General features: G+C 38.8%; 1 protein-coding gene and 2 long non-coding RNA genes across 5 annotated transcripts; 2 read left to right on the top strand and 1 right to left on the bottom strand.

Annotated features, from left to right (window-relative positions):
- Positions 1-3,049: 3,049 nt before the first annotated feature.
- LOC124309589 (uncharacterized) lies at positions 3,050-4,956 on the bottom strand. Its single transcript, XR_006909266.1, has 3 exons — positions 4,857-4,956; positions 3,485-3,543; positions 3,050-3,146 (listed from the first exon to the last, which is right to left on the bottom strand). It is a non-coding gene; the product is annotated as an uncharacterized LOC124309589 (long non-coding RNA).
- Positions 4,957-34,072: 29,116 nt separating this feature from the next.
- LOC124309964 (uncharacterized) lies at positions 34,073-49,137 on the top strand. 3 transcript variants are annotated; one of them, XR_006909578.1, is made up of 3 exons: positions 34,073-34,281; positions 42,087-42,095; positions 49,127-49,137. It is a non-coding gene; the product is annotated as an uncharacterized LOC124309964 (long non-coding RNA). The 3 variants fall into 3 exon arrangements; XR_006909618.1 differs by lacking the exon at positions 42,087-42,095 and adding an exon at positions 39,470-39,473; XR_006909617.1 differs by lacking the exons at positions 34,073-34,281; positions 42,087-42,095 and adding exons at positions 34,408-34,650; positions 39,470-39,473.
- A 491-nt stretch (positions 49,138-49,628) lies between these two features.
- On the top strand, positions 49,629-51,844 carry LOC124304556 (uncharacterized). The gene is made up of 3 exons (XM_046762942.1): positions 49,629-49,823; positions 50,135-50,236; positions 50,924-51,844. Exons 1-3 carry the CDS (start codon positions 49,629-49,631, stop codon positions 51,842-51,844), a joined length of 1,218 nt encoding a protein of 405 aa, XP_046618898.1.
- Positions 51,845-72,089: the final 20,245 nt, after the last annotated feature.

Below are 72,089 nucleotides of genomic sequence, written 5' to 3'. Positions count from 1 at the left end.
CGTAACTGTCAAATTACTTGACCTATATTGAGCAGAAACTTAAACCAGATTCCAGTTTTAGCTTTGTTATGTAAATAAATAGTCCAAATTTTAATCAAATTGATCAAAAAATGTGGGACTTTCTTATTTTACCGAAGTCTCCCCTTAATGTAGTTCATACTTAACAGCTGGGCAAACACGTAATCAAAGATAAAATTATCAGATTTATAATTTCAGATCAACCAATATGTAAAAAGGATCACAATGTACAAATTATTTTTAGTAAATGATTATTATTTATTATCGTTTACTTTGCATGCTAAAATTAGTGTGATGACGGACATGCACTAAAAAATATGATTGTAGACAACAGTTGTTCCTAACGTTACCTTTGATCAGAATAGTAAATACCTGCACTTCCGAGTATGGCCAACACCTTCAACAGCTCCCACTTGTCCTTGACCGGGGTCTCTATATTGACCACCGCCCTACACATTTTTATCGGATCCTCATAAGGAGGCCAATAAGCTGTCTTATTATCATCGGTCAACCAGCTAAACGGAATCACGTGCAGACCATCATGAAACTCGACTATATTGAAATTCATGATTCTTCGGCGTATTGAAAACGATCTCAAATAAGAAATTGTTGCAGTGAGGTCACGATATAGATATACAGTTTGCAGGATATAAATTGATATGAATTTAGAACATCTCTAGCCACACGGCCAGAAATATATTAAAAATATTTTGTACAGAGAATATACAAAGCAAATTAATATTGTTTAGTATTAGCTGGTCTTAGAAAATTCAACTGAAGATCGTGGTTAATAAAAAAAGCTGGTGCATTCATTTCAAGAAATCAATAATTTCTAAACTAACTGAAATTTCATGTACATAAAAATGCATGTGAATAACATGTTGCTTACAAAATGTGCAGTTTGTTCTGCTCAGAGATTACTAGCTGTGTGAAGTACTGGAAACATAGCTATTTTTTCATTACGAGATGTTACACAATCCAAAGGTATCTTCATCAGCTTGAGACATATATTAGCGCATGGCCATGACTTAAGGTTAGCATCTTTCTTTACAGTTTGGATGTCAAATGTCTTGGATTCACAAGGTAGTGAATATACATTTTCAAATCGAACCAGTTCGTAACCGATAACATATGATGTGTTTTTGTACTTTACGAAATTTACACATTTTACCATTGTTCCGTCTTTAAGCATGCAACAATCATTTGTAGAATTATTACAATTAATGAAATAAGAATTCTGACGCCGAACCTTATACTGTTTGCATTTTTTTAAATCACCAATTAAAGGACCTTCGAAGTGACGTTTGTGAAAACCAACATTTATATGCACGTCTTCGTCCGTCGTATCAGTGGTAGATATATAATCGTATTCGGCAAGTCTCTGAGCTATCTGCTGAAGCGGTCTCTCGCCTTTCCGAGTCATTTTTATAATCGTAGACATATGATTTTCGAATCTAAAAGCGCTGAACTCATCTAAAGGACCAAATTTTCCGACGTCCTCAGCAAGATGTAGTAAATTATGAACATTATGGGACATATGCTTAAATCTATATATATTTCCAAAAGACTCAACAAAATATTGTAAAAGTTCTTCTGCATACTTTATATTTGAAGGATTTTTTGTCAGAATCGGATTGATCAGAATTGTTATCGCCACATGCAGAACTAAAAAATGCTCGTATAAGTTTTTCTTCAATACATTTTTTAAAACTATGGGACCTAAGTACAGAAGAAATTGACGGTACTCTGTCGCTTTCCACAACTTGACAAATTTTAATGACCTTGGTTTTCGCACAAAATCCGATGGAACCCATTTTCTCAGCCTAATTAATGCACGAGAGATTTTTTTTATGTCGTAGGCGGATAGCCTCACGCTAAGAGGCCCACATGTCCAGAGCAAAAGCAATTTTTTGACAATCCCTAAGCATATTAGGTGCATGTAGTCTAGTGGAACATTTGTAACCAATCCTAAGTGAGGTATTCTAGAAAGATTTGTCGTTCCAATTTGATAGTCGTCCTGATAAATATAATTTCTAAAATTTTCATCGGTTCTTAGAGTTATATTTTCACCTGCTGATGGAAAACACATGGTATGCTCTAAATATTCTCCTTCATTTTGTACAACTGTTGTACCCATTAAAATTTTTGACTTGTAAAATAAATGCTTTAGCAGGTGCGTCGCATATCAAGGCTTGAATTCTGACATCAAACTGTTGATTATCAAATAGAAGACCATTATTGATTAAAGTCACTGCTTCGTTAATGAACATGTCAAGAAACTCGTTAGCATTGTTAGGCTTTCCTTCTCCGAAAAAGGCCCCAACAACGTAAACTTTTTTCAAAATATCATCCGAACACAAAATTGGCCAAAGACGATATTGTGACGATTTGCCAACAGGAGCGCCATCAATGTTTATCATCAAGTTAATATTCCCAATATTGTGTCCAGCTTGCTTTCGATGCTTGACAATAGATTTGACTGCTTTTTCCAGTCCATTATGCCAATATTGGCCACCAGCGATACAGTGAATATCCGTAGACCAAGGAGTTTTGAGAAGTGCTCTGTAATCTTTTGGCAATTTTGCGTTTGTATGTTTTCTCAAGATACCTAACAACGCGTTAACAGAACCTCTCAAAGGTCTATGAACTGCTATCCATTGGCGGAAATCGCCAACCAGTGAGTTATTGTTATTTGATAATTCCTGAGAACTTCCTGAACAATTTGCAAGATTTGAATCATCTGAATGATTTAAATCATGGGCTTCTGTAATATTTGCAATACTAGGTGTATTTTTATTGACATGCTCATCTACATTCGTTTCAACGTCGCTACCTATTACAGAATTATATTCACTATCTTGGCTACTATGTACATTATCATCTATTTCTGATCTTGATGGTACACTTTCAAAATTTGGTCCATCAATAGTAACATCAAAATTTCGAGAGTCTGACTGGGTTTCTGAAAGCTCGAGTGTATTTTCATTGTCTTGACCGGATAAGTTTGTCTGTTCAAATGACATAGCTTGCTTCATTCTAATAATACTTAATTTAGTTTGTTGTTCAACGAGTCGACGTTTATGTCTATCTGAATAGCAGTCGTTACTTTTTCTTTTACGTGTCATTTTCTGAAATCAAATATTATAAATAATACAAGTATAATAAAGTATAATATTCAATGTTGCGAACATAAAACTTTGAATAACAAAAGGTCAGTCAATAATTTCTCATTTGATGTGCAGGAAAATAAAAGTTTATTCTGAAAACAGTCTGAGAACTAATGTTTGTCAGGGTCTACTATACAGTTGACTGCAAAGTTAAGTTGTTTAACATAAAATATACACTGAAAATATGGACGTAATGCCACTATTGATATTAGATTAGTGTGATTGCCAATCGAATGGTAGCTGGTTACCCAATCATTTGATCAAACATAAACTAAATGATTGGTTAATAATAGTCTTACCTAAAACGTATGTTGTATATTTCGAATACACAGTTGACTGTCAGCTGCTCAACCTTTTTCTGCAATTATTACAGATGTTTCAAGATTTAGTTGTAAATACATGAGTGTGATTCAAAGCAAATAACATGTAATTACTGATCGGCGGTCTCCACGCTAGTCTGATATCTTTCTAACTAAAGCTAGATTACACGAGGCTCAAGGTGGTATACGCCAGATTGAAATAACGTATAAGCAGAATGTTTTGTGAGAGTATATTCTGCTATTTTATAATCAACAATGATAGGAATGTGCATAAAACTGAAGCTGACATAGGACGTATATACAGAGCTCTGTACATGCCTTATCCAGCTTTTTATGAAACAGCCTTGTTCTATTTGGGCCAGCGAGATACACTAAGTGTTTCATTAGGGCCCGTCTATATGTATAGCGTGAAAAATAATTATAATGCATAATAATATCCTATAATAATTATAGTTGAAATGTTACAAACGTACAGTTTTGAATATACAGGCCTTAATCAGTAATTAACTAGTGAAAAGTAAACCGAAGTTTGATAACGTTCGGCGTATCTTCAAGTTTCAATTGATCAACAATTTAGTATAAATTAAAATTAGCCATTATTAATAAATCGCGACACTATACGAATATCGGAATATGCATAATTTACTACTGCATAAGGCAATTATGCCGTATCGAGTGATTTTCCATCAAGGGGGAAAATCACTATGCAATTTGAAGGATAATTATCAGGACGAATTTTTCTTTGGTTTGGAATTTTTCTTTGGAATTTTTCTCTGATTTGGATGAAAGAAGATCTGTTAACCAAAAAATATGAAAAAAAAACCAGAAATTTCCACACACAATTTCCACTATTTTTGACTTTTTCTAAATATTTGGTCAAACACTCTTAGTTCATCCAGATCACAATGATTCTCCAAAGGAAAAGTTATTCTGACAAAAAGTTATCCTTCAAATACGTAGCATGATTTTTTCAATTCTATGAAAAAGCAAACGAGTACTCACTCGTGAGAGGTCAACTGCGCTTAGGAAATAACCTTGTTGAGTAAACTATAAAAAGATTTAATATTATAGATGTTTCATAGTTGGGAAGTCAACGATCGTAATTATTTTATTTAATTCACAGCTTGCCAAAAAATTATAAGCAGTATAGTACTTTCTGTTCACACATCAGCCGGTATTTCAATTGCATACCATTCAACACGTGGTGGCCAAGGATAGCCGATTTAGCAAGCAAACTGCAGAACCGCGTACATAGCAAATATGCACGTAAATATGTAATTATGCCAAGTAGCTAAGGATATTTTTTGGTCTAATTCTCTACACATTTATTGGAAATTAAACATTTACTTACCAAATATCCACTTTTCTTGCCACGTGGGTTTCTGTAATTTTCTCAAGAGATCCGTGGTATCTAACGACCTGTGAAACGCGGCGCGAAAGAATAAGAAAGCTCGAGAATGAAGGATGAAAGAGTGCACGACGCTGCGCGACGGTGATGCGCGAAAAATTGGCGCGCGACGCTCGAGCACGTGCGCTCGAGTATGCGACGTGATGCCATATTTTTAGGGTTTTTCAGCGCTTTCTCGCGGATAAAACGCGAATAAATAAGGCGCGTTAATTTGAATTAATATAAGTACGACGGTAATTTTAATAAACATATACGTAGAATAAGAATGTGAATAAATATTATAACATTACAATTAGTGTAAACCAGTCACCCAGGAATCAAAAAGGAATGTTAATTGTTGATGAATTATTTAGTTAAAATATAAACACTGCTTGTTTATTCTTATATAGTTCAGACGTGAATAATGAATATTTATGTATCCGTTTAAGGCGTTCGAAACCACCACCTCCAATACTTGAATATTCTAAACATTGGAATTTGGAAGTATCTGGTCAATGTTATACTGGTTTTAAAGTAAACACGCATTCGGTGTGGACCACACTTTCGGACCCGTTCTCACGAGTCCCTTTGGCAGCTTTAAGAGTTCGTTTGATTTACTTCCGTGTAGAGTAGGAGCGAATCCGAGGGAGAATTGGATCCCCTCTCGATTTAGAGGCTGGGCTTTTTTCGCCCACACATTTTTCTGAGGTTTTGGAGGAAATTAGTTTAGATCGCATTAACACGAGTTCTGCAGACTAGTGCAGACCTATTTCAATCTTTGACATTTCGAGAAATATATATACTAATTTACATTTTTTTTCCCTCAGAGACTATTTTTTAATATCCTTATATCTCCGTGCCACTTCAACGGGAATAATTCAATATTCCGGGGTGAATCCAGAATCCACTTGGCGGCGTAAAATCGCAACTTGAAATCATATTACAATTAGTAACTTCGATGGGGTAACTCGGTGAAGTCGGCCATGTTGACCGGTCGGCTCTGTCGTGAAAGCGCGATTTTTCAAGCGCCCCAATATCACTATACTAAAATACCAGTTAAGAGATATTGTTCGAGAAAATTGGTAGATTCAACAAGACAAATGAGAATTATGAAGCCCAATTCGTATTCCGTCAAAAAGTCTTCACTTCGGTCTTTTTGACTGGACGTAGCTCAGTATGCATAATTATTAAAGATCCATAACTTTGTGAAAGGTATAAATATTGAAAAACTTTATGCACTTGTCCATTATGGAAAATTTGAAAAATGACAAATTTTATGAAAAATACTTATGTATACACACATAAACGAAAATATTACTGAAACGTTGCGCTTGAAATATTTCTGAAATATATTTATAATATCAAAAATGTTATATTGCATTTGAAATATTTCCGAAACGTTTCGAAGGTACCAGTGATGTTATATTGCATTTGAAATATTTCTGAAACGTTTCGAAAGTACCGGTGATGTTATATTGCGCTTGGAATATTTCTGAAATGTATTTATAATATCGAGAATGTTATATTGCATTTGAAATACTTCTGAAATATATTTATAATATCGAAAATGTTATATTGCATTTGAAATATTTCTGAAACGTTTCAAAGGTACCAGTGATGTTATATTGCATTTGAAATATTTCTGAAACGTTTCGAAGGTACCAGTGATGTTATACTGCATTTGAAATATTTCTGAAAGGTTTCCGACATATTGGGAATGTTATATTGCAATTGACATATTTCAGAAACATTTCAGAAATATTCCTGAAATTATGTAATGAATCTGAAATGTTGTAACATTTCGGAAATATTTCTGACATATTTCGTGCCGTGTGGGTTTGTCTGTTAATTCGCTACTTGATTCTGAATCCGCACTCTCGGACATTCGCGAATCACGTGGTCAATTTGAGGTTATGCTCCGTTCCTTTAGACTCTTATTGTCCTAACTAACTATATTTTTTTTAACGATTTTCCTCGTCGCCAAAATTGTAATAACGCGTATGTGTCTACTTAGTCACTTTACATAACAACTCTTTATTGGTTTAACCCTGAGACTAGACACGTTGATCGTGTGTGTGCTAAACAGACCAGCGACCGACTGACTGCCCGCGACACCCGCGTGTCTAGGAAGAGGGGGATTATGTCACAATATTAAGGAAGGAATATGTCGAGCCAAAGAATTGGAAGAATTTCTAGTCACACGAAATTTACCTCTTACAGTATAGATAAGTGAAGATGCGACACGTATCACCGGTCGAATACAATGCGATACTCGCTCAAACCAACTCATTGGTTTTGTATTACCTTCAGATGAAAAAGGAATGCCCGTGAGTGGTACATATTCGGCTACGTCGGCCTCTAAAATTGCAGAACACTTTCAAACGGGTAGTGTTGCTAGCTTAGCCTACGTAATCATTGCTCAGCCCCTGATCGAAAACCTATTGACGTAGGTAATGATACGATGCTTACTTAGATGCAATGGCAGCGAAAATTCGCTTCCTGTATTTTCATACCAGGTTCGAACCCGAAATAATTGCCATTCAAGATACAGTACATATAGGTGCGAAACTTCGAACACGATTGTTAAAACCATCGATAATTCTTTCTATGTGAGACTTTATAATTGCAGCTAGCCACCTCAAAATTCTTATGGATACAGTATCGAAGGACAAACACTGTCTAAATCAAAAAAACTCATCATCAAAAGATAATATGAAATATGCCTCGGTTGAAGGAACAAGTGATCCAAAAGTCATCGATTTATTGAAACAGAACCTTCCCGGAAGTGAAGCAACTATGGTTTACTTACAAATCATCCATTTTTTCACTAGCGCTTTGCTCAAAAGAGATACAAAGTCTTTAGACCGCGTGTATAATTGTTGGTTCTGCATTTTTGTACTCCGAATATGGAGAGCATGGTTGAACACTGTACCACAGTATTCAGTATCCGATAATTTTCTGTCACTTAACACGTATATATGTATGGAAATTAATGCCCATGGCTTGGTAAATTTTATTTTGAAACTGAAAAGATACGCTTCATCTACGCAAAACTCTTCGGAAATGTTTTTGCTATGGCAATTCGGTAGCCAACCATGCGAAAGTTTTTTCCGTCTCCTAAGATCCATGAGTACGACGTACTCAACAATAGTCAACAGTAGTCTTCTAGAAATTATTCATACAGTTAAAAAAATTCAACTACAAGACGACATTGCCTCAGGTAATTTGCATGATGAAAACGCTGAGTTTAATTATCCACGTGCAAAAATAGCCCGTCGATTAACAGGATAACAGTGTTTACTACCGGGTACGAACGACATTTGTGAAATAATTGGGCAAGCAAAAGAAGATGCTTTGACGAAAGTTCAATCGTTGGAGCTGAATATCAGCGAGCTAGAATGCGACAATTTTCCTATGCAATATAAAGAAATAGTAGATTGTTATAACTACGAGAAAAAAGACAACGAAGAAGAATCTACTAACGAGCCGAATATCCCAGTTGAATCGATCGAATGCGCCTCGGTACCGAAATAACGGAGATGATAGTGACCGAGAACCTCAGATAAAATTATTACAAGACTTGTCCGTTCTTTCCAATGCTCAAGGCAGTTTACTTCTTAGAAATTACGACCAGTATACACTCAAACTCCAGCCCGACAGTTCTTTCGTTGTTATAAAAGACAGACTCAACAACGAATTAGTAGTAAGGAAATCGTCGATATGTTGGCTCCTGCATAACAATTCAGCGAATTCAAGCAGCGACCGACTGCAGCGTGTAAGAGAGTCTGGATTGAACCGATATAAAAAGAAAAGAGATAGTAACGTGATGAGAAATGTTTCACTAAAAAAAATGATGAAATTTACATCGGCGAATGGTGCTTATTTAAGAAAAAAAAAACTGAAAAAGGTTCACCAAAATGTTTTATCGGTTTAGTTCTCAATTTCGCATACACAGATGGTACGACAGGAAAAAGTCAGGAGTATTCGAGCCATTACGCGCGCGTGAAAGAGAATACTAAAGAAATTGATGTTCTTTGTAATTGGTATGAAGTCGTACCAAAATTACAAAATTTACTACCTGTATCGATAGATGTGCATGGATTTATTAGTATTGAGCAATAATGTTTGACTATCTCGTCACCTTGTATGGCCGAAACGGGTCTAGGGTATTGACATAACTCCATATGAAAAAATTAAACATTTCTTTCAATATCTATATCTGTGTCTTTTTTAATCTCTTTTTACATTTTGAAAATTTTTAATTCAAACTTGGTCACAAGATTGATCAATAAAAAAAAATGTAACCGGTTTAGGACTTTTTTCTCCCTCCAATGATTTCAGCAATCGCTTGAAAGCGATTTGATGAATTCAAATAAAATCAATTGAAATCAATTGAAATTACGTGAAACCACATGACTTCAAAAATAGCTTGAATCATTTGTGAAATCACAAAAATTGTATGAAATCGACTTCACACGAAAATCTCTTCCGCACCTCACTTCATAGTGACGAGCCCCTCGACACCAACGTAATGTACAAGAGAATGATGATCGGCGTACTGCACTAAATAAACATGTGATCAACAAAGAACATTTTTTAACTATGACAATGTAAACGTCCTCGGTGAAGAACCCAATTATTATAAACGTTTATTATTAGAAATGTGCAATATCGTGGGGCATTCAGATTCCGTTAACCTTAGGCAAGACGTCGAACACCTTAGCAATATTAACAAACCGCTTATTACCATCCGCATGCCTCATAATGTCTAACCTTAACTATAAGTTGTACATAATTTGATGTCCTCACGTTGCTATTGTTTTTACTTTTTGCTATACCGGTTCGCCTTCACTCTGAGTCACATGTGATCCGCCCAGTAGTTGTCGTTTACCAGTTGGTTCGAAGGGTTGAGTAAAATTGTTCAGATATGGAGAACTGAGAGATAATGACACCATTATTATTGTGTCGGCATCGTTTTAACTATTTTAACTTTTTTAAACCCCTTCTTTAACGTTTTGACTCTTTTGACTTGTGCATTGTGAATATCCTATTGTTAATTTATTTATTAATATTAAAAAATTATACACCTACACTGTTTAACAATTGGAGAAGATGCCAATGTCTACTGCCATCTTATTTGAAGAACCATCGCTCTCCATTTTGAATTTTATGATATTGACCAGTGTTTTAATCCTCTTTCTTATACAAGGTAAATTACCCCTTAAGTTCTATATACTTTTTTAATCGTAATAGATGTACTGAATGTTCTCTTCAATGGACAATGAATAATAACTCTCAATAGTATTATATCCATGGATGTTAATGTCTTACTGATGGAATTTATGTTCTTGACAGTTGAATAAAAATTTGATCGTTCTGAGGAGGGCCCCTACCCGGGCCGAAACGTAAACGAAAATATACGTAAGACATTCTATGACCGCTCACCAAGACTTACCACTACATTCAGTTGTTCTGTTAGCTGAATAAGACTCATTATCTTCTACGTTCTAATCTTTACTGTTCTTTACTAAATCTCAGTATTTCGCGAATAGACATTTTTATGACATTCCATTTTCCTGAATTAAATCAACTTCGGCCCTGATTTAAACATAATCAGGTGATACTAAGTGTTTATAATAACAAACAGCTATATTATTATTTCCAATTAATAATTGTGAAGGGAGATGTCGATTATTGGCCTTACCGTCGGAGCACATTACTCGCGGCTCTTCGGGAATCTTAGGAAATAAGGATCGATTACAAATTCATATTCACGCGCCCGAATTTGAGTTGGAAGAATAACTAGACCAATCGGAAACGTACCGAATAAGCGTATCGGTGACCCACGCGGAAAGAGTGGGGATTAGCTCGGGCACTCTGCGCCGAACCCTCAAATAAAGATGTTTAGCTTTAACGATATTTGTAATTGTATCTGTGCTGCGTCCGATTAGTATCGTAACATCGATTATTGACATCATCTGACGAAGATTATTGAAAGACTCGATCCCCGAGAAGCCCGGACTGAGATCAAAAGTACGAGAAACGTACAAGTATAACGACACTGTAAGTAAGAATTATTTGATCCTATCTATTGAGTTTTCCTTCTTCGTTCTTTCTCTACACTGGGTCTTACAACTCACTTTCACTAGCTGAGATTTAATCAATCGTGGTTGTTCATCTGGCGCCCAAATATTTCGAGGATTGTTATAATTAATGAAATATTGTTGAATCGATTCTTGAGCCCCGGCAGCTCTGACCCAAGCCGCGCCTGGTGACAGGCTTTCAAGAGAGTAAGATTAGCTAATGTGCCGTAACAAAAAAAAAAAAAAAGCCAGTCTCAATTGGCGCCCAACGTGGGACCGGTTGAACATTTTTGTAACAGAAAAAACTTGTTAGAATTGAATATGCAAAATGAGAGAGAGATAAATTATAAATCTGTTACGTCCGTGAGTAGAGTTTACTCCTAAGCGGAAGGAGTAACCTGGTTGGCTTCGCTTTTACGTTTCAAGTCAACCAGAAATCAGGATGAGGATTGAATAAACTTGAGTATGTTTATTATATCGATTATATGTTTATTGCGTAGAACTTGAGATACCGGTAGAAATGAATTGTGTGGTGCGAAAGATATATAAGAAGTCTAGATGTGGAGTTGTCGAGAGTTAGAATAGGAGTGTCGGTCGAGACTTGAATCGTACGGGTGCAGAAAAGGTGTAACAATGCTAGAAGTAGGGAATGGAATTTGATGAGTAAGCGCGATAGTGAATAGCGTGAGACTACGGAGCGATAAGAGGACAGGACAGAGACCATGAGATATGTAAGAACTGTGGGAGAGTTAGCGAGTAGGAAAAGTAGAGAGAAGTGGTATGCTGGACGTAATACCCCCCCCCCCCCCCCCCCCCCCCCGTCAGAGGGAGCATAGCGGTAAATATGGTCCCGAATATGGAAAGCAAGAAGGTGGAAATGTCATATACAGTAGTGAAACATGATTTCAAAGTAGGTGCTTCAAATTAGTTTCACAATTTTTCTTATTATAGGTAGTGTATGGTATTTATAATCTGAATCTAATATGTTGTCGGTATATATAAAAATGATAATTGGTGTGTGTTTACAAGTATGTAGTCGCAGTATGAATATAGTTTGAATATTGATTGATGCGTTTAGCAACATGAGTTGGATGAATAAAGATAAAAGTGTGTGATAGTAAGTTTATGTTTGAGATAGTATGGTTCATATTCTGGATTGCGTATGAGCGTACGGCATATAGTTATAATACTATGGTTACATAATGTTGTTTGAAGCTAGGCGCCTAGGGTTGATGCGCATGGAAGCGGGTTAGTACACTTAAGATTAATCAACAATGATTTCTTTGATTCGCTGGGTCCTAAGTATAACTATTTTTTTTTTCTTATGAGATACACATTTTGACCTATTCGTACAATCATATCGGTTATAAGTGTAAATATATTTTGGACTCATTGTAAACTAAGGGTATAAGATCGTCATTACAATCACTTTAATGCAGTAGTGTGTACAAGCTTATATTTTACTTCTGTCTGTTTGGTAGCGCAACAGCAGATCTTGGTAGCAATATAGTAGTTGCCTATGTGAAATGAGGTTTTCGTAAGGTTTGAAGTACTGGTGGGTTTGAAGGAAGCGGAGGTGGTGTGTAAGGAACTGCATCATGGGTTTCTATTTCGTTGGGAATGGGTAGGACAGAAGAAGTAGGTGGGTAGATAATATTTAGCTCGATTGGATTGTCATACCCTGTTTCGCTGGCTCTAAATGTCTGGTTCGTTTTTTTTTTCAGCTTTACAGTGTGTGATATTTAAGGGGGTGGTGTGGGATTTTACTATGTATTGCGATTTTCAGTTTATTGAGATGAACTATTTTGGTTTTGTTCAGCGTGAGGTATATTTCGGCGTTAACGTCATCTATTATTCGTTTGATTACATACGGGCCTTTATAATGATCTTGGAATTTTGACCTTGTTTCGTTCAATAGGTAGACAGTTTGTCCTACTTCAAATCGTTGTAGGTTAATCATTCTGTCGTAGACAGTTTGTCCTACTTCAAATCGTTGTAGGTTGATCGTTCTGTCGAAGTGTTCTTTAATTTTCTGTTCAGCTTGTTTCAGATTCAACGCGGCGCGTTTACGGATGTCTGTGAGATTAGTTATTGGATCGAGGAGGAATGTATTGTATGTATGCGTGGATGTGTTGCTTAGTATCGCATCTGTCGGTAGTTTAGCTTCCGAGCCGAAGATCAGCTGGTGAGGTGAATAATGTATACTGTCGTGTTTCGCTGTATCATAGCAGAGAATGGAGAAACGTATGAATTCATCCCAATCTTTACCTGCGTTGGTGTAATGTTTCATGTGTTCGGTAATTACAAGGTGACTTCTTTCTAATGAGCCGTTTGATTGCGGTCTATAGGCGGTTCGTAGTTGTTCAATCTTGAAGATCCTGCATATTTTTTTGAAAGCGGTACTCATGAAGTTTCGTCGCTGGTCAGTGAATATAGTTCGCGAAGATCTATAGCGCGTGATGTATTTTTTAGCTAATACTGTCCCTATCGTCTTTGCCGTAGCATCGGGAATTGGAATGGCGTCTAAGAACTTGGTTAGATTGCACTGTATCGTCAAAAGGTAGCGGTTATTCGATTTCGTAACAGTTAGTGTACCAACTAAATCTAGGGCTACTTTGTCAAAGGCCTCTGCGGGCGTGTCAGTGATTGCCATGGGTAATTTTGTTTTGATCCTGACTAGTTTTTTTCTTTGGCAACTGCCGCAAGATCTGATGATATTTTGAATTTGCTTTTCCATTTTTGGCTGAAAATATTTTTTTCTTATTTTATTGAAAATTTTTGTAACGCCTTGGTGTTCTCCGATGAGTGACTCGTGGTACTCTTTGATCATGTCTTCGCGTAATCGTTCGTCTGGTATAACTGTAGTATTTCTATAAAGTGTTACTCGGATGTCTGAATCCGCAAAAATGTGATGAATGAGTTTTTTGAAGATAGATCGTAGAATATTATTTACTCCTGGTCCTGACATGGGGAATGATATGGACCGAATGTCTAGTCCGGACAAGATAATCCTCAAGTTAACTAACGTGTAGAAAATGTCGTCAAGTCTGCCCGGGTCTGATTGACGTTTTTTTCACTACGAGGGTAAAAATGTATATGTTGTTTTTCAACCGTGAGGAAGGGCTGGTGGATTCGTGTGCAGATTCACACGCTCGTATTGGATGCCTATCTACATGTTTCGTTCGCTTGTGAGCGCCGGTAAATGAAGATAGCGTATCCGGTTCGCGAGCACGTGTTGTGTGTTGGTAAGCTATTTTGGTTAGTTTGTGAGCGCTGGTAGACGAAGATAGCGTATCTGGTTCGCGAGCACGCGTTGGGTGTTGGTGAGCTACTTTGGCGCGTTTGTGGGCGTCACTAGACGAGCATTCTGTATCGGGTCGTGGCCGTTTTGAGGTAAAAGGTAGAATTCGGAAAGAGTCGACAGGTGGATTTCTGGAAAGCGCGTCTGCGTTAGAGTTCGCTATTCCTTTTTTATGTTTTGTGACGTACGAATATTCTTCCAACTTCAGTCTCCGGTGCATAAAACGAGAAGTCGGGTCTCGGATGTTTTTAATCCACTTTAGTGGTTCGTGGTCTGTTACCGGGGTTAAGGTTCTACCATAAAGGTAAGGGCGAAAATATTTGACGGCATGAACGACTGCTAAGAATTCTTTTTCGGACACCGAGTAATTGATTTCCGCCTTTTGTAACACCCTCAATGCATACGCGATTGGTAAATCCTCGCTACCTTTGTCTTGACTAAGTATTGCTCCTATTGCATACTTTGAAGCGTCAGTTGTTAGGACGAAGGGTTTTTCGAAGTCGGGATACTGCAATATCGGTTCTCGACACAGACTATCGCGTAGAGTTTTGAACGCAAATTGATGTTCTGCTGTCCATAGGTAAGGGCTATTCTTCTTTAGCAAATTATCAATAGGTCTAGCAATTTTTGAAAGGTTAGGAATGAATCTTCGGTAGTAGCCTATCAGGCCTAGAAATTGTTTGATCTGTTTGGGATTCTTGGGAACTGGGTAGTTTGCTATTGCTGACATCTTCTCCGGATTAGGTTTCAATCCATTTTGAGTGATGATGTGGTATGCTACTTCTTCACGCGGAAATTCACATTTATCTGGATGCAGGGTTAGTCCCGCATCAGACAATCTCTCCATGGGTTTCCAAAATTTTGTTTCGTGCTCCTCCAAGGATCGGGAGTAAATGACTATGTCATCCAAATGGACAAACATATCTGTACCCTGTAATCCCGATAGAACCTGATCTGTTAGACGTTGAAAGGTGGATGGGGCATTTTTTAAGCCAAATGGCATTCTAGTATACTCGAAATGGCCGTATGGAGTCGGAAAAGCGGTCTTTGCGCTGTGATCGAGATGCATTGGAATTTGATGAAACCCGGAAGCTAGGTCGAACGTTGAGAAATATTTTGCGGAGCCTACCTGACCTCGAATATCAACGATATTTGGTAGAGGGTGAGCGTCGCCAATGGTTTTTCCGTTTAGTTTCCGGAAGTCAATGACCGTTCGCCACTTTTTTTCGCCGCTAGCATCTGATTTCTTGGGGATGATCCAGACCGGAGAATTGTAAGGAGATAAAGAATGTGTAATAATGTTTTGATCAAGGAGTTTAGTCACTTGTTTTTGTATTTCATCTTTGTGTACTCTTGGGTGTCTGTATTGTTTGGTATAAATTGGTGCGTCATTAATAGTAGGGATCGTATGGCTGACTAAGTTTGTATGTCTCAGGGTGTCACCTGGGAGGAAAAATAAATGGTTGAATTCGATAGCAAGATTAACTATTAATTGTTTTTCTTCGTCGTTTAAATGGTTCAATCGTCAGTTTTCTTTCAAAATATCAAGGCATCTCGAATCGTAATTTGGGGATGTGGGAAGAATGCGGTTCTCGATCCTTTTTTTTTATGTAAGACCTGTGCTAGTAAGACCTATGCTGGTAAGACCTGTGCTAGTAAGACCTGTCCGCTGCTTGCAGTACTTGTATGCGTTAGGTGTGTTTTTGCACTGAGCGTGGCGGTGCTCGCGAGTTCATCGACTTCTTCCAGTGTTACGACTGGTCTTCTTATTTCCACAGCTGATTCGTTGGAATTTATTGCATAAACGTAAGCAAACCCTTGTTGGTTGGTAACCAGGGCCTGTCCCAGGAATATGTTAGCGCCTACTTCCAACTGTTCTATGAATCCCGTTTTTACCGAGGGATTCGAAATTTTTAGTGCAATCACCTGAGCCGTTCGTGGTGGTATCAATATGTAGTCTTCGTTTAGGAGTTTGAATGGTTTGCTAGTATTGTTCGGTATTATTTTTTCTGTATCGAAAGATATCGTTGCATTTTCGTTCCGTAAAAATATCGATCCTAAGATTCCGTCTTCTTGTATCGGAAACAGATCGTCGACCATATGGAATATATGAAGGTTGTCACCGATTCGAATGCTAGTTGTTCCTAATACTTTTATTGGCTCATGTATAGCACTGGTAACGTGGATTTGACCTTCGAGTAATTTACACGGAACATGCGGATGTATTGCTCGGAGTCCAATTATGTTTACATCAGCACCGGTGTGAACTATAAATGTGATGGATTGTCGTGTGAGTTCACCGGTGGTTATTCGAACCTTCGGTGTTTGTGTGACAGATGTTACGAGGATACGCGGTGGTGTTTTTGTGTTGGTTCTATGCCTGTTGAAGGGAATAACGCTGGTTTCGCGAGAGATAAGGTAGTTGTTTTTGAAGCAGATAGTCACCTTTTCCGAACGTTAAAAGTCTGAACTCAGTACACCGTCTTTGATAATAGGGAAGGAGTTATCGACAAGATGGAATTAGTGGCTTGTACTAGCTAACTCGATGTAGAGACTTTCTATTGTTCAGATGGATTCTTCCGTTATCCCTGAAATTTGCCTAATGCCTGTCCTTGTGACGTGGACTCTTGGGTCGATTTTATCGATTTTTAATAAATTAATATTAGCGCCAGTATCTATTAATAATGTCACGTACCCATTCAAAGACTGCGGGCATTTTGTTCGAATCTGTGGAGGGCCAGATTCTATTTGTACGGAGCTGACGTTTGGTTTGGACGCTGCTCCGGTTTGCGGGCGGTCGATGCGTCCGCGCGGCCGTCCCTGAACTTGTTCAAATGGCTCGCGTTGCCTGAATATTTGCGATGTTGTTCTGCTTCGCATGGAACTTCCGGGTGGACGCCTGCATCACAATTCATGTTCAAGTAGTCTTGTGTTACGTAATTAACCCTGAAGTTCGATTATGAAGGATTTGGTGTGTTATACTGTTGTGAGCGTTGACTGTCATTTCGCGTCTGGTCTAAAGGTTGGTTTGTCGGGTCTCTTGCTCGATATTGGGTGTTGGGATTGTTCTGTTGTTGACGATTAGTGTAATTTTGGAAAACTCTTGAATCTTGGTGGATTTTCGGATTCTAGGGATATTGGGACCGATTTGAGAGGCACTTATCGTTTGAGTGGCCTTTGCGGCCACACTGCGTGCAAGTTGTGTTGTTGCGCTGCCTCGTTCTGCACTCTTCCATACTATGACCTGCCTTCTTGCAGTATCTACACACTACTAATACAGAAGGTTGTTCAGGACAATATTTATCGATGTGATCGGTTAATTTACATATACTACATTTCATATGGTTTTGTGTTTCGTAGTTAGTATCACGGTATGAGGCTAGTTTAAGTCTATCTGATAATAGTTTTTCAGTCTTGGTGGCCGTGTCTATAGCCATTTGTAGGGTTTGTGGATTCTCATGAGCTACTCCCATTTCTAATTCGTCTACTAACCCTTTCATAAATCTTAGTCTTGCGGTCTCTTTGATATTTTTCTTTAGCACCTGAGCATCACTAATAGATTCTGAGACATGTATTGATTCGCACGCTTGTCTTAATAGATGTTTTATTCTAGCACCGTAATCTAGATCACTCTCGTTTCGCTTCTGTGCCGATTGTGCGAGGTCTAGCTGGATATCTGGGAGGTGTCGTTTAAATGCGGAGGCCTGTTTTAGGCAGTCTAGCAAATCTCGAAGAGAATCCGGATTATCTGACTCTACATATTCACTCACGTCGCCTTCGATTTTCATGCGAATGAGTGTGGAGAATAGAATCAGTTCTCTGGCTAAGACAGCTTGTTTTGCGCATTCTACTTTAGTTATGAATTCGGATACGGGCATAACAGTGCCATTGAATGTGGGAATCAAGCCAGTGCATCTTTAAGAGGCAGGTGCGGAAAAGTGTTTTCCGTGGCCATGTTGTAAATTTCAATCTAGGATTTGGCGACTTACAAAGTGAAGATGAAGAGAAGGAATGGAAGAAAATGTTGCATTCTTCCGTGAGGATGTTGGTCTAGCGATTTCGTGTCTGTAGGCGATGATGACGTCGGTGTGCGTTGTATTGTACTAGAAGTCGTGAAGAATGAAGATGTCGTTGTAGTAGCAGCAGGAGATGGTTTTTCAGCAATATCGATTTGGAGATACGGATTTGTTCGTGATGTTCGTGTGAATCAGAGATCGTTGGTTTCGTTAAACGTAGAATATGGCTTTCAGAGCGTCTTCAAAACTATCACACAGTGTTATTACTTTCGTATTAACATCACTGAGCTTGCACACTTTGGAACCGGTCTATCAGATGGCACTTCATGCGTAGCACACACGTAAAATTGTATCACTGGATTTCCGCAAAGCGAAGGCCACCGCTGCCACGAATGTTTCGTCCATGAGTAGAGTTTACTTCTGAGCGGAAGGAGTAACCTGGGTGGCTTCGCTTTTCCATTGCAAGTCAACCGGAAATCAGAATGAGGATTGAGTAAACTTGAGTATCTTTCATATATCGATTATATGTTTATTGCGTGGAACTTGAGATACCGGTAGAAATGAATTGTGTGGTGCGAAAGATATATAAGAAGTCTAGATGTGGAGTTGTCGAGAGTTAGAATAGGAGTATCGCTCGAGACTTGAAACGTACGGGTACAGAAAAGGTGTGACAATGCTAGAAATAGGGAATGGAATTTGATGAGTAAGTGCGATAGTGAATAGCGTGAGACTACGTAGAGATAAGAGGAGTGGGCAGAGACCGTGAGATATGTAAAAACTGTGGGAGAGTTAGCGAGTAGGAAAAATAGAGAGAAGTGGTATGCTGGACGTTACAAATCGATTGAATTATACTGAAAAATTTTCTGTACGTTAGAAAGACAGAAAGTGTCACGCGTAACCGGAGAGTATACGCCAGCGAACAGTCGAGTGTTCACACCTAGTGCGAAGGTCGTGTTGTTTACATTTCACTACAAAGACCGAGCTAAGGGATTCTATACTGCTACTTTTGATCTCTCGCTTTCCTTCTGACTGTATTTCTAATCTACGTATATTAATAAAATATAAACGTGGGAAGGAGATTTCTCCAAAGAAATATAAATTATCGACCAGTTCGACAGATTGAAGGGACAAAAATATTCTCGGGGAACCGTTCGACTAAAATATGAGATGTGTTAAGTGATATTTGTGTGGAATTTCACGTATACGAAATCGTCCGTCTGTTGTCGATTCATATATCGTGATTTATCAATTTGAGAATAACTTTGCGGCACTGAATCACCAAAATATCGCAGTATTGTCCATCTATTGTCAATTCACGTAAATAATTTATTCACTTACCGTAAGATTGTCCGTCTGTTGTCGATCTATGTAAATTATATATTTATTCATTGTATAAAATTCCGAAAACATGTATAATTGTTTGGGGAGTCGATTCATTGAATGAATAACCCAATGTTTTTCTCTCCGACTCACCAACTGAGAAGTAACACGCGACAAATAATGCAAAATTCAAGAGATATGCCGATATCAGGAGGTGCGTGTGCAAATGTAGTAGGGGATACAGTAATCAATCCGCGACCGCCAACACCCGCAGGAAGGGGCAGAGGAGGACTCACCTCATCAACCCCCAGGCTGCCTCCAAGTAGCCCAGGGAGTAATTTAAATAATACAATGCGCGAAGAAGTTGACGCCAATAATGAAAATAATATTGAAACAAGAATAGAATCCCGTAAGACGGCAATGCCGTCTAATAAATGAGATGCGGGTGTGCAAATCATTAATCTACGAGAGAATTTTGTTAAAAATATGTAAATTTGAACAACTGGTGAATTTGAAAAATTAACGACGGAGCCAGGAATCGAACCTGGTATCCAGCGATGCTTTACCGGAGACTTACTCCACTAGACCACCTAGCCGCCCTGACTCTGTTGTCATTAATTTCTCTCATAACCAGTGAGTTCAAATTTGTTTTCATGTGCCCGATTTGTATGAGTAAGAATTTCTTCTCTGCATGCACGATGTAAGGAGACTGTAGTGTGTAGATGTTATGTTTACCCTTTCAATCCTTTGCTTCCGATGAGAATCCCGTAAGACGGCAATGCCGTCTAATAAATGAGATGCGGGTGTGCAAATCATTAATCTACAAGAAAATTTTGTTGAAAATATGTAAATTTGAACAACTGGTGAATCTGAAAAATTAACGACGGAGCCAGGAATCGAACCTGGTATCTAGCGATGCTTTACCGGAGACTTACTCCACTAGACCACCTGGCCGCCCTGACTCTGTTGTCATTAATTTCTCTCATAACCAGTGAGTTCAAATTTGTTTTCATGTGCCCGATTTGTATGAGTAAGAATTTCTTCTCTGCATGCGCGATGTAAGGAGACTGTAGTGTGTGATGTTATGTTTACCCTTTCAATCCTTTGCTTCCGATGAGAAGCCCGTAAGACGGCAATGCCGTCTAATAAATGAGAAAACAAATTTGAACTCACTGGTTATGAGAGAAATTAATGACAACAGAGTCAGGGCGGCTAGGTGGTCTAGTGGAGTAAGTCTCCGGTAAAGCATCGCTAGATACCAGGTTCGATTCCTGGCTCCGTCGTTAATTTTTCAAATTCACCAGTTGTTCAAATTTACATATTTTCAAGAATAGAATCATTTGAAACAGTAATTGCAAATTTTTAATCAGGATTGAATGAGATGCAGCAAAGAATGAAAACTATTTTGCAAGTAATAACCGGCCAAAGTCAAAATTAAAATGTGTTGGACGGGAATAACCAACCATTGAGAAACGCGGATAGAGCAAATCCGTTGGAAACCCTGGGGAATGGGGAAAATCGTGAAAATAATTAAAGAACGAGGTCGGGCGGAGTTCCATTTCCCGAGTTTAGTTCGCAAAGGGCAGCGACAAGTCAAAACTACCCAGTAGAGGGGGTTGAGATACAGTTGAGAGTAGGACAATTGTCACACGCGAGTGCATTTGCTCAGTTGGGGGGAAATCGGGGAGGAACGTCTGGACTCCGAACCAATGGACCAACGAGTTTTCGTGACACGTCAATTGATAGAGAATTGCGGTCGAGCAATTTGACTAATTTTGTAAATAACCCGGAAGATAATTTGCATGGTTTACATCAAATCGAGATTGCATATGGGGCATCAAACGGTCAAATTAGAGTTAGTGAGAAATTCGTGTTTAACGAAGATTATCTGAGATTAACGGGGAATAATCAAAACCCGAGTCGAGTTAACGATAATATTAATTTTCGAACCGAAACTGTGAACCCGAATATTCAGAATCAGAATCGAGTATTTATGCCAGCTAATTCACAATAGCTGCCGCGATTAAGCCGACAAGACACGGCAACAATAAGCGAACAGTGATCACAAACAACATCTTTGTCTTTTTTCGAGGCACAGCCGGAGCCAGTAACAAGACAAGGTAGTCTTTCGTGTTAAGAATATTAATTGAATCCGATAAAACAGGTCCCTCACGCGTACGGTGGAAGGGATAGGGAATTTAATCGACAATTAAATCAACCGTGGGATTTGAAAACCGGTATGCATGTGACGAAATTAGTCAGCGACTGGAAATTGAATTTCTCAAAAACTGAGAGAGATCCCGATCAGTTTTTGCTAATATTATAGGAAAGACTCGACACAAGAGGCATACACAAAAACATATTCGTACCCTGTTTATCCGCGATCTTCGAAGGACCACATCGAACGTGGTATTTAATAAAAAAATCGAGATAGCAATCGTGGAGAGATTTCGCGAGTGCGTTTCGACAAAATTGGGTCGTCAAAAAGGACGATATGGACCTCTATACCGAGGTAGGCGAATGGAAAGTTGAGAAGAACGAAACTCTCGCGGAATTTACCTACCGGGCTCGTTTTCTTTTCGAACGAATGATGAATCCGCCACCATTCCAAAAACAAATTGATCAAATCGTGAAGAAATTTAATCCGCGAATCATGTTCGAAATTCTTGGGTTGAGAATAAATAACTACGAAGAATTTCTCCACTTTGCCAACGTCAGAGGCGATGTTTTCAAACAGTTTAACGAGTGGAAACGTGGCAAATTCGTGAAAAATCAAGTCGATTGGAATTGTATCGAGAATGAAATAGAAAACGGAGACAGAGACGAGTACGAGGACGAAAAATTTGACGAACTCGACGCGAACACGCAAACGGACTTGGACGCGATAAATTCCAAAATTCAAAACACGAGACCACCGACCGTAAATAATGCTAAACTTCTAGTCCGTCAATGCCTAGAACAAAATTTATCGCGATTTGAAAACAAAAACACATCTGCAGACCTTAGGTCCCTGCCAAAAGACGACGCGAATAGAAAACGTCCCGATAATCTAAGAGATTTTTCTAAGGCATTCTGTTATAACTGTGGAAATATAGGGCATATCTCACGCTTCTATAGAGCTAATCGACAGGAGGTATGCTGCATTTGTCAGAAGACGGGACATGTAAATAAAAATTGCCCCACGCATCCGGGAAACGAGCAAGACTTACAGTAACGCCGTCTCCAGTTATTGAACCCAAGGGCAAGGGAGAAAGAAAAGAAGTTAGTCAACCCTCAAAGAAAAACAACTCAGAAACTGCAAACATATTAAAGATCAATGAAACTAAAACGTTAAAATATCCACCGGAAAAACCCGAATTGAACCCATTAAATTTCATCGGGGCGTCTCACACGGATAAAAATTACGTAACCGTAGATATCGAGAATGATTCGGGCAAGGAATGCGAATTGTCGGAAGATGAAAACGCAATAACGTTAGACGAAGATCATAATGGAAAAATAATTCATCTAAGCACCGTGTCGAGTCGACAATCGGTAGATCAAATTACCGAACGAATAACTCATTTGAGCATGGTTTCGAATCAACATTCGGTAGACAAGAATAACGTAGACAGTTTAGAAGAATGGAAACCGGAGAATTTTCCAACTCAATCGTCGCATCGATTAATACATAGACGAATATTGAGAAACGAGAAAGGGACAAAAGAATCGGTATACGTCACTAAAGTTCCTGTAACTGTCGAAATCTGTGGCCAAAAATTAAATGGAATTATCGAATGTGGCAGCGAGCGAAGTTATATAAGCCCTAGGGCCTTCGATCACGTCGAATTATATAAAATGCAAAAAGTATGACCAGATTCCACGTCAATTTCGGGCACTTGCTTAGGCGACAGTTCGATAGTAAAAAGCGAGGGAGGAACGTGTTTTATGATCGATATAGGTGACGTATATGGCCCCCAGTGGTTTAGTATTCTGCGAGGTGCATCTAACGATATAATTCTGGGCATGGATTTCTATCTGAGTTTCAAAGTAAAAATCGACCCAGAAAATAATACGTGGAAGTTAACGGAAAGCGAGTTTTCTTTTCCCTTATCACGTCGATGCCTCTCGCGAACAGAATTAACAGTGTTAACCACGAACGAAACAGAAGCCCTAAAGAACTTGATTCGGAATTTGCAAACTTCTATAAGGAATCGATAGGCGTCACAAATTTAATAGAACACTAGATAGAATTGGATAACCTTATCCCACACAGACAAAAACCGTACCGTAGAAGCGAGGTAATACGTAAATTTATCGTTGAGGAAGTTGATAGATTACTCGAAAAGAAATACGTCGCTTGGTGCAATAGCGATTGGGCTAGTTGACCAGTAGTAGCACCCAAGGCTAACGGAGGCCTCAGATTCTGTATCGACTATAGAGTCGTAAATCTAAAATCTAAAAAGCCTGCGTACCCTTTACCACAAATGGGGTCAATATTGTCACAACTTTGTAACGCAAAATTAATATCGACACTGGACATGAGTGAAGCATTTCACCAGATACCTATGTCTGAGGCTAGTAAAACGATTCCTACGTTTGTTGTCGAGGGTACAGTTTTGCTCGAATGGCTCCGGATGCCATACGGATTAACGGGAGCACCATCAACCTTTCGACGATTAATGGATAAACTCAAATAACGTATCAAAGAAATAATTATCGAGCGGAAGCTTTCAAATAACTGGATCGATCAAATTTTTGTTGACTTGGATGATTGGATAGTCGTTAGCGAAAAATTAGAAGAACATCTCACGTTGTTGTCCATTTTATTCGAGGTCTTACGCGAGGTGAAACTAAAAATACATAGAGAAAAGAGTAGTTTCGCGTGTCGCGAGGTAAAATATCTCTGATACATTATCGATGAATTCGGAATGAGATCTAATCCGGAAAAAATTCAGCCGATAATCGATTACCCAGTACCGCAAGATCGCACCCAATTGCGTCAATTCACTGGACTCGTAAATTGGTACCATCGACATTTAAAAAACATAGCAAAAATCCAGGGCCCATTGAATAAACTCACAAGTCCGAAAACACCGTGGAATTGGACCGAAATCGAACAAAAATCATGCGATGAGGTTAAGAAAGCGTTGATCGAAGTCCCCAGGCTGTATACGCCGATACCGAAGGAGCCGTTTATCTTATATACGGATTCTAGCGACTTCGGGTTAGGCGCGATACTGGCTCAAAAGGATCCGGACTCGGATGAAGAAATATTAATTTCGGCGTTGAGCCGACCTCTAAGGGGTACTAAACTTTATCACACCACGACGAAAAAGGTATGCTTAGCTGTCTTCGGGCCGTGGAAAAACTGAGGTGCTATTTAGAGGGTATGAAGTTTAAAGTCGTAACCGATCATCATGCGTTAAAATGGCTTTATAACCTGAAAAACCCAGTCGGTCGATTAGCCCGTTGGGCAATTTATTTACTCTAACACAATTCAACTATCAAACACAAACGGCGAACATTAAACGAGGCGCCTGACGCCCTATCGCGTATGTCCGATATCGATGTAGACCCCTTAGGCTGGGAAGACGTAGTCGAGGAAACGATTAAAAACTGTATCAAATTAAATTCGATTTGCCACAACGATTGGTATGAAACTAAAAAAAATCTGTCACGAAATATCCCGATAGGTTTCCGGAATGGAAAATCGAAAACAATGAGCTCAAATATTATCGACGGGATTACGCCAAGGCTCTGATCGACGACGAACACCCTTGGAAAATGGTAATCAAACCGGATGAAATCAAAGAAATTCTCCGCGATAATCACGAGTCGCCTCAAGTGGGACATTTAGGCTGAAATAAAATCCTAGATCGAATCAGGCAAAATTGGTATTGGCCTGGAATGACCGTGGACGTTAAATCATTTGTAGATTAATGCGATATATGCGTCAGGGTGAAACACGACCAGACCCCCAAGCATGGTCATTTAACGACAAGTCCGCTCCAAACCCCGTGGTCTCAAATTGCAATTGACGCAGCTGACATGACTCGGTCGAAGAAAGGAAACTCCTACATCGTAGTAGTTCAAGACTTAAATACTAAATATATCGAATTGTATCCGACGCGAGATAAAAAGGGGAAAAATCCATCGTAAAATTACTCGACATCGTATTCGATCGGTGGGGGGCACACTTCACACTTTAATTTCAGACAACGGTACAGAATGTCGCAATAACGTCGTATCGAGTTTCTTACAGGCCAGAGGCGTAAGACAATTAACGACTCCCCTAAACCATCCCCAATCGAATCCTGTCAAGCGAGTAAATCGGAATATGAAACCAATGGTCACGGCCTTTACAAGAGAAAATAAGAAAAACGAGTGGGATCAGTACGTATCGAGATTTCAACTGGCATACAATACTGTGCCCCATGCAGGCACCCGAATCTCCCCGTTCTTTTTGAATCACGGTCGCGAAGCTATTGTCAACAAGAATTTACTGATAGTAACGAAAATTTTCAGGAAAACGAGGTCGCGGAGAACCAATGGGTTGAACAGTAGTATAGATATGACAGTTCTTGATCAAAACATAGCGGCGTGCCAGCTCCCCCCAACCACCCTCCCGGGCAGCCGGTATGTTACCCCCACTATAGCAAGCCTTTCCCAATGACGTCAGCAGTCGCCATTTCGATTCAGCCGGATGAGCAGCCATTTTGATTTTTTCCGGATATGACGTAACCGGCTGACGTGCCCACGGCGGCCATTTTGAAAATGGCGGTCATTTCGACAGCAGGCATTTTGACGGCGGCCATTTTGATTTTTTCAATGGCGGCAATTTTGATTTTTTGATGGCGGCCATTTTGACGGCGGCCATTTTTGATTTTTTGATGGCGGCCATTTTGATTTTTGCTTAGTCAGACGAGCGGCCATTCACACAGCGGCCATTTTGATTTTTTTTTCAGCCGGATGAGCAGCCATTTTGATTTAGCCGGTTGAGTAGCCATTTTGATTTTTGCTTAGCCGGATGAGCAGCCATTTTGATTTTTGCTTAGCCGGATAAGCAGCCATTTTGATTTTTCATCGTCCGACAGTTTGATAATATGATTTTCGCTATGACGTCATCAGCATAATCTACCGATTTTGCCGTCTGACGAGCAGCCATTCAGACAGCGGCCATTTTGAATTTTGCTCAGTCGGATGAGCAGCCATTTTGATTTTTCATCGTCCGACAGTTTGATAATATGATTTTCGCTATGACGTCACCAGTATAATCGACCGATTTTACCGTCTGACGGTGGCCATTTTGATTTTTGCTCAGTGGGATGGGCGGCCATTTTGATTTTTATCGTCAGACAGTTTGATAATGTGATTTATTTCTTGGTCGGACGAATAGCCATTTTGATTTTTCGCCGTTACCCGTAAACTTTCGCGCTAATAGTTTGCCTCGGGCGAAAAATAATATTTTCCACGTACTTCGAATACATTCTTGTGTGTTAATCGACCGGTTGGCGACATCGCAATTAGATAGGCCGGGAATGTTCACTACAATTAGATAGGTCGGGGAATGTTGACGACAATCCGTAAACTTTCACTCGCGCTAATAGTTTGCTTTGACTATCACTCCCCCAAATTCTTACCTTACCCAAGTGCAACACGATTGTCATATGCACGCAAAGAATTGGCACATTTGCGAAAAACCGTTTACCCCTGAGGAGAAAAAGTGCCACGACCACTGTCACTTCACGGGTAAATATCGTGCTCCTGCTCATAATTGGTGTAATTTGAATTTCAGAGAGACGCACACAATTCCAATAGTTTTCCACAATTTGTCCGGTTACGATTCTCACTTTTGATAAAATCCCTCGCGTCAACTTTTCCCTGTGAAATTACCCTTCTATAATTCTTGTGAGACGAAAGCGCTAAAATCATCATGATACGTAATAACCAGTTTACCGGCGAAGAAATAATTATAGGATTCAGCGATGCGACTTCGGAGTTTTCGCTCCAAGATCTTCGGCGACTCGTTGAATGTGTCCGGAGAGCTCGTGCGTAACCGCGCAGACAGCACAGGGTATATGTTCAGGACATAACATTAATCTTGCATTTTCAAAAATGGGGGAAATGAGGTGATCGCGATCTTTTCGGACATCGAACCAGATGACGATGAACGCGAAGCCAATTGGATCGAGCGTCGTCAGATCAGCGAGGAATAAGATACGTCCCGACGTATGATTGTGCGCCCGGAAAACATTCAAGGACTGCAGCAGTGTTAGCCCTCAGAGCGAAAATAATATTTTCACCATACTTCGAATACATTCTTTGTGTTAATTGACCGGATGGCAACATCGCAATTAGATAGGTTGGGGATGTTCACCACAATTAGATAGGTCGGGAATGTTGATGACAACCCGTAAACTTTCACGCTAATAGTTTACTCTCAGGGCGAAAATAATATTTTCAACATACTTCGAATACATTCTTTTCTGCTAATCGACCGGGTGGCGACACCGCAATTAGATAGGCTGGGAATGTTGATGGTGATCCGTAAACTTTGACGCTAATAGTTTACCTCTAGGCTTATTTCCCACTCGATGGGGTATATAAAACGTGGGCCTATTCCGATGATGACGCTGGTCTCATCGTCTCTTCGCGTCGTGAACTGCACTTACTAGTGAAAAACAAGAAACCGATTGAAACGCGATGGATCTAACAAAAGTTAACCACGTCGGCCGTCTGGAGAATCCGCCAACCAAGAAGATGTCGGAACTTGAAATTGGAGCGGCGTACAACATCATGGGCTCACGGCTGGTCAAAACGAAATTTGGGGTATGTGTTCTGGCGACGATCGATGAAGATTACAACGTCTTCTTACCACCGAGAATCGTAAGGTTCCTGCAAGAAGATTCAAATCAGCTGGTTGAAATGTGCAACATGGCTGGGCAAAATCGAATCGACAAGCTCGAATTTTCATACAGTTATGTGCCATAAATAAACTATGCGATCCCCAACCACCACCTCTACAAAAATTCATCCGCGAGGGGATGAAAGCAGGCGTGCTGGAGATCGAACTTTCGCCAACCGGATCCGAACGGGAGTTGTAACGAATCTCGGAAATATCAACCGGTACCAGCCTCTCGCTGCGGGGCTTTCGACATTCGTTGAGCTGCCCAAGGACATTCAGCGGAAGAGGGCGGTGGTGAACGTGAAAAACAAAGATGAAAGATGCTTTCTCTGGCCCATCACTGCAGCCCGCCACCCGGCCAACACCCCCACCGATAGAACTAGCCATTATCGCCGCTTTATCTCCGAGTTGGACTGTACAGGTATCAAATTCCCTGCCACTCTACATGATGTTAAAAAGCTTGAGATTCCATATTGATACCTGGACAGACCGACACCCTACCTTGGGGGTTTGTCCCAGCCCCCTGATAGCTATAGGATAAAACTGTACACGTTTAATTATTGTGAATATTTACGCTTGACGCCTCGGGCGATCCGCCATCATGCGGAAACGATTTAGACTAGATTTGAAAATGTGAATTCATATACTTAACATTTATTTATTTATTTATTTATTTATTTATTTATTTATTTATTTATTTATTTATTTATTTATTCATTTATTTATTCATTTATTTATTATCAATATATTGAGAAATTATTCATTTTTATTCGTTTACCACGTGAAAAGTTTTCAGAAAACGAAAAAAAGTTTTCAGAAAATGAAAAAAAGTTTTCCGAAAACTTTTTTCCCATTTGATTAACACGTAAAAAAAGTTTTCAGGAAATGAAAATAAGTTTTCTGAAAACGAAAAAAAGTTTTCTGAAAATGAAAATAAGTTTTCTGAAAATGAAAAAAAGTTTTTTGAAAATGAAAAAAATAAAATGTGTAATAATCGTATGGAAAAATTGCAGATTATTATTATTATTATTATTATTTTCATGGCATCGAGTACGGCATATGTGCATGCGAAGGAGATAAGTGTGGAAATATTTGTATATTCAAATCTTTTATTGTAATTCAGAAAATACATACAAATTATGTTACATGGCTGTTTCATTTATCCAGCTATTGTGCGAACTATCAAAACCCAACCACTTTACATAGACATAGGTATTTTACTTTGCCGAGCTCCTCCTCGTAGAAGCCCCCCGCGATGGGATGATCTTGATAATCGGTAAGTTTGTACGTCGGCGGATTGGTATCTTTCACCTCACTCACGGTGAATATTTCAGTGTTCCAATTGGGCGTATAGCCTTTTTCGAATACATTCTTGTACTTGCTGATTCAAACTCGATCGCCCGCACTGAAGGTGCCAGGATGTCCCTAAATTGGGGGACACGGACCAGCCAGCCTGATACGCGACTCAAATCCAACCGAGAATTTCTTTGCCGCAAGCTCGTCCGACGCATAGTTTTTGAATTATAAGCGATAGCCTTAGGCCAATCAGAGTGCGCCATTTCATCTGGATTTGCCGCCACGGAAATTGCTGTTTTGTTCGTCTGGGTGAATTATTATTATTCGTTCACGAATTAAATATCGGCACCTCCCCTCTCTCCCTGTTGTATCCCTTCTCGAGCGCTGACCTCGGTATTGTTGCCGCGGCACACGCTGCCGGCTGCACACACACGGACGCACACTCGTGTGTGTGAAACATAAGCGAATGCCCAGCTACACAATACTACGAAACACACATCTACGAGTGAAAATAAAAATAAATCTCGAAATAAATCAGCGGGTTTAAGATTTAATGTTACAAAACACTCCCAATCATCGATGTATGCATAAAACTAGAGATTTTAGATGATTGGTATGCCGTTAGGGTTCATAATTACTCATTCAATCAATCTGGCTTGAGATCTTCAGAATTATGCTTTCCGAACATTTTTTGTGTCTTTGCAACATAATTTTTCCACTAGTTTTATATTCATCATTGACATCTGATTTTTCAATAATGCGAGGGAAAAACAACTCGCTGAATTGACGTCTCAATAGGTTTGTAAATCAATTACGATTCACCTGAGTTGACACAAAATAACTGAATAAATGAGAATTCACTGAATCACTAAAAATGATAACCGAAATCATGAGAATTATTTGAGATATAACTGAATTAGGAAGAGTTGTAATGAGTCAAGTTACTTTGAATAACTTTAGATTCGTGCCAAAATTTTATGTTTAGAGAGAAAAATAATCAAATTCAAATAAAAAAGTAATTTTAAATCAAGAAGAAGGAAATTCCCAAATACCTGAATTCAAATGAAGCAATTTCAATTTCATAAATCTATCTAAATTTGAGGAAAAATAATGATTATTATTTGGAATAGAAAAATGAAGTCGAATTACCTGAATAAATTCAATTAATTCAACTCAAAAAAATATGGTGTCATTCAAATTCCTAGTTATTTCCTCGTCGATTCAATGTGGGTCTGGAGTGGCAAGTAACGTTGAAATGTTGAGAATGAAAACTAAGGGCTTGGGCCAGCCCCAAATATAATTACATTTATGTGAAAAATTGTCAAACTCAAGTCTAAAAATCTAAAAAAATATATATTGCGAGTGTGAATACAAAATAAAATTTACGAGTGTTTTCGATTTTTCCAAAAAAAAATATTGACTGGGGTAACTACCCCCGAACACTGTTTATCTTGCGCGTATGCACAAAATCGTCGAATTCAAGTCTGAAAATCTGAAAAAATATACAATGCGTATGAGCACGATGGAAATACGACATATATTTGGATTTTTCCGCAAAAAAATATTGCAGGGGGTAACAACCCTTGAACGCTGTTCATCTTGCGCTTACGTGCAAAATGATCCAATTGAAATCCAAAAATTTAAAAAATGTGTGTTGCGTATGTGCACAAAAGAAAATTTACGTATTTCTGGATTTTATCGAAAAAAAATATTGGACGGAACTACCCTGACATACTGCAGATGCTTTTCTCCTCCGATAGCCAAAGTTCTTCCTGAATGCACTTTCAGCTGGAATCCGCTTTAATTGGAATTGTACACATTTTGAATTTCATAATTTTCTATATCGTGTTCAAAATGAACCACAAATTCATCTGCTTTTACTTTCAACCATTCAGCAACTTCTGAACATTCTGTTCAATGTTGCGAAAGTCGAGAGCGCCGCGCCACGGACAAAGTAGTATTTGAATAACATGGCGACGAGCACAACGTGTCCCGCGTCGCTTTTTCATTTTTCAGTTTGTATTTTTTAAAAAAAGTTAATATCAAAGTGTTTAAATCAGTCTTATGAATTCCCACATCGACCTAATATTCCAAGCCAAAACATTATGGTCCTTCGAGCCGGATTTATACGAAATTTTTAATCGCAACATTTAAGATGAAGTATCGAGAATCACGAGTCTGTTGTCACATCAACACAGTTGTCGATCGTGACATACACCGATACATCACTGTCATCGAGGGATACGCATTCAGTGTGCATTACTTACTTTTTATCTTTTTCTTTTGTAAGTTAAAAAAGATTCAAGACGACGGAGGCGGCATTGGCGGCACCAAAAAAAGATCGCCGTATTATCAAAGGTCAGGTTACGCGCATTCAAAATTTCTTCGCAGGTTTTGAAGCCAAGGCAATCAACCTAGAAGAAGTTGACACGAGACAGCAAAAACTTAAAGAATTATGGGATTCGTACGAAAAAATTCAGTCAAAAATCGAGGATACCGACGGCCTCGACGAAAACGAATAGCTAAGAGAGCGTGAAGCTTTCGCGACGTCCTACTATCGAGCTACAGCTGCAGCGAAACGCATCTTAGCACCACCTCTGATTGCAAACAATCCGAGTGCAAGGAATCGACTACCAGCACACGACGAAGCGGAACAACCGAGCATATCTAACATTAAGTTACCATCGTTAAATCTTCCAAAGTTTGATGGCAGCTACGCCCAGTGGTTGTCATTTTACGATGCGTTTCAAGCACTTACCGATGAGTGCACGTCTTTGTCTGATATCCAAAATTTTTACTACTTACGATCCTCGCTCCAAGGAGCTGACAGTCAGGTTATAAATTCTTTGTTGACGAGATAATCACACAGTAGAAAAATGCATGGCAGGCGGTTGTAAGCGATGCAGTCGAAAGCACACGTTGCTCCATTTTGACGGGGCTCGTTCAAAAAACAACGATGATCAACCGTCGGTCGAAAGGCTTAGCTCGAACAATTGCGGTAATTCTTCAAAAAATCAATTGAATGAAACAGCTTTATCGTGATACGCAATTAAGAGTAGACCGCAAGTACTGCTGTCAACGGCTCGGGTTAAAATTTACGATGAGGCAGGAAACCCGCATGTATGTGGGGCTCTCTTGGACTCGGGTTCTCAATCATATCTTATCACGAAAGAGCTGTGCGAAAACTGCAGCTGATGAAACACGAAACAAACATTTCGCTCTGCGGAGTTAGCTTGAATAGCTCGAGAGTCACAGAATCAGTTCACGCCATGATCAAATCCAGAGTAAACGAATTCAAGACAAAACTACCCTTTTTGGTCTTGGACCAAATCACAGAGCGGCTACCTTTTTCGAGACTCGATGTTAAGCAAATCACACTGCCGAAAAACCTCATCTTGGCCGATGCATCTTTCCACACTCCAGGACGAATAGATCTCCTTCTCGGAGCTGGCGTCTTCTGGGGACTGTTGTGTGTGGGGCAAGTTCGAATCTTAAACAGTCAGTTGATACTCCAAAAAACGGAATTGAATTATTTCAGGTAATGTTCCACTCAAGGAAACGAAAGCTGCGATCACACAACCCGTAGTTTGCGGATTTGCTTCCGACCAAGAACTCGAGCTGCAGGTTGAACGATTTTGGAAAATCGAGGAGTACACACTAATCAAAGAATATTCGAAGGAAGAACGAATATGCAAGGAAGAATTCAAAACGACACATCAAAGAGATTAAAGTGGACGATTTACATTCAGTCTCTCCTTTCGTCAGGGCATCGAGCAGCTAAGAGAGTCACGTAATACGGCAGTCAAACGGCTACAAGCAGTTAATCGAAGATTAGATCGTGAACTGAAGTGAAAGATGCAGTATACAGCCTTTTCGGACGAATATCTCGCATTGGGGCACATGACCGAAGTTCGTGATGCTGAGAATCAAAACGAGAAATTCTGTCATTGTATCCCACATCACGCAGTTCTAAAGGAGTTAAGCGCCACGACGAAACTGCGAGTAGTTTTTGATGCTTCGTGTAAAACCTCGATGAATACATCGCTAAACGACATTCTGCGATTCAGCCCAACTATACAACAGGATCTCTTTTCGATCGTCGCTCGGTCTCGAAACCACCAGTACTTTATCACGGTCGATATAACCAAAATGTACCGGCAAATCGATTTGCAACAGGACCAACGCAATCTCCAAAGAATCCTATGGCAATCAGATCCACAGGATCCGATCAAAGAGTATAAACTTAAGGGAGCTTTCCAGTGTGAAATTTTCAAAAAATCGATTTTTTTTTTTGTTTTATCGAATAGTATACACTCTTCCGAATATTCCCTGAAATTTGCATGCCGAAATTCAGATTATTTCGGTTACTGTACAGCATTTCTTGGAAGAAGGCAACGGAGCGCTACAGCTGCCCGTGCGACCGTTATTTCTATTGTCTCGTTCCTACCTGCACGTACATGAACTTGGCTCGCCAATTGTCGAAAATGTGAATTCGGACTATTGCATAATTTGCCGTTAATTAGCCGTAAATTAGTCGCGTGACTTATTTTTTTGTCGCACTCAATTTTCAAAAAAAAAGCGGATGGCGTGCTAAATTCTTGAAAATCAATCAATCACTGTGTGTGGCAACTAGCCCCAAAGCACGTATTCTGCGGCAAGCAGATAGTAGAAATCGCTACGCAGTGTGCTGTGTGCACCTTCAATGAAGGTTACGACCCAATTTTGAAAATTTTGGAGACGATGGGATGCACGATAGGGCCGAGCGCCGCAGATTTTGCCGCTAAGTACAAGAATGCGCGCATCACCCAAGCAAACCGCCGGGCGTCCCTGGATAGCAAAGAGGCGAGGACAGCTCGTCAGACTGAACAATCCATTGAGCACGATCTTTTCGAAGAAGCATAAGGGATATTGTATGGACCTGGCATCGCTGATTGACCGTAAGTAAACGATTTACTTATAATTCCCTCACTTGAAACTTTGAACGCGTTTTTCTCGAAACAGCATTTTTCAAAACGGTGTCCAACTTGGAGGGCAGAGTTTTAAAGCTATCGAGTTGAATTTTTTACACAATATTCTTAACGTCATTGTTTATCGTGCTATGGAAGCTTTTTTTTTTCGACATCTTCCTATTTTTTTGTAAAAAAAACTGCCAAGAAAAATGCTTAAATCGATACTTTTTGTTCAAACCAGCGTCATTTTTGCAAAAAAAAAAAAAATGAAGAGAAAAGCCTCCATAGCACGAAAGCCAATTATATACCGATCAATAATCTTTTTGTGTTTTTTGTTTCAGATCAAAATTGTGACCCCCAACGTGGACACCACATCCAAGTGCATTTTCTGCAACAATTGTTTCATCATTTTTATAGATATTAATTAATAAATAAATCGATCTTTAAAAAATTGTTTTGCATTCTTCAATACCCAATTAATATACAAAAAAAACCAGACCGATTAGATTATTTTTTCTTTTAAAAAAAAAATCGCGAAAAACAGCGATTTTTCGGGCTGTCACACTGGAAAGCTCCCTTAATACAGTCACGTATGGATTAGCAACGGCAACGTTTCTAGCGATTCGGTGTTTGCATCAATTGGCGTACGAATATGCAGACGAACATCCGGTCATCTGTGACATAATTCGAAATGATTTTTATGTAGATGATTTACTCACTGAAGCGGACACTATTGATCAAGCTCAATTAATCAAACGAGAGGTGAGTAGAATGTTGCTCACCGGAAGATTTCCTTCACGAAAATGGAACTCAAACACACCGGAAATTATCGACGAGCAATCTGACAATCGACCAGGCGCTGATCGCTCAATCGGTAAAGAAGTTAAAACGTTAGGCTTGTATTGGAATCCCGCAGCCGACGCATTTCGATACAAGGTCAGCGTATCGGTACCAATAAACGAGCCACCAAGAGAAACCTCCTTTCTTTGATCTCACAGATATATGATCCATTGGGATTTGTTGGTCCAGCTTGCATTACGGCTAAAAGCATTTTTCAACATCTCCGGAGGCAAAAAATCGGTTGGGCTGAAGCACTTCCCGCTGATTTACACATGATGTGGATCCAGTATTACACTTATCTCACCACAATTACGAACATCTTTATTCCACAAGCATAGTATGCGCCAACCCCACGAGAATCGAGCTCCATGGATTCTGCGATGCCTCGGAGAGCGCTTGTGAAGCATGTGTTTTCATAAAATCGATCACAATTGACGGGAAACATGCAGTGAAGCAACATTCAGTGAAATCGAGAGTAGCACCATTCAAAGTTGTTACTCTTCCCAGGCTCGAATTGTGTGGAGCGTTGTTACTCGCTCAATTCACTTGCAAGGTTACCGAGGCATTGACATTGTCGATCAACTAAGAGAACTATTGGTCAGATTCCCGGGTAACTTTGGCTTGGATCGCAGGAGAGCCGGTTCAATGGAAAACCTTTATGGCAAACAGAGTAGCGAACATTCAACAGTTAACGAACAAGGATCGGTGGCACCACGTTAGCTCTGGAGACAATTCTGCCGGTGTTATCTCACGTGGTATAAGCCCAGAGAAATTTGAACATTCTTAACTGTGGTGAAATGGCCTGGTATGGCTCTCAGGACCAATCGAGGAACATGTTTATGACGAACAGCTACCCGACAAAGAGATAAAAACCATGATTTTTACGGAAAGCGTTGGATCCATACCTATTCTCAAGATTGTTGTCAAGGATTTTGATTTATAGAGCGATATTCATCGTTACCGAAACTCAAACGAATACCTGCATACTGTCTACGGTTTATCGATAGCACAGGAGAGAGGACAAACAACGAAACTAAATACAGAACAAGCACGGCTGTACAGGATATTATCACACCCAGCGTTCGAGAATTGAATCGCTCGATGACGGGCATTCTGAAACTCAGTCAATCTCAAGACTTTTCTCGTAAAATTCAAGATCTATCGGCCGAACGTAATGTCCACGCAAGCAGCAAACTAGCTTCGCTCAATCCGTTTATCGACGATGTTGAACTTATGCGTGGGGGGACGTATGCGACATGCACCCTTGCCTTACGCACGACGTTGTCTCGGCGTATTAGCCTCCAAAAAACCTATGATTACTCTTATATTACAAGAAGAACATTTGAGAGACCTGCATGCAGGTACACAGGCCCTTTTGAGCGCTTTAGGCAAATAATATTTGGTTATTTGTACGCGATCTACGGTTTGCAGAGTTCTTCATACCTGTTTCCATCCAATTATCCGCTAAAAGCCCGTGCCAATTGATGGGAAACTTGACAGAAGTCCGCGTAACGCCTAGTAAAGCATTTCTGAATATAGGGGTCGATTACGGCGGACCGTTTTCTGTTAAAGTATCAAGAAACAAAACTGCCAAGGTTTATCTATGTTCATTTATACCGGGACAATTCTTGAAACTATACATATAACGTGCATGCGCCAAACAATTTATTCTCATTGGTCGGTGAAATCGCGCCGCGGTGATGTTTTCATCTGCTGAGCAAGGCGCCAACGTACACAAAATGAAACAAAAGCTGTAATTCTCTCGCGCGTAAAGCCGTGGATTGAGGTTATGCTGCTGTTTATTTTTACGTAGCGTGAATTGTCTAAGAAGAATAGTATCGTTCAGCAATACCGTGGTTGATTTCGGAAGATATTCAACCGACGTAATAAAGAATTTAACGGAAAAGCAAATATCAAATGATACAGAAATTGGGTGTTATTTATTGAAAGAAGAAATCTGAAATTCAACGTGAAATGTCATTAACAAGTGGGAGTCTGGACAAACAGAGGTAGGTAAGTAAAAACAATGTTTATTGTGAACAGATTCTTTATTTACATAAAATTAAAAATAAATGAATGGTTGAGACTCAGTAGAAGGTATTTCCAGAGTAGATTCGTTACGGCGCAGTGCTCCAGAAGTCAGTAATTAGTGCCGATGAACATGAAATAAATAAAAGAAATGAGTAACCAGGAATAAAGAAATTATTCATCTTAAACACGAAGCTTAGGAGGACAAAGAGTAGCAATTAACAGAAAACGTACCCGACGCAATACTCACAAAAACCCTCGCCGCCATCATTGATTAGTTGACAAAGTTTTTGCAGCTCCATTGTACAACAATCAATGTTCCGTTAACAAAGAGGGTTCACCAGATATCCAAGAATAAAAAGAGAAAAAGAACAACAGTTAATATTACGGTGTAAATCATGCTATTAATGAAAAATTAGGAAAAAAAACAATAACTTACAAGACAATCGTCCGATAACACTGGGAGACCAATCTCTACTCTTCTGATCACCCCTCGTCTGGCCATTGGTTGCCTTTCAAAAAGTGCTCAAAATGCCCTCCAGCAGCTGCAGCGCAGTAACCGAGCCAGTCGTAGAAGGCATTTGTCGTGTTGGATATGATATCCGGAGACAGGTTCTGCAAGGTCTTCAATCCTACCTTGGGCATACAGAACATTTTTCAAATGGCCCCACAAGCCGTAGTCCAAGGGAGCGAGATCAGGTGAACGGGCTGGCTACTCGACCTCCGGGCTTGCCCTACCAATTCAGCGTCCAGGGAATTGTTGGTCGAGGTAATCACGCACCGCACGTGTAAAGTGCGGTGGGGCTCCATCCTGCTGAAACCAAACAGGTTCGCCCTAAACACAGAAAATGATACGTTACTTGTAGTGAGCGTAAAATTATTCATTTTAAAATCATACGCACTCTGCTAATAATAACGCCAGCTCTACTCCTTGTGAATCTCCATGTACCGCAATTATTTCTGCATTTCATGTTAGCATTATCTAGAGCAAAAAAAATCCCATTTTGAGATTGAAAATGGAACCTGAAACAGAGTTATTCAGTAGCACGAATTCAAAAAACCAAGAATTTTATAATGGTTTCCGCAACAAAGGGACTCTTTCCAAATATCCTTGTTAGAAGGTGATGTTCGGAGGACCATAAACAAGATATTATATCAGATTACATTATTTGGAAAAAAAACTTCATAAACTTCGTTAAAAATTAGATATTCATTTATTTTGATGGAACAAGGAACACAATCTTGAATCCGATAAGTCAAGATCCTCGTAATAATGTTCTGACATTACTCTAAAACATGATTGTCCTTGAAGCTAATTGTGACATTGAGGCGCATTTTGAGAAACTTATTTTCAACTTGTGTCACAGGATGTGATTTACGTTCCTGAGTTCTACGCTTTTGATTAGATTTTCTTTGTTTCGAACCGCACTAACATAAAATACAGAAATCATTTTAATAAATCTAATATTACTTGAATTTTCAATTTGAGTATTAGGTTCCCTTCATTTATCTAATCGAACATCATTGAAAATTTGTGAAATAAATTCTGATAATCATTAGGAAATTTTAAATAGTAGTAGCAATAATTTGTTAATCGGAAAAAATACATTGACTATCGACTATTCGTAAATTTTGTTGAACTATTTTCAAGAAAAAAGAGATTCACAGTTCCATTACAGATAGTGAAATATTTAAATTTCTTGAACGCTCGGTTTAATGTCTCATTTTCGAGAGTGATAAAATTCAATATTACCGCCTGAAATCACAAAAGAGTGAGAAAGTTGCTTAGTTGCTTGAAAGTGGCGATGATCTTTGTACGTCTGACAAATTGAATGGCCAGATAACAGTGAATATCAGAGATGTAATTATTTTGGCCGTATCACCTGTTGATAGATAAAAATTCCATTGTTATTTCTAATGTACGAAATAATGAAAATGATTAAATAAAGTGTTCGCACTTACCTGCTGCGTTTCTTCCAAGCACCCAACATTTAAACAGATTTCTCATTTTAGTCGAATAAAGTCAATTTTCAAAGAGCATTAGCATCAACTTTCCGAGTCACCATCTCGAGTGTTTGAGATTCTAACCTCAAAAATTCGTATGAACTACAACGCCGCCAGAAATAGAATTTGACAGCTGAAACTCGGAGTGGCCAGCCTGCCCGACCAGCCGATAAAACTCGCGCATGCGCATTATATGTATAGTTTCAAGAGATTGTCCCGGTATGTCTGGCGACACGCGTAGTACATTTGAAGTTGGCGACCGATCTCACAAGGAAACGTTTTCAGGTGTCCCCCTCTGATTTCGATGAAACTCTGGTATGTTATAGAGGGTCAAAATCGATGACATACGTATTTTTTTTTATCGGCCCAAACTCATTTTAAAGGAGTGAAACACCCCTCCAAAGTTGACCACCTCCCAAGATGATTTTTCTGTTTTGCATACAAGGAGGGGATTTTGATAACTAATAATGATAGCAATAAATACCTTGTCAAAAGTGATGAAAAACACACTTCGAATATTCTCAAGAACTCTTTATTTTAGGCGTAAACTTATATATACAAAGTTCATTTTTTACATTAGAAAGAAGATGTTCATCAGAGCTCAATAAATCCAACAGCACTGTGAAGAGCATGCAAGAATACAGAATACGTGCTTTCGATTTTTTCCCAAAAACTGAATTCTTATCGACTTTTTTCCCAATATTGCGGATTATGTCTAGTATTTAGCCATGAATCATTGAATAACATTGTTTGAGGCTCGCATTCATTCTGGCATCGCTCTCTTATCATTTTACTGTTTTATCATTTTTTTTCAAGAAACGTGAATATTTTTCATTTCAAGCAGACTATCAACTACTCGAAAATTCGATGTGTGTCATATGTAAACAAGTCATATCTCTACTTGAATTAATTCTATGGAAGCCGGTATCAAGTCCACCAAAACGCATTTGAAACAAGTTTTCGGCAATGCCTTACTAACTTTCGAGGAATTCTATACAGTCCTTACAGAAATCAAATCGTGTCTCAACTCGAGACAAATCTTGCCGATGTCAAGTGATCCTAACGATTTCACCGCTCTCACGCCCGGCCATTTATTGATGAGTTCGCCATTAACAGCGATACCTTAGTCAGATTTTCAAGACATTGCTTCAAATCGAGTAACTCGTGAGTAGTACAGATATAAGAGTTCTAACCCAAAAAATGACGGCGTACCGGCCCCCTTCTTCCCCCCTACCTTACCGGCAGTCGGTATGTTACCCCCACGATGGTATGCCTTACCCATGATATTGTTGTCGGCTGTTAACATGCATGACGTCACCAGTATTTCTGCTCGATTTTGCCGTCTGACGAGCAGCCATTGTGATAGCAAACATTTTGATTTTCGCTTAGTCGGATGAGCAGCCATTTTGATTTTTTCACCGTCATCCGTAAACTTTCACATTCATAGTTTGCGCCCAGGGCGAAAATAATATTTTCCACATACTCCAAATACATTCTGTTGTGTTAATTGACCAGATGACAAAGGGGGTACAAAGCTTGGACCTCTTACTACCACACCTCAAAATTCTTGCGATTAATCGACACGTATTAACTCAACGCATCCAATGCAGACTTATCAGTCTCACACGATACGTGCAAGTCGAAAGTTCATCAAAGTTCTGCATATATCAGCGTCAAAGTTATGGCCGCTGAAACATACTCAAATCTCGTCAAAATGATGGAGAATACTCACAATTTGTTGGGCGAGCTGCATCCTGAGCATGCGATTGACGACATCTTCCAGCACTGGATTGGCGTTGGAATGGAAAACCTCCAATTGTTGCGTGATGTTTCCAAGCGTCCGAGAACGAGTGTGGGTGCGAAACTCCAAATTCAGCACGCAATTAAGCTCGTACAATCCTGGATAGCAAAGATTCAGCAACAACTGCGGCAGCAACAGCAGCAGCAGCAGCACGCCGTAGTGATGAGTGCTAATATCGGCAGTCCTGTGAGCGTACAGTGGGACGACGTCGATAGTGCTTTCGCCAACCGGATCCGAACGGGATTTGTCACTAATCTCGGGCATAAGATTTTGAAAGCCTTTTTGGATGACGCGCGGCGGGTCATCGTTGAACGATTGAGGCTGGTACTGCGCAAGGAGGGTAATGTAAAGGTCAGTCTCACATTATCGTGCAAATTTGAAAACATAAAGCACGAGGGGATCGCGGAAGAAGTGAATAGCTTTAACGCCTCCAACATCACGATCCTCACCTTGAGCGATATGGACGGTTGGTTCACGCACGCGGGGAACAATCTACTTGTGAAGGTTGAGGATTTTGAACAAAGCGATTCTGGGTGGGGCATGATCGAGATCCTCAATACTGCCGTGAACATCAACCGGTACCAGCCTCTCGCTGCGGGGCTTTCGACATTGGTTGAGCTACCCGAGGATATTCAGCGGAAGAGAGCGGTGGGAACGTGAAAACCGAAGATGAAAGATGTCTTCTCTGGTCCATCACTGGAGCCCGCTACCCGGCCAACACCCACACCGATAGGACTAGCCATTATCATCGCTTTATATCCAAGTGAGACTGTACAGGTATCAAATTCCCTGCTACTCTACATGGTGTGAAAAAGCTTGAGAGATTGAATAATCTGCGAATCAATGTATATGGGATAGAGTCTCAAACTCTTTCACATCATGAAAAATCGAATGACAGCATTATCGTGCCAATTTACTTGAGTGATCATTTCAGTACCACGAACATTGACACGATTCATCTTCCAATGTTGAGAGTCATCCAGAAAATGATATGGCTCGCGAGTTAACATCGAAGATTTCACTTTGCTTGGATTAAAGATCTTTCACGACTAGTGAGCGAACAATTGTCTGATCATAATGGTCTATTGTTTTTATGTGACAGATGTTTGTGTCACTTTAGTGTAAAACATTCCTACGACAATCATCGTCAAGATTACATTATGTTAAATGGGGTGCGCATTGAATTTCCCGAGTCTGAAGATTTAGCATTTTTAAATTTTCAAAACAAAGGTACCGTCCCGTTTGTCGTTTACGCCGATCTCGAATGTATATTAGAGTCTACACCGGTTGATCAATTCAAATTTCAATTTCAAGAGTATATCCCGCACAGTGTAGCATACTATGTACATTGCGCGTACGATGGGACTTTATCGGAGTTCCACAGTAAACGCGTCGTCGATTGCATAGATTGGTTCATGCAGCAGATTAAAGATTTATTGATTCAAGTAGAGTCACGGATCAAAAACATAATTCCGATGAAGTCTCTTACCTAAGTGCAAGACGATCGTCACATGCGAGCAAAGAATTGCTATATTTGCAAAAAGCCGTTTACCCCTGAGGAGAATAAGTGTCACGATCACTGCTACTTCACGGGTAAATACCGTGGTCCTGCTCATAATCGGTGTGATTTGAATTTCAGAGAGACGCACACAATTCCGATAGTTTTCGACAATTTATCCGGTTACGATTCTCACTTTTCAATTGAATCCCTCGCGTCAACTTTTCTCGGTAAAATTACACTGCTACCCATAAATAAGGAAAAATACATATCCTTCACGAAACGCGTTGATGGGACAATGATGTACTTGAGATTCGTCGATTCGTTTCGATTTATGGCTAGCAGCATCGATAAACTTTACAAATATTTAAACGATGCCGACAAGCACATAACACGTAAATTTTATAATAATCCCGCACAGTTTAGCTTGATGACCCGCAAAGGCGTTTTTCCCTATGAATACGTCGATTGTTGGGGGAAACGCGATGAACCGCGATTACCTGCAAAGAAGCATTTCTACTCGCACCTCTGCGATGCAAATATTTCAGACGCCGATGAGGAGCACGCTAAAAATGTTTGGGGTAAATTTCATTTAGAGTCATTGGGGGCTGTTCAGATTTATATTGAAAGACTGATGTTCTTTTGCTTGCCGATATTTCCGAAAATTTCCGCGCTAGCTGCTACAAAACATACGATTAAGATCCGTTGCACTACTACACTGCACCGGGACTTGCTTTTGACGCGATGCTCGAGCATACTCTTGTAAATTTGCAACTTTTCGACAACTCTGAAATGGTGTTATTTATTGAAAGAACCATTCGAGGCGGCGTAGCACAATGTTCTAATCGACACGCTCGGGCCAATAATAGATTCATGGGAAAAGATTTTGAACCTAGTAACGTGGAATCGTATCCCACGTATTTTGACGTAAATAATCTGTGCGGTGCAGCTATGAGCGTGCATTTACCGATCGGATCTTTCGAGTAGGAGTATCAGCACATCGTTATAACAAACCATCAGGACGATTCGCCGACCGGTTACTTTCCGGAGGTAGATTTGGACTATCCTGTAGAGCTCCACGAGGATCAGAAAGACTTGCCTCTTTGTCCCGAGCATTTTACTCCTCCAGGTGGTAAAAACGCCAAACTCGCGACCACCCTCCACCCCAAAACAAAGTATATATTGCACTATAGAAATTTGAAGCAGTGTTTGAGTTTAGGATTGAAAGTAACCAAAGTGCATAGAGTATCAAAGTTTGCACAATCTCCATGGCTCGAACCTTACATCACGCTCAACACGGACATGCGCAAGCGGTCTAGGAATGAATTTGAGAAAAACTTTTACAAACTCACGAATAACGCTGTGTTTGGCAAGACTATGGAGAAGGTGCGAAATCATAAAGATGTAAAATTGGTCGCAAAATGGGAGGGAGGAGGTGGTGCGAAAGCGCTGATTGCCAGGGAAAACTTTCACAGCTGCACCGTATTTGGCGCTGATATGGTTATCATTGAAATGAATCGTGTCAAAGTTCACTTCGCTAAACCTATTTACGTCAGCGCATCGATTCTAGATCTGTCAATAATCATTCTCCATGATTTCCATTATAATTATATTAAAACCAACTTTTCGAACAGCGAGGTTAAATTCTTGTATAACGACACAGACAGCCTCATTTATCAATTCAACGTATCGAACACCTACGATATCATCAAACGTGATGTGAATACAATGTTTGATACCTCTGACTATTCGCCCGACAACGTGTATGGTATCTCTCGTAAAAATAAGAAATGACTACGGTTAATGGAGGATGAAAATAACGGTAAAATTATGACAGAGTTTGTGGGACTGCGAGCAAAGCTGTACACATTTACTACGATGGGCAAGGATGGGAAAAAGTGAGTAAGCGTGCCAAGGATGTAAAAAATGCTTCGAAAAATAGCATCACGTTTGATGATTATAGGCGCTGTCTGATGGCTTATCAAGAGTTGACCCTCCCCCAGAGTTTAATACGAAGTGAAAAACATGAAGTAAGCACGATCGTACAAAAAAAATTGGCTTTGAGTTGGCAAGATGACAAGCTGCAATCGATACCTGGACAGACCGACACCCTACCTTGGGGGTTCGTCCCAGCGCCCCAATAGCTATAGGATAAAACTGTAGACTTAGAATCATTGTAAATATTTGCGTTTGACGCCTCGGACGATCCGTCATCAGGCGGAAACGATATTGACTGGATTTGAAAATGTGAATTCATATACCTAAGAATTATTTATTCATTCATTAATAACATTTTGAGAAATTATTTATTCTTATTCGAATAACACCAGAAAAATTTTCAGAAAGTGAAAAAAAAGTTCTCTGAAAAGGAAACAAACATTTTCCAAGAAATAAAATGTGTAATAATCGTATGAAAAAATTGCAGATTATTATTACTTTTATTCTCATCATTATTATCATTTTTATAGTAACGAGTATGGCACATGTGCGTACACAGGAGATGAAAAATAAAAAAACAGGAGATAAATGTAGAAATATTTGTATATTTAAATCTTTTATTGTAATTCGGAAAATCCATAGAAATTATGTTACATGCCTATTTCATTCATCCAGCTATTGTGCGAACTATCGAAACCCAACCACTTCACATAGACCTGATTCCCCCGATTGCGTAATACTTTCTCGACAAGGTAGCCATCGGGGTATTTTACTTTGCCGAGCTCCCCCTCGTAGAAGCCTCCATCGATGGGATGATCTTGATAATCGGTAAGTTTGTACGTCCGTGGATTGGTATTTTTCACCTCATTTACGGTGAATATTTCTGTCGTCCAATTGGGTGTATAGCCTTTTCCAAATACATTCTTGTACTTGCTGATTCGAACTCGATCGCCCACACTGAATTCCCGCGCCCGATCACTTCGTTTGATTTGTCGAGGCTTGTACACGCTACAATACAGCTGTTTTTCATTCTCCGTGCTAACATCCACCGGTTTCATTCGAATCGTGCGATGTCTGGTGTTGTTGTAGGACTTCATTCAATCATCCAAAATATTAATCCACTCGTACGATCCTTGAGAGGAAACCGCTTCCACATTTTATTTCCCAATGTTCGATTAAAATGTTTGAATATCGACGCCTTTGAGTTGCTAAATGTCGAATACATGTTGATATTGTGATGCTTCACGAGGGCTTTGAATTCGCTGTTGTAAAATTCTTTGCTTTGATCAACATGTAGATGTGTAGGTATACGGCTCTGGGCCAGTACAGATTTCATGGGAGCAGTCACATCTTTCCCACTCTTGGACTTTATCGGCACCGCCCACACGTACTTGGAAAATATATCGATGATTGTTAGTAGGTATTTGTATTCCTTGTTGCACGAGCTGTATGCGGTCATATCGACGAGATCAGCTTGCCAGGTCTGATCCTGTTTGCGTAAATCTACGAATCGGCGCGGATAGTTGCGTCGAGCCTGTCTGTGAAGGTCAGCAGCTATTACAGTCTTCATTGTTCCCAACTCTTCACCTTCAAATTTTCCGAATTGTCATTCAGCCACTCTGGTTCCTCGATCGATACTAATTCCCTGCTGGCTTGTTCCTGCACAGGTGTTGCTTGAACCCCAATATGTTTGATGCGACTCAACGTGTTTTCTACGATTTTGTTATGCATGCGTAGCTGTTTCAACTCTTGCTGTGATTATGCGCAAAACTCTCAAGATTTGATTGAAAAGTATCCACAATATCCACAGCCATAGACTGTAAAGCGGTATTGAGAACTTTTGAGGAAACAGCATCGGTGCAGTGCCGCGGATCAGCTATGGTATACAATCGTTTACCATCAAAATCATATTGATTGTCGTTGGTGGTTTCGAATCCAACACCAGGAGGCCCCCAAATAAATTTTTTACCTCCACCACGCTCCGAGTGTCGTCCAAATATGTCTATACTCATCACTGGATGGTCACTGAATAAATGGTGATTCTACGTTCATCCGCCGCTAATAAACGATTCCAGCCTCGCGCAACTCCTAAATAATGGAGACTATTTAATTAGAATGGCTGGTATTGCCTACAGCCTGTGACGCCATAAGCAGCCGGCGACAATCTACAATTTCATTTGGATCATCCCAGTAGACGTAATCAACATCTTGACTATCCTTTCGTGCAATCTTATAGTTGGGTAAGCCTTTACCCGATTTTTTCAGCGAGCTGACGTGTTGTGCGATGAAATTTCTATATTTTGCGGTTTTTGAATCATCTCGAAGGCTTTCATCGGCTTGGTAACGTTTTCGATGCGCGGTTGTCGTCGTTACAATTTTTATGTATTCATTCTTGTCCGCGTCATTTACAATCGATGCGTCGGGTCATTTTTTAAACAATAATTCAAGTAATCCTGGTGTTCTCTCATAAATTTCATCTCCCACATTGATCAGATTATCAGTAAAATTGATGGGCGTATTACCAATCATCATACCGTTTGTCAACTTTCAAATACCGTATGTGGTATCCAAATCCCTCTTTTCGTTCGAGCTGAAAATTTTCAAATATCGCGCCGTGGAATCCGTTGTTTTTTTTCACCGGTGTACTTGTAGTAGAAATTTCACCAAACTTCAGTGTTTCATCATTTGCATCCATGAAATTCCCCTCGTCCATATCCTCATCCTCCTCATCATCATCATCATCCCCGGTACTCTCGTTATCTTTTTCTTCTTCTTTTTTCATTGTAACATCCGATAGTTCCATTCTAATTTCTTGTTTAATATGCTAGTGCTGCAGCACCTTTGAGGTATTCAACAATTCCTGCAACGGTGTTACTAAAGGCTTGAATACCTCGCCCATAACCTGCTCGGTCCTGTCCTTGTCCAACTTGAGCATCTTGTGCTTCCGACGTATGACATCGCATGCTTTCGCTATCTCACTCAAGGTACCGCTATGTTCACGAATCTTGGCACTATCCATGTTGCCGGCCCGATTGTTACAATGAAACTGTGGAAGTTTATCATAGTTAATGCTTATAAAGCAGTCAAACCCTTTCCTATATCCACTCCCATTGATTTAGATATCCTTGTCAACTCCGGTAAAACTGTAATTGTCGTCATTCCAGCATGCCGAGCACAAGCCTCTGAATTGCTGATACGTCATGTCTGCGTTCACATGATCGTTGTGGTTATGTTTCAGATTCATATCATTCTGCCGAAATAGCACCAATCAGCTTGCATTGCCACGTACTAAGTGTTTTGGAATGCGCGCATACGTTTGACTCAGATAAAAGCTATCGATATCGCGATGCCTGCGCATGCTGAAGTATGCTCTGATATTATCTTGCATTTCACAGGCCACATCCTTAAAAATCATAATAGAGTTGGGGTGAGCATGTTCCCGGTTTGACAACCTCGTCATTCTCACGAAACGGGAAATAACCCTCACCCTGCACGGGTTCAAGTGACTTTTGCAAAATTGATACTTTGGCTGGATGAGAGATTTCGAATAGACGTAGACATTTTCGAACCGCAATCCATTGCTGTGCGTGATGAGTGAGAGAAGAGCGTTAGTTGTACCACAATTCAATGCCCCGCAAAAAATTGCTCTCACGGTATTTGGCAGCAATTTTCCATGTCATTTTTCTATCATCCGTTTTCCGCATCGAACCATTTTATTGAAACTTGCGATAAGTAGTTTATCGGGCTGATCTTGAAATCTCGTGATGCTACGTTAGCATGACAACGAGAACTAAAATGACAGTATATAAATTCCCCCTTTTATAGAAGTCACGTTAGTTGTTGCCCGACTATGAGGACGTGCACACGGGAGAAACGCGGTGGTGGTTTGTTGAATAAAATCGTCAATCATCTCCCAGTTGAATTGCACGTACCAGGGTATCAGTACTGCAGACCTGGAACGAAATCAACCAAGAGGTTCGCTCGTGGTGATTTGGGGATCAATCCGCTGGATACAGCGTGCGAAGACCACGACATTGCATACGCAAAGAATCGCGATATTGCAGCGAGAAATCTTGCCGACAAAGCGCTTGCTGAGAAGGCGTTGAATCGCGTCTAGGCCAAGGACGCTAGTGTGGGTGAAAAGGCGGTAGCCTGGGGAGTCACCAACACCATGGAAGCCAAATCTAAACTCGGAATGGGCTTAGCTGCGAAGCGGTCGAAACTTGAAGTGGCTGCAAAGAAGAAATCTAGAACAGGTGGGAAGAGTAAACAGCGGAAGAGAACGGTGAATCTCAAATCTATCATCACAGCAGCAAAGGTCGCCATGCTACTGGGTTATAAAGCCGTTGAGTCGTCGTTGGCGGGTGCTCGTGCGGCTGCGCGTGGGACTGGGAAGAATGCTCGTATGCCTCGCGTTATACCTGTGCCTGATAAAATTGGCGGCATCCTGCCGTTTCTCATTCCAATCCTGGCCGGTCGAAGCGCTACTGGGGCTCTTGCGGGTGGTGCTGCGGGTATAGCTAAGGCTGTCAACAAAGCTAGTGTCAACAAACATCAGTTGAAAGAGGCCAAACGGCACAATGCACCAATGGAGGCGATTGCTTTGGGTAAGGGATTATACCTGCGACCCTACCGCAGCGGAATGGGCCTGTACTTACGTCCGGCTAAAAACTGCTCTCACCAGCATGGATTTACTCAAATATGCTAGAAATATGAAAATTTCGCATTTTCGCGGTGTTTTCATGCCGAACGATTTGCCTAAATCGGGTGCGAAAATGCGAGAATCTGCAATTATTAATCTTGACGATAGAAGCGGCCCAGGGACACATTGGGTTGCGTACAAGCAAAATGGTGGCCATGTTGCGTATTCCGATAGTTTCGGTGATTTGAAACCGCCTCAGGAGCTGATGAGGTATCTCGGTGTTGGTAGCATTGAATACAATCATAAGAGGTATCAGGAATATGATACTGTGATTTGCGGGCACTTATGCCTTAAATTTCTCAGCGAACAGTTATAAAAGGACAAGTGTCACATGAGCAAGCATTAGTCATATCGGAATCGTTAACACTAACACTGTCAGGCACATTCTCCGTGCTGGAGGCTCAATAGTTTCCCCCAATCGAGTTATCACCAGAGAAAAACTATGTTCTCGGACTCGTCGAGTTCCTTACATTCAATTCAATACCCAATATTTATAAGAAGTGTAATAAATTTCACCTGAAACGAGCGGACAACAGCAGAGAGAGCATCACAATACCCACGGGATGCTCTTAAATTCAGGATATTGAAAAATTTCTGCGTAAGGAGCTACACTCTGACATCACCCTCAGTCTGAGAGCTAACGACAACGAGCTGAACGGTGAAGTTACGTGCAATCATGTGGTATACTTTGAACCCAAAGATTTCGTCAGCCGATTATAGGGATTTGAAGCCGTTGATCTAGCACGAGACGTTACTCATAAATCTGAATTACCTGTGGCTATACTGAAGGTTAATACCTTACGCGTTGAGCGTAACATAACCGTTGGGGCGTACATAAACGAGCGTCGAGCTCACACGATTCATGACCTTTTTCCATCCGTTTCATCCGGATATAAGATTGTCGAAGTGCCTGCCAGCATTATTTACTTACCAATCGCGGTACTGTCGATACAGCATTTACAGCTGAGAATAGTCGAGCAAGACGACGAGTTAATGAATTTTCGTGACGAAACGATTACTGTGCGTTTACACGTGAAAACACTGAAATAATGGGGATCGTGTTCAAGACGAGAAAGTTGGATAAAAGTTATAAAAGGCAGACGTCATGGGCAAAATTCATCAGTCGCCCGACACCTCTGACTACGTTCACACCGCCCGCGAGACCAACATCTCCGTACGTTCGATTTCGCCAGAGCCTAGGTCTTCAATTACGTGGAAATTTTAGAAAATAAGAATTCGTGTTCGCTGTATCCCGCGTGCTTTACCATGGAAGAAATAATGAGAATACAGAAACCCGTGGTATTCGACTAATCGATTGCGCACTCTGAGATTCATGCTCATCAGCCGTTTACATCATCCACCTTCCAGAACAACGATGAAATCCATATTGTTGTTCAACATCAAGACTTGTGTCTACTGCTCAGTAAAAGCTTTTTACACATTCATGGAAAAATTACAAAGGTCGATGGTGTGAATGCGGTGACGACTATGAAATTGATCAGTATGGCTGTTTGCCATTTGTTTGCGGAAGTTTGCTACGAGTTGAACGGTATGGAGATTGATCGAAAGAAAAATGTTGGTATCACCAGCGTTATGAAGGGTCACTTATCCCTAACTCCCGGTCAGCAATATAGTCTGGAGAATACTGGTTGGTTGAGCGATGATGCCGAACTAACCGATGCTTCTGAAAATTTCGACGTTGTTCTACCGTTGAGTTGTATGCTGGCCTTCGTCGAAGATTATTGTCGTGTCATTGTCAATGATAAACACGAGTTGATTCTGACACGTTCCAACACCGATTTGAATGCGGTGATTCAGGCCCCGCCTATGGAAAACTTCAAAATTACCCTCAATAAAATCGAGTGGTTGCTAACCTACATTAACCTGGCCGATGAGCCGAAAATCCAGCTACTCAACTACATTGCCAAGGATCTGGCCATATCCATGAGTTTTCGTTCTTGGAAAACGTACGTGTATCTGATGCTCCCATCAACGACTAGGCATGTGTGGGCGGTTAAGACATCGACGCACTTGGAGAAGCCGAGATATGTCATTCCAGGATTTCAAACTGCACGAAAAAACGATCCGCAGAAAAATGCCAGTGAATTAGATCATTGTCGAATCAGAGATGTAAAACTCTTCCTCAACTCGCAGTGTTATCCCCACGGGAATATGAATCTTGATACATCCAATAATCAATACGCCATTCTCTACAACATGTATGTTCAATTTCAAACGGTCTACTACAACAAAAAGGCCGAACTTTGTTATCGAAGCATGAATTTATAAACCTAGCTCCCCTCATCGTTATTGATTTCTCGAAACAGAATGAATCGTTCAAAACTAGACCGGTGGATATTCGATTGGAATTTGACGCGAGCGTGGAATTTCCCGCAAACACCGCAGCCTTTTGCATGATCTTTCACTATCGTATTGTCGAGTACAACCCGATTAGTGGCACGGTTAAGAAATTAGTATAAGTCAATTTTGGGTTAGGATGTTTAATTATTATCATTATTTTGTAATCATCAAAAACATGTGTAAGCTTATTTGCTCAATTCAAAATACGATGATGTATCACCATTAGTTTGTATAAGCTGAAAACAGAATGTATTTGTTGATAAATAAAAAACATCTATTTAAAGCATCCAACCGTTATTATTTGAAAAGTTCACCCACCCGCCCTCATCATAAATCAATAAGTTGCCATCTTGCGGTGAGCATTGGAAACATCGCGCAGAGTCGCTCGATGGAATATCAATCAATCGATGATGTGGCGAAGGAGGCGCCACATACGACAAACCTGCGGCAACACACCCGGTAACACGAAACTGTCGGTAAGATCAGAGATAACAATTTCGCCGGTAAAATGTTAACCATCCAACAATAAAAAAAATTTTGAAATGTCGGCTCCTCCGACGGTGAAAAAATCAAAATGGCTGCTCATCCGGCGAAGCAAAAAATCTCATTATCAAACTGTCTGACGATAAAAAATCAAAATGGCTACTCTTCCGACAAAGCAAAAATGAAAATGACTGCTCGTCTGACGGCGAAATGGAGCGAAAATACTGGTGGCACTATGTATGTTAACAGCCGTCTACAATACCATGGGTAAGGTTTACCATCGTGGTGGTAACATACCGACTGCCGGTAAGGTAGGGAGGAAGGACGTAGTCGGTACGCCGCCATATTTGGGGTTAGAACCGGCGTATCTATACTACTCCAAAGGTGATATTTGCCATTTTAGTTTTCACCATTCAAATGGCTTCATCCTATGAATGGTACTGAATGGTGGGCTAATGGTGAAATTCGCCATTTAAATAACATTTTTCTATTAATGGTACTGAAAGGTATAATAACTCTTCAAATATTTATAGTTACACATTTTATATTATAAAATATCTCGTTGGCACAGCTTGCCACCTTATACAATCAGTTCACCAGTTTGAATATATAAAATTTAAGCGAACGGTGATTAGACTGTGACAAACAAAACAACCTTACAGTAATATTGAAAATCGTCAGAACACCTAAATATCCAACTAAAAAACATTTCGAATTTGTGAAATGCAGATATGATGTAGATTTTTGAATGAAACAGACTCCGAGACCAAAAAGATGCTTAGGTATGCTAGGTAGGTATACCTCGGCTTGAAGTCTGTTTCATTTGTCTCAATAAAAGTTACTTCGAAAATATAGAAAGTATATAAGACTTTTGTTTGTAGATAAATTACACACGTTCAGTTGTAGTTAGATACGTGATAAATGTAATATACTTATAAGTATTGATAGTGAATACGTAATACCTAATGAATGACAGGTATCACGTGCGGAGCGGTCTCGCGCTCAACGACTTAACCCTCTAGGTTTCCGCAGAGGTTTATTATTATTTTTATCGTGGATACATAGGTGATCGTCCTCTACAGGGCGATCCCTGGGAAATGGATTAGAGGACTTAATTATTAAATTTAGGAATATTTTTGGACTGCAAGCTTTTTCAATGATAATAATGCAATGAAATAGCAATCGGAAGAAGTGCGGGACGAGGAAGCTCACAGGAATTTTTATCTTACTGTACTCTTTTGTTTACTCACTCTGTGATTACAAATCCGAAGAACGGCTCTGACTCATTTACTCTAACTTATCACTATTCTTATTAATACACGTCTCTACAGAGTTCGTGGCTCGAGCTTTTGACACTTATTCTAACTTCGCAGGCTAACGTCGCGACGCGAGATGCTTGGATCACCGCGTGTAGATTTGAAGGAATGCTCTCTCTAATCGTCGGAGACGAAAGACTTATAACTCTATACTCGACAGCTTCGAAGGAGCCTGTTTCCGTTAACGTTAGTTTGATCCTGTCTCTGACGGGACTGACCTCGCTCGCTCATCCGACACCCCTTGGAGCGTCGGGCAGCGAGCGAAGTTTTTGCTGAATTTACAATTTTGAAACAAAGGCTCGCCTCGCGACGATCATTCCTGAAGCGCGTGATCTCGCGCTCGCCTTATCCCGGTGTTGATTACATCCGGGATCTGCCTGGCGCGGAGACGCTGACGTTGCTGACGGTCAACTACGCCGTTGCGCTTTGGTCGTGCCACGAACTATTTTGTAGATGAATATATTATATGAATTTAACTAATTATTTTAAGCTACGCTTCCTCGTCTCTTCTAAAAGCGGTATTGATAATTATTGACATTGGTATACATACGAGCGGCGTTTGTGACACAGGAACTCAAAAATCACTTGTAATCTTTTAAAACCTTGACTCGTGACGAGTTTTATGTGTACCAAATTGTATTTGGATCCTATACGTGGTAATGCACAGTGATGCTCGCCTTTCATTTTGACGAAGTGAATGAAGAGAAAATAATTATTCGAGCCAGCGAAAAGACTGTGACTAACAGAATAACCTGATAGTAATATGAAAAATAGTGAGATCACCTCAATAGTCGGTCAAAGAACATATTTCTCAGTCATGAACCGCAGATATATTATAGATTACTAATATTACTATATTATATTGCATATTTACGTTGATAATATAGTCTGTCACAAATATATTGTAACATTCGATTCAGTGTGCGATAAACTATGAGCATTAGTCGTATGACACGCTTTCGGCGACGGGAAAGTTGAGGAGAAAACATTACAGAAAATCCGCGAGTCCCTGAAGCAGGACCAACACCTTCAGTGGACCCTCTTCCCATACCTTCGGTGGCATTGTTCTCTCAAATTGATCTCCTGTGATTTATGAACGAACAACACGAAGCCGCCGAACGTCATCAACAACAACTTATCCAGCTGCTTCAAGAGCAACAAGAACAGCGAAGACAAGAAGAAGAGGCTCGGGAACGTTCGGAGGCCAGTCTGCATGAGTTGTTCCGGATAACTGTCGTGGCTCTTCAGTCAGTTCAACAGATGAACGGCTCTGGAGAACCCGCCGTCACTCCTTGGGGTTCTGGAGTTGCTACTCCACTTCCTACTCCTATTCCCTCTCCTGCTGTTCGGGAGGTTCAACATCCAGGACCATCCCAGGATGTTCACGACTCGAGGTCTGTTTCTTTTATTGGGGAAATAAACGAATCCCCAATCTGTAGAACAAGAGAAGATAACGAGGTTGGCTTTTTCGAGCCTTTGTCTCATGTTCAGCCTCGATATTCTCATCTTAGTCAATTGAATAATTCCAGATTACCAGGGGTTACTTCTCAAAGGCCCTAGGGGTATAAGCATAGTGAATTTGCCCTTGAAAGATATGAGCACGATACTGAGAGGATTCTTAGGTACTAATAAGATAATAAGACCCTGAAAGTTTCAGATCTCTAACCCAATTGGTTATTGAGAAATAGCAAAATGTATGAAAATCGGAAAAAATGAATATTCTCAGGAATGCGTGAATAGATTGATTTGAATTTTTGACATGTTTTGGGGGCTGATGGTAGCTTCGAGGAAAAAAAATATAAACTATATCGGTTAATAAGAACCTCAAAAATAATGGCACTTTTGTTTGAATTTTGATTTTTCATTATGATGCGATTCTGGTACAATTACAAAACCATTTTTTTCGAATTCCTCATCCATTTTTCTACGAGTATACGAACTTTTAAGATCTTAAAAAAAGGTACGCCATATTACAAAAAAATAAAAATCATTTTTTATGCAAATATTTACTTTATTTATGTATTTTAAGCTTGAATCTTTATTTTCCTTGCTAACATAAGTATGTTCATAAATATTAAATAATTATATTGAAGGTGTTCAGAAAAAAAACTCTTGTAATATTCAATGATGAATATAATCAACTCTGATTTAATTCACGATGATATTTGAAAATATTTTTAAAATTGCCGCTACAAGTCGTGGCATATGATACGTTACCGACTCAGTCCTCTTACGTCAAAAATGAACGGTGCGACCGACGCGCCCACTTGCGTATTTGGCCGCATACGTAACAGCTGATAGATGTGTTGTTTATGTACAGAGAAATAGTGTGTTTATGTTTTATTCGTTAAGCTATTAAAATGTCTTCAAATAAAACAGTTAACGATAAGTGTTGCATTTGCTCAAAACTAGTAAAGAAAGTTCCTGGAACTCCTAAAATCCTATCAACAGAACAAGACATTGATGAGTTTTCTACAGTATTTCATATTGACTTTTTCACTGGTGATATTGCTTGTGGCAAATGTCGTTTGGTTTTTTATCAAAAAAGAAAAATTGATACAGGTGCAAATGGCTCTGACGATGAATCTGAATCTATTGTTAGTGAAATGTTAGAACGAACGGAATCTGGTTTATCGTATATGACATTGTCTCAGTCAAGTTCAGATGATCCTTCTTTCACAGCTAACCTCACTTCTACCGATAACGGTACAGAGTATATTGAGGTTTCTATCAAAAGAACTATTTCAACCCATGGATACTGTTGTCTTTGCAATAATACTATTGATTTAACCATTATTCCTCAAAAAGCCCGAATGCAGTCATTTATCAAACGACGAGTTTTCATACCAGATGGAAATCGATGCTGTCGGAATCATTTGGTAAATAAACGGTTCTATGATGAAGCTCTACATCTCATTAAAGTTTATTTTAACTGGACTAGAATTTCATCAGTAGAATTAAGCAAATTATTTGATACAGACAATGTTTCACCTGTGATTGAAGATGATAGTGATGAAGACTGATAAAATAAGACATAACATTTTTTTTTTATATATTAAAGATATATCTTTCAAACATTTGTTGTTATTTATTTATAATTTACGAACTAAAATCTGTTTCTTATGTTATAAGTGTGAAATGTTTATCATATTTTCGTTTATTTTCAATCATATTTAACGATTTAATTCTTCATTTAGAAATGACAATTTCAAATGAATTACAAAAATATATGTTAGCGAGGAAAATAAAGATTCAAGCTAAAAATACATAAATAAAGTAAATGTTTGCATAAAAAATGATTTTTATTTTCTTGTAATATGGCGTACCTTTTTTTAAGATCTTAAAAGTTCGTATACTCGTAGAAAAATGGATGAGGAATTCGAAAAAAATGGTTTTGTAATTGTACCAGAATCGCATCATAATGAAAAATCAAAATTCAAACAAAAGTGCCATTATTTTTGAGGTTCTTATTAACCGATATAGTTTATATTTTTTTTCCTCAAAGCTACCATCAGCCCCCAAAACATATCAAAAATTCAAATCAATCGATTCACGCATTCCTGAGAATATTCTTTTTTTCCGATTTTCAAACATTTTGCTTTTTCTCAATAACCAATTGGGTTAGAGATCTGAAACTTTCAGGATCTTATTACCTTATTAGTACCTAAGAATCCTTTCAGTATCGTGCTCATATCTTTCAAGGGCAAATTCACTATGCTCATAACTCTAGGGCCTTTACGAGAAACTCATTTGCTCTTTGATACCGCCTATGTTCGATGGAAAAATTCCATGTGCCGAGTACAAGAGACAATTTAATACAATTGCTAAGCATAATCAATGGGACTTCGCCATAAAGGCTCACAGCCTTGCCTCTTGTTTACGAAATCCCGCGTTAAACGTTTTGATAGCATTATCAGAGGAAGAAATTTCAGACTATGACAAGCTTAGCTCTGCACTAAAATTGAGATATCGCAATGACCATTTAACAAAACTTTATACATCACAATTACAAACGAGGAGACAAGGACGTGACAAGGGCCTCGCGTCTCTTAATCAAGACATGGAACTACTATCTTAAGTAGCGTTACCAGACAATGAACCGTTTAGAAATTTATTAGCAACACAGGCTTTTATTATTGCTATTACTGACCCGGAAATTGAAATGGCTCGGGAAAGGCAAGGCCTCAGAATTTTAGAAATAAAAATAATAATCATAATTATAAACATGAAAATCGTAGTTCGTTTCAAAATCAGAATAACAGACGCGAAATTAAAAGCGCGGTTGCATCTGAACAAACTGTATTGTCTTGCTTATTTTGTGAGAAAGTTGGACATGATACCAACCAGTGCTTTTTGCTTGAGAAAATTACTGGAGAAGCGATGCAAAATTCGAATCCGAATTCCCATAATTGGCGGCAAAGAGATATAGAAATAAGGGATGGAAATCTTCAATCTAGTTCTTTAGCTGAAACTAGTACAAAAAACTAGTCTCGGATGATCTGTCAGGGCGAAAATCATCGCAAATTGTTAAAAGTGAAAGCCCTCTTGAAGAACAGTTTTTAATTAGAAGTCTCAAACAGTCTGGTCTTCAGGCGCGCGGTGCTGAGAATAGCGTCGATTGTCTTTGGGTAACAGACACCGGCGTGGAAGTGACCATGGTTCGATCGGATCTCTTGAAATCCGATGACCAGATTGTTGCCTATTTATCCCTACGAACAGCCACTGGAGAGACGACCCTGGTTTTAAGACAGGTTACTATCTAAATTAACCTTTTTGGGTCTACCGACTCTCCACATAAGGTTTTTATAGCAGGTATAGAGGATGAAGGTATTTTGGGAATAGACTTTCTTACAGCTCATAACTGTGTTATCTCGACCAAGAGAAATTCACTAGCTTCAAACAATCGTGAAATAGCTCTTTGTATAATTAGAAATGAAATTTATTGGACTCCTCCTAGAATTCGAGATATAGAACTTTCTGAAAACGATTTTCAACATCACTTTCATTTACATTTACAGAGCCTTGTTGAGAAATCTTCAAATTCGATGAAACCAGCTGAGATAGAATTATTTAGATCTCTTTTGCTAGAGTTAATGGATTCTTTTACCAAAGATAGTCGTGATAAGGGCCGATGTACTTCCGTAAAGCACAAGATCGACGTTGGAGAGAATTCACCAATGAAACAGGCTCCTCGAAGACTCACTCTCGAATCTTTAAGGATTAGGTGGGGTTCTGTCACAGATTCAGGGAGGTCATGAGGAAGTCATAAGTTATTCCAGTAAAGTACTGAGTAAAACTGAGAGGAATTATTGTGTCACTCGTAGAGAATTTTGAGCTGTTGTAAAGACCGTGGTACATTTGCATCATTATCTGTACGGTGGGAGTTTTTTGATACGAACAGATCATGCTTCCCTAAGGTGGTTACTTTCGTTCAAATTCCCCGAAGGTCAGGTAGCTAGATAGTTAGAAACGCTCGCACAGTACGGTTTTGATATTCGTCATCGAGCAGGAATTCAACTCTCCCGAAGACCCTGCGAAGAAATGTTGGAGTGTAAACGACGTGCAAGATTGGAGAAAAACCGAAAGCCCCCTCCTTTATTACGAAAGGTTTCTCTCGAAAAAGACCTGGAGAAATAGAGAAAATGTCAACAAGAGGACAACACTTCAACTCAAATTAGGTCCTGGAAGGAAACAGAGACCCGCCCGGACTTGCAGGATATATCTTCAGCCGAGCCGGATTCGAAAATTTATTGGGCTCAATGGGACTCTATCCTTTTGATTGACGGAATTTTATACCCAAACTGGGAATCTACAGACTTGAATGAAATCAGGTGGCAACTTTTGGTTCCTAGGACACGAGTTCCAGAGATTCTTGCTTTTCACCATGATTCTTCTACAGGTGGACACTTCGCCTCGAATGAAACTCTGGGCACGATACGCAACTTCTACTTTTGGCCTCGCTGCCGGTCGGACGTTGAAGATTGGTGCCAAAGATGTCAAATCTGCACGGCAAAGAAAGGACCTCGAGCTAACGGACATAGCTCTCTTCAAGTTTACAACATGGGACATGCTTTTGAGAGAATAGGAATGGACATTCTCGGACCTCTCCCCACAACCTATACAGGAAATAAATATGCTTTGGTTATTGCCGATTATTTTACCAAGTGGCCTGAAGTGGTCCCACTGACCAATCAAGAAGATTCCGCTGTAGCTCAAGCGTTTGTTAGAGAGTTTATCTGTAGACACGGAGTTCCTCTAGAATTTTATACTGATCAAGGCCGAAATTTTTAGTCAACCTTAATGAAAGAGGTTACCCAGATTTTAGGGGTTAGAAAGACTCGTACGATTCCTTTGCATCCGCAATCTGACGGCATGATAGAGCGTCTGAATCGAACGTTACTACAATATTTATCGTCCTTCGGAGAGCAGAATCAAAGGGACTGGGACTCCTGGATCCCTTTCTTCCTCTTATCTTACAGATCTGCAATTCATGAGACGACAAAACAGATGCCAGCCGTCATGCTTACTGGAAGAAATCTCCGACTTCCGTCAGATTTAGAAAACGGCCCAGTTCCTGTGCAAAAACACCACCAAACAGACTATGCTTCTCTTTCACAACAACGATTAGAAGAAATTCATCACTTTGCTAGAAGTAGAATTTCTATGGCATCAGACAAATTGAAAACTCGTTACGATATTCAAGCCAGGGATGTAAAATTTAATCCTGGAGATTCTGTCTGGCTCTTTCAACCTCGAAGACAAAAAGGAGGATGTCCGAAACTACAAAGAAATTGGGAAGGCCCTTACTTAGTGGTTTACCGGATCAATGATGTCGTTCACAGGATCCGAAAAAACCTTCACCCCAAGGCAAAAGTGGTACACCTGGACCGTCTTGCTCCATTTGAAAAAGATCAACGCGAAATAGATTTTCCACGACCTGGAACATACTACGAGGTTAGATCTACAGACGTACACTTTTGACAACTATGACCGATTTAGCCTTCCTTACAGTCAGTCGTTGATTGGAAAAGGAATCTTCTTTATGGAATTCATTTGAATAAAACTCGACCGCTTACGATTATTATTGAAGGGAATATTGATTGCGGAAAATCAACTTTCACCAAGAGGTTTTTAGCCGACCTCCAGGTCTCTACACTTTTGGAACCTCTTGAAAAATATCGAGACGTTGCTGGTATTAATCTTTGAGATTTACTGTATCAGGACCATGACCGGTATTGCTATCATTTTCAGCATTTTGCTCAAATGGTTATGTTAGATAGGCATCTTCAGTCAACTTCGTTACCTGTCAAGGTAATGGAGAGATCGATATTTAGTAGCAAGTGTTTCGTAGAAGCTCGTCGAAGATTAGGTAATTTTCGCGAGTTCAAATCTCATTTATTGATGAAAAATTCCGATCTTCTCATTCGCTCATCTGAGCTCAGAGTAAATTGAATTGTTTATTTGCGAGTTTCCCTAGAAACTTCTTTCGCCCGAGGGTGTTCACATTCTCGTGAGGAAGTATCGAACATTTCTTTAGCGTTACTGAAAACTATTTATGAGGTTCATGAAGATTGGTTGATAAAACAAACCTTCTCTTCTATATCACCTCCCGTCTTGGTTATAAATGCAGAATTCACAGCCGACTGAGTCTACTCTAATTTCTGTGTCGCAATGTCAATCGGATACAATTAATTTCATTTCTTTCATCCTAACATTCAAAGAATCTTCTATTGCGGATTTTAAACGAAATTTATCAAATTAAATAATCAAACGGTAAATTAAACAATTGGTAAATAGAAAGCAGTCTTAATTATTGTTTTTAGTTTCGTCTTGACGGACTCACATGCTTCACACCCTTAGGTCTGCTTCTCAATTGAACAGAGGCTTTCTTTGCAACTTTTGCATGAAGTTTTCACATTCTGAAAGGTTATATGGAGATTTAATTCGTCACTCAGTTGTTCTGGTCTGGAACTTCCAAAGATAAAAAAAATCATTAAAAGGGAATCTTTTCTTATATTAACTTTCTCACTTATTCTGAAGTAAAACATGTTGGACGCATAAAGCCAGGTTATCCTTCTTCGACCCTTTCATTGAACGATCCACAGGAAAATTCTTTTTATTTTTGTTCCAATGTAATTTCCATTTCTTCCTCCGTTAGATTTTGAAATTTTTGAAAATCGAACTTTTGGGCCAATATCCCGGCGTTTATTAGATTATGAATTCTATACATATTTCTTCTGATGGAGATAACTTGATAATAATTTGTTTCAATATTAAAAGTCGTTTGTTTGTTCTGGTGTTATGTTTTTCCATGAATTTTGCTTCGTTCTAGAAACTTCTTCTCTTGAAACGAGTTTTGTGTCGGTTAGGCTTTGGTTTCTTTAATGATGTGAATAGGGCCACGATTATTTTTCGAGGTGGATGAGCGATTGCTTGATTTTCACATTTTACTAACCCCAAGTGTCAGTTTTTGTGAGACCTTTTTCAAGATGTTTGATACACAGTCTTTTCCTTCCGACCTTTCCCGATTCCTGAGGATGACTGGTGGCCTTCGTTTTGAAGAACCACATGGAAATGATTCAGATAAGATCATTTCTCTTTTTTCTTATATGAATATTTAATTCAACTTATTTGTGTATTTTCCCAAATTCGTGTAGCGAATCTGGATTGATCTGCCACCACTCACATTTGTCCTCCCAAACTCTAGGGTGTGCTGTTTCTGGAAGAAGTCTTGGATTCAGTCACCTATTCCTTTTTCCTGTTTCCTGTGCCAATTCTCGGAGGGAATCAGCCTTTACCTTACCTAGGACCCGGAGTTTTCCCGGTTACGGTTTCCCGCCTCGATGTACTTGTCAGAGAAATGGATTTCTTTTTCGACGTCGATCCGGATAATTTTGATTTCTTCAAATTCATGAAGATATATAACACTGAAAAATACTTACCTTTATAAAACAAGGCACTCAAAATTTTGAAATTTAATTTGATGCTCAATCATCTGCTCAAGGTCTTTTGTGGTTCACCTTGAGAGTGTGAGCAAATGCCAGATAGTAAAAAAACGGAGTCTTTGAAATGTTGAGAGCCACAGCTCCGATTCACCTTCGAGTATTGATTGCTAGATCACTTTTACAATTGATTTATCTTTCCCGAGTCGGGATGACTCTTTTCTTCGGGGGGGAGTAGTGTGACAAAAGGTGAAATCACCCGTTTTGTCCCCTTTTGATGATCTAGTAGTCATCATAGATAAATGACGCTTATAAATTTCTTATGTCTTTAAAAAGAATAAGGTTGCTGCGTCGACCAACATTATTGTGAAAACAGTCTTGTTCCAGACGTTAAACTAGTAACACGTTCCTTGCCATCAAATCTTTTTCTCAGCATTTTATGAACGCCTTTGATTTTGTGTCATTAATTAAACCCACGAATCCTTATTTCATTTTCCTAACGTCTAAGAACGTTACACTGGTGTCAGAAGTGGGATTCAGAGTGCTTAATTGAGTCAAAATGCGGATTCGTGAGTTTGATCAACGAGACAAAATCAAAGGCGTTCATGAAATGCTGCGAAAAAGCTTTAATGGCAAGGAACGTGTTTCTAGTTTAAAGTCTGAAGCAAGACTGTTTTTACAATAATGTTGGTTGACGCAGCAACCTTATTCTTTTTAAAGACTGTAACGTGGCGTTTCAGCGTCGCCCGTCACAAGGGCACACAACCGTTATTATTTCTAGTTTACGCGTCCTCAGCGGGGTACTCCAACCGAACTCAATACAAAATAGCCAACTTTAAACTGATTCTCTCTTTGTACATTCTGTATTTCGCGCTTCGGCGCATGCTAATAAGGTACTTGGACGACAACGATCCCGACCACCGAGGGACCGATATCTATCGTTTCTAGCTCTCGACGACTTCGCCTACCGACGGTCTAATCAGACTATACTGGCTACCTTGGTGCACTTCTCTTGCTACTGGGGTAGCATCCACCCGAACCTTCCGTATCGCCTCGACTGCCGGTAAACAAGGAGATAAAAATCCTCCCGACGGCCGAGGGCACCGCTCCTTAAGGAGGAAACAGCCGCCCGCTTTATCGGATGCCGTAAGGATGGCGTGAAGGGCAGACCGTAGCCTACCATCTTCCGGCTTATCGGCCTGGTGCCGGACCGACCCCAAACCACCACATCCAGATTGATAAAGTCATCGTTCCGAGGATCGACGCAGCCTTCCTGTAGGCAAGGACTAATTGTGTGGGTCATGGTCCACGGTTTAGCCAACCATCTAACTGCATGACTTCGGGTATAGGCAGCCGGCTACCGCCTATACAAAAGCCGGTGTAAGTGAACAATGAGGCGTCACTCTCCACTCGGTAACTTTGATTGAGAGGCACCTCGTATATGCCTCCGTCAAAGAAGTCCCCGATTATAGGCAACCTGGACAGTATACTGAAGCAGCCATTAAATTGTACGAGTTGGTGTCAATGACGAAATCACGAGCAGAATATTATGCCACATGAAGCGGTAATCTTCGAAAACGCATGACCACGCCGTAACCAATATTCGCCACAGGGGGATGGTCTATTTGCGGCGGGGGTCAACCCACCAATCAAAGGGAAGAAGAATCAACTCACGGTAGCAACGAGATCGGCGAGCCGAACTCCGACCTCCGTCTATTCTACGCTTGACCCGCTGACCAACAACTCAGAGTGATCCGTATATTCTCCCGTTTTAAACTACCGATCCTTTTCCTCTCGTTCCATCGTTACATTATCTACCGTTTCTCCACACCCTCTATCGTTGCAATACCATTAACTTCTTCCTATAAATATCAGTTCCTTCCTTCCTTCCTATTTTCTTTTGATTATTCTAAGTTTTATTTTAATTCACCTCAGTGTTGTGTGCCTGAGAACATCCAGTAAGGTAAGGCTTCTACTTTTGCATTGTATCGTTACGAAGTTGCTCATAATTTCTATTCTTTTTCTTATTGTGTTTATCGACTTTGGTTGCATCGTGCGATGCCAGTTTTGTGTGAATCATGGTCCATGGATTAGAGTTGCAGTAAGCCGCCGTGTGACTGTATGATTTCAGTAATTAATTATTTTTGTGTCTGAGCGACCTCGTAACTGCCGAATAATTAACTCTCTTGTATTTATGAATTTTCTGATTATTTGTGAATTTCTTTGAGTCTGCTTCTGTAGTTGTTATCGTATTTCAAGCCCCAGAGGCTTCACCTTTCGTTTTATAATTATTTGTAATAGTAGTTGGCCTTATATTTTATTTCTGTTATTGCCTATTATATTTTTATTTATTTTCTGCCTATTGTATCGTATATCAAGTTCCTTGGAGTATAACCGAGCGTAGAATCAGCCTCCAAATATTAGCGCACCTTTTTCTATTGCTATTCCCGGGGAAAAAAAATTATACATAATTATATAAAAATATATATAAATCATTATATAAAATTATGTATGAGTTTTGGCCATATATAATTATATATAATTATGCATGATTTTGTATAATTATATAAAATTATGTATAGTTATATATGGCTAAAATTCATGCATAATTATATATAATGATTTATATATAATTATGTATAATTTTTCTTTGAGCATCGTCTATATATTCATATTTAATGTCGTATTATAAAAATGTTATAACGATTATCTTCCTTAATGAGAGTTTTATAAACACGGGATACAAGTTTATTATTTATTATTTTAAATTATTATTACATAAATATTTCTATTACATTTGTAATTATATCAATGTATGAGCGTTTTTGAACAATTGTTTCTTCGTAGCTGAATATGTTTAATCATTGCGTTTATCAAATTATTATCTCGCCATATTCTTATATCTACTTTATTATTAAATCTATGACTTTTTTTCTAATTTATAAAAAATAATTTATAGAAAAGATATAAATACTATTTAAATACATGAAACATTATTGAGACCATAATATTTGGTATAATATAACCACAGCTTTAATATTTAAGTAAGTTTTATTTTAACACAAAATATTTTTGTCACGCTATGTTGCGTGTCAACTAATAATAACGATAATATTTTAAACGATAAAAGCACTGAAATAAAATTATAACTGATCGTTTGCACTTGTAACGTTATCAGAGTCAAATATCAAGTTCTATATTTAAATTTACCATTTCTTATTATAATTAGTCACTAAATTTGCGATTTAATGAATTTATAAACGTTTTAAAACGTTTAGTTGAATATTCTTCAACATTTCGTATATTAAATTATTTAATGGTTTTATTATTATCTGACATATATTGAATCTATGACTTTTTTTCTATTTTATAAAAAATAGTTTTTAGAATACACGTGGATATACACTAATTCAATAAAAATAAAAAATTCAAAACGTAAATATTTTTGAACCCATAAATATTTAATATAATATAGTCATAGTTTTAATATGCAATTGAGTTACTTTTAACAAAAAATATTTTTCTTAAGCTGTTGTATGTTAATTATTAGTAAAGATAATTAAAACGATAAAAAATAAAAGTTTGAGAACTAAAGTAAAAGGATATTAGCACCAATCATTTGCACTTCAAAAAACGCAGAGCCGAATCATTCTATATTCTAAGAGCCGGGGTTTGACAGCAACTTAAAATTTACGGAGTTGGTGCGTTTGATTTCTCCCAAGCGCTGACTCATGGCTTGCTGAAAAGTTTCCCATGTGTAACAAACAAGCCCATGTTTTGTTTTCTTCATCCATTTATTATCTTTTGCACGTTTCAATACATCATCTGAAAATGGAAACAATAAATAGACTTCTGCTCTTATATTTTTTTTATAGAATCGATCACTAATATATATCCCTTATAGTATCTGTTAAACACAATCTAGTAAATATCAAGAATGAAAAAAGAGGTAAGATACATGATATTTACTAATAACGCATGATGTAGCCTTCGTATGAAGTGGACGAAGAACTTCACTAGCTTTGGTTCGTTTCTCGGAGGTTGCCCCCTAAAAGTACAGTTCAATATTTTATCAGTTTCAAAAACTCCCTCCATTAAATGTCTAATCATTATTGTTCCTTCTCGTGATGAATGTGCTAAATTCGAGCGGTATTCTGTACAATATATTCCTTGCCCTATGTCAATCATCTGCCATAACAGATTGAAGAAACATTAGACCCAAAAGTAGCTTTCACTATTAAACAAAAGAACTAACAAAATTACTTCTTTATTATTTCAATAGCAAGAATATACAATACCTTCATGTTGTGGTTAGGGCCAAGTAGTTGTACGTCTTCATCATAGAAAGTAGGATCATTGAGCGCGGCTTTATCTTTTGAATCGCCCTTTGAGGTAGCCAAAAGTTCACTGGGGTCGTCAGGCTTGTCATCTGGGGCAGATTTATCGTTGTCTTCGTCGGACTGATTTTTGTTTTCTTTACGCTTGTTCTCATTTTCATCAGTTTCTTTCTGATTTATCAGATCATAGTTGTCCACTTCTTCATGGATAGAAAATTTAGGTGGTGAAACATCAAGCGTCTTCCTCTCATCAGACCTTGACTTTACTGAACCGGCAGTTGAGCCCACGCTAGAACTATCTGAATCATTGGGTGATTCAGTGATGGGTGATGAATCTCTCTTTTTACCTTCAATTTTACCACGAGTACAAGGAGTGCGTTCTTTCTCTGCGCGAATTTTGCCTGTGAATTTGAAAATTGTATTTTGGTTAATAAAAAAAAAAAAAAATTTATTAGCAGCAGATGAAGATAATTCTGGAATAATTATAAATCAGTAAGAAATTTCACCTTGAACAGCATCTAGTTGCGCTTGTACTTTTTGTAGTTTTTTTTTTAAGTCTTTTTTTGTTGGACTTGTTGTGTTTTCAATTTTTGACAATTTACGTTTTGTTGTTTTCTCATTGAAGAACTGTTGAATATACTTTTGAGACGTTTGGTCAGGATTAGTGGAATTATTATTAATCTTGTTGCTGGCGGATTTCTGTCATATTACATAAGATAAATTTAATGATTGAGCAAGTAATTGTAATTAACAGTTAATTGAACATAATGACTCGGATAAATAGAAATGATCATTGCCAATTTAAACAAAAATATCAAAGTAAATACATGTAATTTTAGACGAGTAAAAAAAATAACAATAATTAAGGTTCTCATATCAGTTGTTGTGGAAAAAAAATGTAACAATGATCATATAAACTCTCTGTTGAAATACCTTAGGTTTCTTATTATCGGAAGCATCCGATACATTTTTATTCTCTGGTGTCCCACGCCGTTTTCGACTTCCCAAACTTTTAGGTGTCACAATGACGCCACCAGATTTACGTCGTTTCGACTTCTCATTTTTCTTTGTCAACTCCTCAAATTTCAGGGCAATAGCATTCTCATCCTCTAAAATATCAACACGAAATTAATAATTTCATAAACCGTAAAATTTTATAAAAGTTTCTTTTACTTACTTGAATACATAATAACCTTGCCCTGAAACTCTTTAGATTTCCAATAGAAATTCACTAGTTCACCAGGTGTTGGAATATTTTCCTCATCAAATTTAACCTCAGAGTCGTCAACCTTACAATATGAATTATCTTTTTCACAATCTATTGAAAACATCGTTATTCTTGAGATTTGAAAATCTCCTCAAAAAAAATGAGCACTGGTTTACACTACAGATATATTAATCAATATAATAACTAACCGGATTAAATATTAACGAGCAAATACTTTCCGCGTCCGATCCGTTGTGCTTTTACGCGCCCTTGAGAAAACACGCGACGCTCGACCGCCAAATTTCCATCCCCACTCTCCGCTGGACGCTGAACTTGATCGAGCGTGTGTATGTACACAACACACACACTCATGTAAAGACATTATTACATCTAAACAATAAATATCGCAATGTTTACGTAGTAATACTAATAGAATTGTCATACTATGTATGATACGTATGAATAAACATTAACAAAAAAACAAAATAAACATAGTGAAAAAGTATTATATTCACGTTTGTTGTTATAATTGTGCTCCACAAATTAAAAAACAAATAAAATTTGTTAGTCAAGTTTTATAAACAATAGTTTGGTGAGTAAAAAATATATATATATATCGTTGACATAAATGAATTCCATGTAAAATCTAAGGAATGACATTGAAATTATTTCGTAGACTTATTAATTAAGTGAAATGTAATTTTAAGTTACAAAAATTATGAAACTGAAAACAATAGTCATCTGGCTGATTTTTGACACCATGTCAAGAACAAATTAAGGCTGAGAAAACTAAAATAAAACTGCATTCATTATTTGTTAAAATTTCCACTAGTTAATTAACTAAATTTATAGCTTTAAAAGAAAATATCTGATGATTATTATTTTGTTAAAGAATGCCAATTAATTATCAGATGTTTACTAAGTTGAGTATAATTAAAATTCATAAAACTTGGTGTGTTGGGGCAAGCGAATAGGTTGAACATGTACTTTTTAAAAAAATGTTCATTTAGATCTTACGTTCACTTACAAACAGAAATAAATACATACGGATAACTAACCTCAAAAATAATACATACGGATAACTAACCTCAATTATATTGGAGCACTTGAAAAAATATTTTAGCACAATTTTTTCACTAATATTCACAAATAGTAAATAATAATAATCCAAATATTCAATTTAAATCACTACTGAATATGTTTTATTGCCACATATATAATTCGCACTTGTATGAAAATAAAACACGTGTTGTGACTGTAAAAACTAAAACCATGTGGATAGATATTATAAATAAATATGAAAACAGTGATCAGGGGCGACAAGCGTACCAACATGCGCGACTAAGAGAGGTTTTATTTCTATTTCGTTGGTAGCTTTTTTCGAGACTTAATGAATTCGGTTGAGTCGGCAACTTCATCCTGTTAATTTTGTGTTACAGTGATGCGCGCGCATCTTGAAATTTCACTCTCATCAGTTTTTCATAACGCGCCTAAAGAAGCATAACTTCAAAAATTATTGGACATGACTGCTATTGTCAATGTAACATATATCAAAATATATTGTTGTTTTTTTTTTTTTTACAATATCGAGTTTTGTTATGAAAACTCTCATAATATATCCTGCATCACAGAGAATACCGAATACGCAATAATTTTTTTTACTAATTAATTTAAAGCCTAAAAAAGTCAGAATGTCACTCCATTTGATTATTCATAGTTATGAATATGACTAATGATAAATAATGTGGATTATTGTTTGTAGATACGAATTAATATTTGTGTGAGAGCTATCATGTCATCATTATCAACAAATGGAGAGGAGTCATCGGGTATTAGACCAAGAAAAAGATACAAACTGTATATTGAAGACTCAACTCTTCCTGTAAGTTGATTGTCTCAAAAGTAAATATGTTTCTTTGGTGAACTAAATGATAATAATAATAATAATTTAAATTATAATTTTTCTAGATTCCTATTAGAACGTTAGATAGATGGAATAAATGTATTCGAAATAATACGACCGAAACAAGCAACGGGGTAAATTCAAACGAAGATAATAATTCCTTTCATATAGATAATACCGTAGACTATGAAAATGACTTGAGTGAAGATTCTGAGAGTGAGTCAACTTCAAGTTCAGAAGACGAAGATTCAGCAGACTCATCAGCCGAAGAAATTATAGTCAACAGTGAAGATGAAAATTGTGACAATGAATTAGAAAGTAATGATTATGATCAGTTTGACCCAAATGAAGAAAAAGAAGAAAATCATGACATCAATTTGAACCACGGAGCTCAAGATGTTGATGAAAATTTATATAATCTTGAAAATAGATCAAATATCATACTGTATGAAGGTAGTAGAATTACTTTGGACGAAGCAGTCTTCGATTTATTGAATTTATATGTCAAACATGATCTAACTAAAGCTGCTCTTGGAGATGCTTGAAGATACAGTTAAAGTTATTACCAGAAAATAATTTGATGCCTAAAACAGTGTACAGATTGCTCCAATGTGTTAAACAAATTGCGCCTCCATGCACTGTCACAAAACATTATTATTGTAAAAATTGTTTTGAGTATATTGGGAGTAACATTGAAATTTTAAAATGTCCAATATGTGATGCCAAAAAATGTGAAGATACTTTTTTTTTGAATTTGATCTATGCACTCAAATTAAATATTTATTTGAGCATCACCATCTCTATGAAAAATTAAAGCCTTTTGTCGTACAAAACGACAATATTATTACAGATATCACTGATGGCACTGAGTACATTCGAATCAATTCCCGACCTGACAGGCAAAAATATGATTTGACACTGGTTTTGAATACAGATGGACTGTCTCTTATTAAAAGTGCTAAAAGCCATTGTTGGTCACTGCTATGTACAATAGCTGAGCTACCGGTCACTATTAGAGAGTCATTTGTATTAAATGTAGGTCTTTGGTATAGCAAAAAATTCAAACCATCGATGGGCACATTTTTGCGGCCTCTGCAATCAAAACTCGAGGAATGTTTTGAAAATGGAGTGCAGTGGAAACATCCAATTACAAAAGAGATAATAGTCACCAAAATAGTACCTTCATTAATCATAGCTGATGCTCCAGCTCGAGCTAAACTTCAAAACATCTTAAATTTCAACGGACGGTATGGATGCAATATTTGCGAGGTAATAACAAAAAAAAGCCAAACTGTTATATCGGGTGAAAGAGCAAGTAGAGTGTATCCCTATGATATTGACGTTAAACTACGAGATGGGAAGAGAATAATCTCTCAAGCTCATGCTTTAAAAAGATTAAATAAAAAACATCTGAGGGGAGTAAAAGGATTGTCTATATTATCTTGCTTTCCGTTACTTGATCTAGGTACATGTTTTATACCTGAAATCATGCATTCGGTTCTACTGGGAGTGGGAAAGCGACTATTTGATACTTACATCAATAAACCAGGCCCATGGAGTATCAAATCTTTTATAAAAATTATTGATGAATTCATATTAAGCATTCAACCTCCTTTGTCTTTTAATCGAATGCCACGATCATTATCCGAATCTAATCTTTTCAAGGCTTCTGAGTTTTACAATTTATTACTCTTTTATTGCCTTCCAGCTCTAAAAGATTTTTTACCAGAAAAATACTTTCAACACTTGATGGGCTTAGTTATTGCTCTATTTAATTTGTTGACGGATTATATTTCGGTAAAAGATTTGGAAGAATCAAATAAGCTGCTACAAATTTTCGTTAAAGATACTCCAAGTTTATTCGATGATAAAGAGTTGACATACAATTTACATCACTACTTCATCTTGTTTTGTCTGTGAAACGATGGGGTCCTGTATCAGGTACATCGGCTTTCACTTTTGAAAATTATAATGGATTTATCGCA

The sequence above is a fragment of the Neodiprion virginianus genome, chromosome 1 (assembly GCF_021901495.1).
Source record: "Neodiprion virginianus isolate iyNeoVirg1 chromosome 1, iyNeoVirg1.1, whole genome shotgun sequence".
NCBI classification, from domain to species: domain Eukaryota; kingdom Metazoa; phylum Arthropoda; class Insecta; order Hymenoptera; family Diprionidae; genus Neodiprion; species Neodiprion virginianus.
This window is presented reverse-complemented; position numbering and strand designations above follow the sequence as displayed.

Coding starts and splice junctions, on each gene's coding strand:
- LOC124304556 (XM_046762942.1), top strand. CDS start 49,629: ATGCGAGAATCTGCAATTATTAATCTTGACGATAGAAGCGGCCCAGGG. Junction 49,824..50,134: donor GGTATCAGGAATATGATACT/GTGATTTGCGGG, acceptor TCTTAAATTCAG/GATATTGAAAAATTTCTGCG. Junction 50,237..50,923: donor AAGTTACGTGCAATCATGTG/GTATACTTTGAA, acceptor TCCACCTTCCAG/AACAACGATGAAATCCATAT.